We start from the raw sequence: 72,089 nt of genomic DNA, 5'->3' as shown, positions 1-72,089 counted from the left end.
CAAGTCTCTTTCATTGATCTGTAGGTGTATTCTTGTGCCAATACCACATTGTCTTGAGTACTGTGCCTTGACAGTAAGCTTCAAAATCAAGTAATATAAATCTACCAACATCATTTTCCTTTTTCGAAATTGTTTGGCTCTTCAATGTCTTTTGTATTTCCACATAAATTTTAGGATCAGCTTTCCAATTTCTACAAAAATTTCTATTGGGATTTTGGTAGATTACACTGAATTTATAGGTCCATTTAAAGATGATTGCACAGTGTGGAGATTCCTCAAGAAATTAAAAATAGAACTTCCCTATGACCTTGCAATTGCACTCCTGGGTATTTACCCCAAAGATAGAGATTTAGTGAAAAGAAGGGCCATCTATCTGTACCCCAATGTTTATAGCAGCAATGGCCACGGTCGCCAAACTGTGGAAAGAACCAAGATGCCCTTCAACGGATAAATGGATAAGGAAGATGTGGTCCATATACACTATGGAGTATTATGCCTCCATCAGAAAGGACGAATACCCAACTTTTGTAGCAACATGGACGGGACTGGAAGAGATTATGCTGAGTGAAATAAGTCAAGCAGAGAGAGTCAATTATCATATGGTTTCACTTATTTGTGGAGTATAACAAAAAGCATGGAGGACATGGGGAGTTAGAGAGAAGGGGGTTGGGGTAAATTGGAAGGGGAGGTGAATCATGAGAGACTATGGACTCTGAAAAACAATCTGAGTGTTTTGAAGCGGCGGGGGGCGGTGGGAGGTCGGGGTACCAGGTGGTGGGTATTAGAGGGCACGGATTGCATGGAGCACTGGGTGTGGTGAAAAAATAATGATACTGTTATGCTGAAAATAAATAAATGAAAAATAAAAGATGATTGCCATCTTGCAACATTAAGATTTCTATAAATACAAAGTACATCACCATTTATTAGATATCTTCATTTTCTCTCAGCAATATTTTCTAGTTTTCAGTGTATAAGTCTTGCCCTTCTTTGCTAAATTGTTAAATTTATTCCTGTTTTACAATGCTAATTCTATTCACATGTCAATGTGAATAAGATTATTTCCTTAATTTCATTTATAGAATGTTCATTGTTAATATATAGAAATATAATGGATTTTTTGTATACTGATCTTGCAACCTCCAACTTTGCAAAACTCACTTATTAGTTCTACGAGTTTTTTTGTAGATGCCGTCTGATTTTCTGCATATGTGGTCATGTTATCTGCAAGTAATGACAGTTTTACTTTTTCAGTTCCTATCTAGATTTTTTTTTTCTTTTTTGCATCATTGCAATGGCATAAACACCAGTATAAGGTGATATAGAAGTGATGCAATAGGCATCTTTGTCTTGTTCTCATTCAGAGGCAAAGCATTTAATTTTCCATCACTGTGGATGGTGTTAGCTTTGAGTTTTTTTTTTTTTTAAGATGCTTTTATCAGGTTGAAGAAGTTTTATCATGAAAAGGTACTGGATTTCGTCAAATGCATTTTCTGAATCTATAAGGCTGATCATGGATTTTTTGCTTTGTTCTATTAATCTGCTTAGACCAACCTTGCACTCTAAGGTTACATTTTTAATGTCTATCTTGTTATACCTGATCGTTCCTCATCTTTGTCTATTAAGATTACTCTTTCTGGGGTGCCTGGGTGACTCAGTGGGTTAAGCCTCTGCCTTTGGCTCAGGTCATGATCTCAGGGTCCTGGGATCAAGCCCCATATGGGGCTCTCTGCTCAGTAGGGAGCCTGCTTCCCCCCTCTCTCTGCCTGCCTCTCTGCCTACTTATGATCTCTCTCTGTCAAATAAATAAATAAAATCTTAAAAAGAAAACCTACTTTAAAAAAAAAAAAAGATTACCCTTTCTGAGCAAGTATAGGGCTAGAACAACTGGGGTTTCTCCAAAATTGAGACTGAGAAACATATGTTATGACATTTGTAGGCATACACCTGGGTCCAGATAGGTAAATATTGGCTTGTTATAGTGATAAATGAGAGTCATTCTTCTGAGGATGACTTGGAAACAACAAATATTTTATTTATTTTTATTTTTTAGAAAGATTATTTATTTCTTTATTTTAGAGATGGAAAGAGAGTATGCACAAGTGGTCGTAGGGGCAGAGGGAGAGAGAGACTCTCAGGCAGACACTGTGCTGAGTGCAGAGTCCAATGTGGGGCTTGATCTCACAACCCTGAGATCATGACCTAAACTAAAATCAAGAGTCAGATGCTGAACCGACTGAGCTACCCATGTGCCCCACAACAGCAAATATTTTATAAGCTGCTCCTCTAGCAGTATTTATCAATGAACTTAGGGTCCCTACCCTGAAGATTTAATGGAAATACAGATGAAGTGGGATAATGCGGTCTCTATAGGCAGGGTTCCTAGGTTCAAATCCTGGTCTTAGCACTACTTACTATGTGACTTTGGGTAAGTTATTTAAACTCTTTGAGCCTTAGATTCCTCATCTTTAAAATCCCTCATCTATAAAATGGGGCAATAATACCACTTACTCCAAAGAGTCAGGAGTAAGATTGGGAAGATTACCAGTAAGTGTAAGTAAAACATGGAGCCCAATATGACGCACAGAACTCAACAAATGGCAGCAATTAGAAACCAAGGTGTTTTATGGTTCTCCTCAGCTTGACTAAACTTTAGACCAGTTTCTTCTTGACTAGGGGCCTCTGACCTTCCTTGTCATAGAGCATTTACTTGAGAAAACTTGTAATTATAGAGCACTGAGTAGCATATGTTGAATCATTATATTGTACACTGAAACTAATATAACACTATGTTAATTATACTTCAAATTAAAAAATAATTAAAATAAGACTGATGAATCACTGACTTCTACCTCTGAAACCAGTAATACATTATATGTTAATTAATTGAATTTAAATTAAAAAATAAAAATAATCAAAATAAAGTTCTTACTTGGAAAGCAAAAAAAAAAAGAAAAGAAAAGAAAGAAAGAAAGCTTGTAATTATAAATTCTTTCTCTATTCCTTTGAGATGTACATCTTTTACAGCCCAAGAAGATCTTTCTCAAGGATCTATGAGTCATCACTTTGAAATATAATCAAGAAAGTTCCCTCATCTCCTAGTCTCTGTGGGAAGATAGAAGCCTAACTTCAGGAAGCACAATTAGTAAACACAGATGGTCTAATGATATTGACCAACCTCCCCGCTGATGCCCTCCACTGCTTTTCCACTGGCTCCCCTCAGCGCTTAAAAACTCTACCGCCTTTTGCTTCAGCAGAGCTGAGTTCAATCTCTCCTATTGCAGTAGTCTTCAATGAAGTCCTCCTTGCCTGTTGAACCCACCCAGCGCGATTTTTCTTACATTATGATGATTATTATAAAACAGGAGCATGGGTTCTCCCTCTGATGGTTTCTGGAATGAAACTGAAGTCAATACCCACTGAAGACCCATAGTCACAGGAAATAATCTCTTTGCAAGTTAAGGGGAAGTGGCCTGGGGGTTGGGTGATAGAATGCTCATGTAAACTAAGAAGCATAGTGTTCTCATTCCTTTTGAGATCCTCTAGTTGAATATTATAATTTAAATGAAGACCATATACCCCATTAAAATATTGCTGTTGAAAATCTATTTGTCAGGCAGCTGGGTGGTTCAGTTGGTTAAACTTCTGCCTTTGGCTCAGGTCATGATCCCAGGGTCCTGGGATCAAATCCCAGACTGGGCTCCGTGCTCAGCAGGGCTGTCCTTCTGCCCCTCCCCCCCGCCTGTGATCTCTTTCTCATAAACAAAGATCTTTAAAAAAAAAAAAAAAGTCTATTTGTCTTCTCCCTGTCAAATGCTTTCCCAACAGCCCTCAAAACTTTTAAAGGAATTACAAGGGCAAATTCGCTAAAAGTCTGAGACAACTCAATATAACTGATGACCCAAAATAAAGTACCACATACTGAACAGTGACTTAACTGCTATTTAACAGATAAAATTGTGTCACCGTTGTATGTTGGCCTGTGTGTGTCGCTCTGTTTGTTTCTCTTCAGTAATTGTGTATATTTCAATAAAAAAGAATAGTGTCTCCTAAGTAGTATTGTCATTTTGTAAAAGACAGTAATACCCTTGAATTTATATAATTTGGAAACAGTCAAGCAGAGAAACAAAATTTGATAAAAGTATTGAAAGAAAAAGTAAGGTATTAAATATGTATTGGGTGAGTATTGAGAGATTTTTTTTAATTTCCTTCAGGAGGGTAATACTTACTTATGCCTTAAGATAAATAGTTCCATAGTTCCCAGTTAATGATTTCCGCAACAAGAGAGTCAATTTCTCTTTGCTCTCTTCCACAGAGCTTAAGGAGGTTTTTAGATTTGAAAAAAAAAAAAAAAAAAAAAAAACAACAAAAAACCCCACAAATGTCCCATCGGAACCATTAAGTGGGAGCTTATGGCCTTTAAATTTATTCTTAATACAATGATTAAAACAAAGGGTTAAGTCATACTACTTTACAAATCATCAATAGCTTTGGAGACTAGGAGTCAACCTTTAAGCATTCATTATTCGGTCAAAAATGATTGGCTAGAACTCACCTAGTTCCCTGAGGCACATTACTACCAGTCTTAGAAATGCAAATCAGAAAACACCTGACCCTTGAATCTCAGTGACCTGTACATATGCAATTGTCTCTTCCAATCATGTTTAATATCAACTAAATAAGGCGTAGTACCAAACTAAGACCTGCTTTGTCTTTCTGAAACCCATATTACCTTGTCATTGTGTAATATACTTGGGATTAAATGTTGTTCCTTATTAGAACAATACAGAAAGAACGTCTGAAGGACCCAAATCAAAGAATTTTGTTTGCTGTGAATTATGAAATTCCTCTCTGATATAAAATTCTTCACCATCTACATTTTAGAAATTACAGAAAGATTAATAGATTTGTAATCAATGTTGAATTATGACCTAATAGGCTACGTAAGTGTTTAGTATACCAGCAATGCAGACAAACTAAGAATGACTAAGAAAAGTTTATCCGTGTTGAATTCATAAAGCACTTCAAAGTAAGAAAATCCAGAAGAAAGTAATTTTAATGTCAATATTTACAAGAGTTTTATGACTTTTTAAAAAAGTTAGTTTTCAATTACATGTAGGGTTATCATCATAATCTTTTCTGTATTTGGAGCCTCTAAAATTCTCTATCCAGCTCTGGATACAAAACTCTAAACACAGAGGGTTAAGGCATCAAAGATGAAAGCTAGTACACTTACAACTATTTATATTGCAAAAGCTTTGCCCTTCTGCAGGAACATGCAGTTTCCCAAACACTAACCTCTCTTTACAAGGTTATGCTTATTAGCTGGGATCTGTAGCTCAATGGTAACACTGTTCATCCTTGGTTCAATTCAGATTGTAATTTCTTTTTAAACTACCTGACCCTTATAATCATATGGTGAGTAGGTCTGATCATTCATCTTCTTGAGGCCAAGTTTTTGGTCTGAACACAGAGTTACTTGTGTTCCTGAAGCCTCTCAGCATTATGATGATTGGGGTAAAAAACTGTCAATTGAGAAAAGTTTGAAAGAAACCTTTCATACAATGTTTTCATTGTCTTGCTCTTTTTCTGGAACTAAAATTCCCAACTGAAAAAACAGAAGTCTTCCTAGATACAAGGATGAAGTTTTAAGAGATGATCTTTGTTTCTAATGAAGTGTGGAAGTTATCAACGATTTCATCATCCTTGGGGTGAGAATATGCTGAATAAGATTTTGCTCTTTCTCAGGGCCCAGCATTTGTTAAGCACTCAGCAAGCTGTTATTGAAAGAATGAATGAATGAATGAGCCAAATTCCTGACATCGCTCTTAGTATTAAAGCTGTATCATCCCGTGAAGTATTAAAGTATTGCATTAGTGTCTGGCTTCACATCCAGAATACCACATTTCAGGTGTTGTTCAAACTGGATGATAGGCTGAAGGAGAATAGGTCCTAGCTGATTGCTCAGACTGTTTCTGCCCATTCTTGCATGGTTCACTGAAACAAAAGGAATGGGATCAGGCTGACTGAGTGCCCAGCATCTCTGGAGTTAGGATGGAGTCAATTCCTCCCAAAGCACATGGCTGCTGCTCACTAGAGAATATTTCAAAATCTGGGGTTATTAAGAGCTGACAAGGGGTAGCATGGATACTGGCCAGACAACCAAGAAATATTGACAATGTAATTTCTATTTTTAATGTGTCTCGATGAAAAAATTGATGAGTGTAACTTATGTGTTAGAAATAATTCCCGATTTTTTAAGATTTAAAGAAAATCTCCTTTAAATTGGTTAAAACTGAAAACAAAAACAAAACAAAAACCCCAAACCTAAAAGATTGTTAATTACACTGAGCACTGTGCTTTTGTTTTGGGGGAAGAAACACTAAGATAGGATGCCACCTATGTGTAGTGGAGTTTTAGAGTTTAACTAGACCTTGATTAGCTGATTGGTTTTGAGTGTTTCTTAAAGAGCGAACAATGCTGTTTCCAGAGAGGTTTTAAATGAAAAGTGGTTGATCTTATGTGGATTATGGCTATTTTTTGGGCATATTTTCTAAGAACTATTCACTAGAGGTCATAAAAACATTCTTCTAACATTTTCCCTCTAAATCTTGTATGAATGATTGAGGAAAATGTCCATTCTTTAGTTTCAGAATGCATGATCCTTTATGTATTTTTTTTTTAAAGATTTTACTTATTTATATGACAGAGAGAGAGAGATCACAAGTAGGCAGAGAGTCAGGCAGAGAGAGAGGAGGAAGCAGACTCCCTGCTGAGCAGAGAGCCCGATGTAGGACTCCATCCCAAGACCCTGGGTTCATGACCTGAGCAGAAGGCAGAGGCTTAACCCACTGAGCCACGCAGGCACCCCTCCTTTATGTATTTTTAAAATTAATTTTGTTGTTGTGTTCTAAATATTTACTTTTTTGCCGCTTGAATGAAATGAAGGATGTATAATAGGTTTCTTCATTTTTTTTTCTCTGTAGTTCTGCTAATTTTGGATTTTCCTACTATTTTTTTTAGCGCTCTTTAGAATTGTTAGCCCCACTCCATTAACTAAAGCTTTCATTATTTTTAGACAGTTTTTATCCCTATTAGAGCTTTCCACTGTAGTATTTATAAGGGCTGATATTGATATATCTATCCTAATGTGGTATATTTGCTTGTTATATCATTTTTCTTAATCCTACTTTCTGTCTTTATCTTTGTACTTTCTGTCTTTTGTAAACTGCATATATTGGGAAATAGAGCCTTCTTTTATCTGATGGAGTAGGCTATTTATTATTTATTGAAACTATCGATCTACTTTGTTTTCCGTTTCTTTGCTTTTTTGAATATGTTATCCTATTCTCTCCTGGCCTGAAAAATTTCTGCAGAGAAATCCACCAATAGTCTTATAGGAGTTCCCTTGTATGTAACTTCTCTCTTTTCTCTTGCTGCCCTTAAAATTCTTTTTTAGTCTTTGAACTTTGACAGTTTAATTATAATGTATGTAGTGTGACCCAATTCAGATTCAAGCTCTTTAGGGTCCTTTGGGCCTTTTGGATCTGAATGTCCATTTCTCTCCCTAAGTTTGGGAAGGTTTCAGGCACATTGCTTCAAATATATTTTCTGTACCTTTTCTTTTCTTCTCCTTCTGGAATTCCCATAATGAGAATATTATTTCTATTCACTATATTCCCTAATTCCCATAGGCTTTCTTCACTTTTTCATTTTTCTTTTTGCTTCTCCGGGTAATTTCCAATGTCTTATCCCACAGGTTGCTGATTTTTTCTTCTGCATGACTGAGTCCACTTTTGATACTCTCTACTGAATTCCTTTGTTCAGTTACTGTGCTTCCCAACTCCAGGATTTGTTTTTTTGTTGTTTGCTTTATCTTTGAGACTCCAATTAGACATGTATTAGATATTTTCAGTCTTTCAGGTTTCATAATCTGTCATTTATATTTTCTCTCTCCTTGTCTGTCTTTGATACAATATGTGTTAGTTATTTCCTCAGTTAGCTAATGATTCCTTTAGCTGTAACTAAGATGCTTGAACTATTCATTGAGTTATATATTTCAATAATGATATTTCATAGTTCAAAGTTTTTATCTGCTTATCTTTTTTTTTTCTTTTAAGATTTCATTTACTTATCTGACAGAGAGGGAGAGAGAGCACAAGCAAGGAGAGCTGCAGAGGGATAGGGAATGATGACCTGAGACGAAGGCAGATGCCTAACCAACTGAGCCACCCAGGTGCCCCCTGCCTGATCTGACATATTTCTTATCATATATTACTTTAATTCACAATTACTTTTTTAAAGCATTTCATAGCATCCCATTCCTTCTAATTCTAGTATCTGAAGTCCTTGAATATAAAAATCAGTTTCTCAATCAAAATGGCTTATTTCCCACATGTATTTGATTAGTTAATCCAGAAGCATTAATTAGGAAGTCTTTCCTAATTTTTTTTTAGAGTAAGCATTAGAATTTACTGACCCAGAATTATTATTATTGTTTTTAAGATTTTTTATTTATTTATTTGACAGAGAAAGAGAGAGATCACAAGTAGGCAGAGAGACAGACAGGGAGAGAAGAGGAGAAGCAGCTCCCCGCTGAGCAGAGAGCCTGATGTGGGACTCGATCCCAGGCCCCTGGGATCATGACCTGAGCCAAAGGCAGAGGCTTAACCCACTGAGCCACACAGGCGCTCCAGAATTATTTTCATACATTAAATATTCCTGGTTTCATGCAGGAGTCTTAGTTCTGCTTCTTGACTTTATTTACCTGGAATCCGTAATCTGTCTCAGAATCACAGCTTTTTTCTGTTTCCCAACTACTTTGGGTTTAACTCACTTTCATTTGTAATGATTATCTTGCCTTCTAATGAGTCAAAAAATAAACCAAATATTATGTGTTTTACTTTTCCAAAACTTATTTAGTGGAAGGATCATTGAGCATATCCAGTCAACCTTACTGCCAGAGGGAGAAATCATCTACTTCTTTTTTGGTCAGTGTTGGCAATTTGCATTTTTGATATAAATTATTCACTTAATCTGTTTTGTAATGTATTGATATAAAGTTGTTTATATTATCCTACTATTCTTTAAATCTCTCCTGTGTTTATTTCTTTCTTCATTCCTAATAATTGTATGTCTCTAATTTTTCTTAATCAATTTTGCCCAAGTTATGTGTGTGTGTGTGTGTGTGTGTGTGTGTGTGTAGACACATTTTTTTTTTAAGAAACCAACTTTTGACTAAGTTTAAGTAGACCCTCTCTACTATATCAGTTTTATACTCCAGAGGTCAACAAACTTTTTTCTGCAGAGGGCCAGAAACTTTAAAAACGAAAAATAGGGGCGCCTGGGTGGCTCTGTGGGTTAAGCTGCTGCCTTCGGCTCAGGTCGTGATCTCAGGGTCCTGGGATCGAGTCCCACATCAGGCTCTCTGCTCGGCAGGGAACCTGCTTCCCTCTCTCTCTCTGCCAGCCTCTCTATCTACCTGTGATCTCTCTCTGTCAAATAAATAAATAAAATCTTAAAAAAAAAAAAACCGAAAAATACAGTAATCAGAATAAAACACTTAATTGACAGGCTCAATAATAGGATGGACGAGGCAGAGGAATAGGATGGAATAAACAGAGGAAAGAATCAATAAACTTGAAGGTAAAATAATAGAAATCAACCATCCAAATAGCTGAAAGAAAAATTTTTAAAAGATAAACAGAAACTTAGGGACTTAAAAGAGTATAACAAATTATCTAACATTTGTGTCTTCAGAGTCCCAGAGGAAAGAACAAAGGCAAGGCAGAGAAGAACTTGAGGAAATAAGGCTGAAAACTTCTTGTATTTGGCAAAAAATATAAGTAAATGGATTTAAGAAGCTGACCAAAACTTAAATAAGTTAAACTCCATAAATCTGCACCAAGACATATCATAGTCCAACTTTTGAAAACCTAAGGAAGGAAAGAGAGAGGGAAGGAGTAAGGAAGGAAGGACAAGAAATAGAGAAATGACACCTTACTTATAATGGAAAAAGAATATAAAAAAATGAGGTCCTCATCATTAATCAGAGTTCAGAAGGAACTTTTGGGGAAAAAAATCTCAAAATTTCACCAGTTTGCTGATGTTAAAAGGAAAGTAGAATCTTATTTCTGGTATAAACATCCTTCAAAATGAAGGGAAAAATCAAGAGAATTTCAGGGGAAGGAAAACCAAGAGACTTTATTGCCAAGAGACATACAATAAGAACAATAAAAGCTTAACAAAATTTCCCTAAACAGAGAGGAAATGATACACAAAGGAATTTTAGAAGACCAAGAAGGATGAATGAATATAGTAAGTAAAAATTTGGGTAAGTACAGTAGGCTTTCCTTCTACTCTTGAGTTTTCAAAATTATGTTAGATGGTTGAAGCAAAAATTACAACATGGATGTGGTTCTAAATATAAGCAGAAGTACTATTTAAGACCATCAGAAATAGGGAAGAGTAAAGAGACATGAAGGGAAGTAAGATTTCTACATTTGACTAGAACTGGTAAACGGATGACACCATACATGTTGTGAGCTTTATATTTATAATGCAATACTTAAGCAAACAATAAAATGGTTTGAAAAAAGATGCTAGTCTACGGCCATACCATCCTGAATGCGCCCGATCTCGTCTGAAAAAAAATGCTAAAAACATCATCAAAAAATTAAAAATGGAATCCTAAAATATATTCAACTTATCCCCAGGAAAGCAAGGGAAAAAATAATGAAGATAGCAAAATGGAAAACATTAAAATAACAAAGAGTATTAATAAAGCAAAGAACTGTTTGTTTGAAAAGATCAATAAAATTGACAAACTTCTAGGAAAATTTTCAAAGAATACAAGTGATATGACACAATTTAACCATATCTGGAGTAAAATAGGGGCTATCACTACAGACATCAAAAGTATAACAAAAGAATACTACAACTTTACATACATAAACTTAACAAACTGAGATGAAATAGACTAATTCTTTGAAAAACACAAACTACCGCAACTCAATATGAAATAGGTAACTTAAACAGCCCCATAAACTATTATAGAAATTTAATTTATAATTAAAACTCCCTCACCAAAATTCCAATGCCTAGATGCTTTTGTTGGAAAATTCTATCAAGTGTAAAAACAATTAACATCTATTCTGAACAATCTCTTAGATAATAGAAGAGGAAGAAATATTTCCTAATTCATTTTGAAGCTATTACCCTGACAGTAAAACCAGACAAAACACTACAAAAAAAGAAAGCTATGATCAATATCCCTCATGAATACAAATGCAAAAATCCTTAACAAAACATTAGTCAATATAATTTGGTAACATATAAAGAACATTATACATTGTGACCAAGTAGGGTTTACGTCAGAGTTGCAAGGCTGGTTCAATATTCAAAATTCAATTAATGTACCTACCATATTAACAGGCTAAAGAAGAAAGATCATATGATCACATCAATTGATGCAGGAAAAAAACATTTGATAAAATTTAACACTAATTCATGAAAATAAAAACTCTCAGAAAAATAGGAATAAAGGGAATTTCCTTAACTTGATGAAAAGCATCTACAAGAAACCTACCACTAGCCTTATATTTAATGCTGAAACACCAAATCCCTTTCCTGAGATTGGGAATAGGGCAAGGATATCTCTTCCCCACTCTTACTCAGATATAGTGCTGAAAGTTCTCAGCACTGAATTAAGAAAGGAAATAAAAGGCATACATATCAGAAAGAAAGAATAACTATTGCTATTTGCAGATGATATCATCATGTAAGATATCCCAAGGAATCTACACAAACCTCCTAGAACTAATAAGTGAGTTAAACACGGTCTCAGCATACAAGATAAACATACAAAAAACAATGCTATATATAGTTGCAATAAAACCATGAATATGTGAGTGAAAAACACAGTATCATGTACAATCTCAAAAAACAAATGAAACGCTTAGGTGTAAACCTAATAAGAAAATATAGAACTTAATACATTGAAAACTACACAATACTGACTAAAGAAATCAAAGAAGATCTAAACAAATTAAGAGATATCTTGTGATCATGGATTCAAAGACTCAACATGGTAAAATGGCAAATTTCCTCAAATTGGTATAGAGGTTTAACATAATTCTTATCAAAATCTCAGTAAGATATTTGTGTAAATATGGATAAGATTATTCTAAAATTTATATGGAAAGACAATGGACTAAAACATCTAATTTTGGAAAAGAGTAAGGTAGAAACAAGCGGCCTATATGATTTCAAGTCTTATTAAATAGAAAAATAAGGGTGGTTCAGTTGGTTAAGCATCTGCCTTCGGCTCTGGTCATGATCCCAGCGTCCTGGCACCAAACCACACAGCAGGTTCCCTGCTTGCCTGAGAGTCTGTTTCTCCCTCTCCCACTGCCCTTTCCCCCTGCTTGTGATTGCCCAGCTCCCCCCCAAATAAATAAAGTATTAAAAAAAATAGAAAAATCAATACTGTCTGGTATTGGTGGAGGTATAGACACATAGATCAATGGTATATAACAGATGACCCAGATACAGACCCACAGAAATATGTCCAACTGATTCTTGTCCAGTTTGTTTTCAACAGAGGAGCAAAAACCATTCAATAAGGAAAGAAAGCCTTTACAACAAACACAATATTGGAACAACTGAACATCATAAGGCAAAAAAACCCAAAAAACAAACAAACAAAAAAAACCCAACCTAGATGTAAGTCTCACATTTCATACAAAATTAACTCTAAATGGATCATGGACTTAAAAGTAAAATGTAAGACCACAGAACTTTTAGAAAAGAACACAAGATAAAAGTCAAAATCTTTGTGATCTAAGGCTAAGCAAAGAGTCTGTGATACCAAAGGCATGATCCATAAAAGGGCAAAATTGATAAAATGGACTTCATCCATCAAAATGAAAAAATTTTGCTCTGTGAAAGACCCTGTTAGGAGGAAGACAAGCTAGAGAGTGGGAGGAAATACTTGCAAATTATTTTAGATATTGGACAAAGGACTAGTCTCTAGAATACATATTTTTAAAAAATACACTCAAAACTCAACGATGAAAAAATAAACAACCCAATTAGAAAAAGAGGAAAAGACATGAAGAAACACATCACCGAAGAAGAAATGTAGGTGCCAAATAAGCACATGGAAATGTGTTCAACATCATTAGCCATTAGTGAAGTATAAAATAAAACCCATTACAATAATTAAAACTTTGTGACATCACCAAATGCCGGTAAGGAAGTGAAGAAACTGGATCATTTAAACATTGCTGCTGGGAATGTAAACTGGAATGGCCACTCTGGAAAAGTCTGGCAATTTCTTAAAAACTAAATATTCAACTGTTCTATGACTCAGCAATTTCAGGGCTGGGCATTTATCCCAGAGAAATGAAGTCTATGTTCACACAAACACCTATACACAAATGAAAACAGCTTTATTCAAAATAGCCCAAACTGATCAGATATCCTTCAGCAGGCAAAGGGTTAAACTGTGATCCATCCATACTGCGGAAAGCCAATCAGCTCTGAAAAACGAAGGAACAAGCAGATGCACTTGCAGCAAGTGGTATGAATCTCCCGAGAACTATGCTGAATGCAAAGAGCTTATCCCAAAAGTTTATAAACTGTATGATCCCGGTTATACAATGTTACTGAAATAAGAGTTATAAAAATGGAGAACACATGATGGTTGGAAGTAGGGGGTGTCTGTGGAGCAAAGTTGGTGTGGCCATAAAAGGGCTTCAGGAGGAGTCTTTGTGTTTCAATGTTGTATATGGAAATGTTCTGTGTATTGACTGTCAACGTCATTATCCTGGTGGTGATATTGTAGTAGTTTTGCAGCATGTTACTGTTGGGATAAACTGGGTGAAGGGTATACGAGAGGGATCTCTGGATTGGTTTTTACAATTGCATGTGAATTTACTATTACCTCAAGATGAAAGTTTAAAATTTTAGCATTTGGGGCTCAGTTGGTTAAGCATCTGTCTTCGGTTCAGGTTATGATCCTGGGATACTGGGATTGAGCCCCACATGGGGCTCCCTTCTCAGCTGGGAGCCTGCTTCTCCTTCTCCCCTCTGCCACCCCCCTTCCTTCTCATGCCCACATGAGTGCTCTCTCTCAAATAAATAAAATCTTAAAAAAAAAAATAAACTTTTTAGCATTAAGCATGTTTTAATTTATAAAACGGGCTCTTTATTTTAAATATCCATGCCATTCCAAAGGTAAGTATTGGTCTGTTGCCTCCATTTCAGGCTTGAGAAGTTTAATGTAACATAGACAACTTCTAAATTACTAAGAAAAAAGATCAGGAAAAGACAGAAGGGAAGTCCTAATTTAGAACAAATAATATCCTTTTGCATCCAAGACAGAACTAATTTAAATGATATGTGATGGTTACCTTACTGAATTGTGGTATATGCCCCACCACAAAGTAATAATTAAATGTTAAAATTACGGTAACCTTTAGGAAGATTAAAACATTAAGACTTGCACTGGAATAGATCAGATGTGGTCAGGTATACTGCAAATGACTTTAAATGAACTTAAAATGACCATAGCACCTGGGTTTGGAAGGATGAAGTACAATATTCTCCACTAAGTTATAATTTTTTTTTCTACAATCATTATGGACATTAGAATCTGCTTTGACCTGGAAGCTTTATATGATCAGGTCTTCAGCTATGCAAGTTAGTATAAGCTTGTACCCTTGTACTGCTGGGTTAAAATCTCTTGTTTCTAGAGATATAAACTTGGCTGTCTTTATCTGGTCTGACTTCAGTATTTTAGATCTGCCATTGAACAGTCGGTATGAACCTTTCAGAAGGCATTACAAACTGAAATTAGTGTCGGGAAATCTTCACTGAGGCTGACTAACTGCATTTCTAAGTTTTCCATCAAGGCTAATAGGTTTTGGAGTCAGCGACTACTGTCTAGCAGTACTTACAGTAAACACTTAAAAATCTGTACTTTGGGTTTGCCAAAGTGGGCATTAGCGCCCTTTCAAGTTTATTTAAAGACCCGGTTCAGTTCTAGCTGACTCCCTCTCAAACAAGCAGGGGTGTTATGCATAGAACGACTGCACAGGAAATCTGGTTTTGCCTTCCACCACTTACATTTTAAGCAGAAATGCCATCACTACACAAAACCTACAGGAATCCCACTCTGAGTAATTAAGTGACCAACCTCTTAAAAACTTGCCAGAAGCAACAGTGTCTATAAAAATCGATTTAGTGTGTCAGTTATTGACTTCCACCTCTGCATTTAAAATTAGGATTATTTGGAGAAAAAGAAGTTATCCCATCATTTTCATGGTTACCAAATAATTACCGAAACAAAGGACTGAAATGGACATTTTAACACAGTGTCTCAATGATGAGAAAATGGGCTAAGGTGAGGTGTCATGCATTCTGTCAGAGATGTGGTACAGTGAGGTCCTTTCAGGCTGCTGCTGGTGAAAGCTTTGTGAAGTGTTTCCTTACTTGAGACATCGAGCTGTTCAAATCCTAGGGTGGACGGAAGAGGTCTGGGCTCCACAGGGAAGCGGTTCATTTTCTCAAGTGAGTCATGAAAATACACAGGAAAAGCAGGAAAGCAGGATGTCTGATGATGTTCTTTTTTTTAAAAAGATTTATTTATTTATTTGACAGAGATCACAAGCAGGCAGAGGCGGAAGCAGGCTCCCTGCTGAGCAGAGAGCCCGATGTGGGGCTCGATCCCAGGACCCTGGGATCATGACCCAAGCAGAAGGCAGAGGCTTTAACCCACTGAGCCACCCAGGCGCCCTGCCTGATGATGTTCTTTACCACTAATGAGAAACTGTCATCCTATCTAAATGAACCAAAAATGCCATTTAACTTATGACTTGCCCAAACTCTACCCCCTTCCGAAATTTATTTTTATTCCAGCAACCTGGTCACCATGTGTATACAGTAGTCCATTCTGAGTTTAAAAACATAAATGCTGAATATGTTCCCTTTGTAAATTGTTCTTTCCCATTAAGGCGGACAAGGACATCTTTCTTTAGACACGTTTTTATCTTTTATTGTGTTCTTTTCTCTACACGCAGAAACGAAAATTACAACAACTAGAAACACTGTTCTGCTCTTTACTTGCTAAAGCACAGACTAATTTCGTGGAACAAAAGTCTTCAAAAATCATTTTTCATTATAAATTTGTTGAAAAACATTGATATTCAAAACATGGTTTTTCTGTGTGTACAAAATGTTACTGTTTTATTTATTTATTTTTTTAAGCAGCGACGATGGTGAAGGCGCCGATGGCAATCTCTCCGAGACGCGGTGTTGTCAGACGCCACCACTGATGATGCTGGGCACGCAGAGGGTTCGAAGGCCTGACTCTGGCTGCTGCCTTCACAGTTTGCTGGCCTCGATCGAGTTCTGTCTGTGCCCACACGTGTTTTTCTAGAACCGATCCCATGCCCACTAACAAACAAGTTTCATTGTTGAAATGGCACCTGTTATTTTTTATCATCAGCAGTTGTGCAAAACCCAAACATTTCTGTATTTAATGATCCGGACAGGAGTCAGACACTTCATGCCACACTGTCATTCAATTTCCACACAGAGCCTGGCTGATCTCAGCTTGCGCTGTTCAAGAAGGTCTTTGGAGCACATTAAAATAAACAAGATGTGTCGCGTAACGGGGAAACTTCAGTTTGAGACTCAATTGGGATGATTCAAATTTGCTGTCATAAAAAGAGCTTCAATTTTATATTCCATAGTGTGAGCTTCACCTTTCAAAGTGATTTGAAAACTGGCCTAAAGGAGAACTTCGAGAACCTGAAAATCTTGGCTATTGTGGCTATGCTTTATACTTTTATTTTTTTCAAATCAAGACTACTCTTTGTGTTCCAAATATTTTGGGATAAAAATTGCCTTCAAAAAGCAATGTTTCTTGTAAGAGTGCATGCCACTAAAGTTCTTGTTTTTAATTACTGATTTGTGTCCCAGGTAAAATAATTTATAAAATATTACACTTTAAATGAAGATGCCCAAATCATGCAAAAAAAAAATTAATTGCTTTGCTATTATTGGGAGTTCATTATGAAGTGGATAGCCTAAGTGCGTTTGCTTGTATGAGAATAAACATTTTATCAAGTACAACTGTGCAAAAAAAACCTGAACTGATTTGTGGGCACCACTAGGAGTTTTCTGTTGCTATAAGATACTGGTTTATCACATGCTTCTCTGAGCTCTTAGAGAGAAAGAACATGTTCAATCAGGCCTGATGGGCTTTGCACTGACCTCAGTACCGGTAGCATTTGTACAAATTCCTCTTCCGGCCTGGCCCATCCTGTTCACTAAAGCAGACTAATTTGGTAAACACCAAGCCTCAAAGTTTCCAATCACTAACTCCCAAGAAAATTGTCTACAGTCTCTTGTGGAAAATTAAAAAAAACGGCATTTTGCTGACACGCAAGGCAGCTTCCGCTAGCAGCAGAACTTTGAAGATTGACAAAATAAAACACTGAATCAACTAGTACTCCAGAAAGATAGAAGGGCTGCTGTGTGATTGCGTCAAGTGTTGGTCCCACAGAAGCAGGGTCCTCATGAAACAGAAATATCCAAACACTTTTAAAATCATCTTTATTTTGGTTGCAAAGATACAATTTACTCATGTAGTATTTTATTTGTTCCCATTTTAAGTCTCATAGCTTTGCCATGTAAAACACTGACTTCACTATCCAACTGCTATGTAAGAACGTTATAAAATACAAACTGTAAACTAAGATAATCCTCTTTACAGTATTCAGATTAGTGCATTAAAACAACATTAATTTAAAAAAGCAAGTGAGTTAATTGGCAAAGATCCAAGTTGTTTTCTAATGAAGGAAGGTACAAAATGGTATGCAAGGTAAATATTAAATTTTAAGTGTTAGTGCTCAAAAACAGTAATTCTGGGAAAGTTCCTTCCCCAAAGTAATTCTGATCCAAGGATACACATGTAGCCATTACTCTAAGGGACTTAAGGTAATTAATTTTCCACAGTAATAGCTGTGGAAGTATACAACAGAATAATAAGGTTGGGTCTTCAGATTCCTAATGCCATAAGTATGGATTTTTCATACTCTTCCTTCAAATTAAACATTTATAGTGACTACACATTCCCCAGCAAACATCAGACTTACACAGGGCCTATGTAAAAACAATCTATCCTTAGTATTTTACTAGGCAATCTACAGCAAATGCTTAATATATACACATCAGGAGTATGAGATACTCTAGGAAATTATTCACTGATTTCATTTAGAGTAAACAAGGGTCTTAAGAGAAAACCAACAAGAAAAGTTAAATAGGTAATTTGTGCTGCTATGAACCAGGGAAAACAAACAAACAAACAAACAAACTAAACACCACAAACAGGTATGATAATTTTTTTTTAATTATTGAGACTATTTCCTCTGCTGGCCCAAATCAAAACTAAATTTGAGATTTTTAAATGAAGGAACCCAAATCTGGGTATACATCACTCTGTGAGAGACAGACGCCCATGAAACACATGCACACCTTTACATTTACTGATTCCAAGAACTAAGTCAACAGGTAAATAAATTATAAGTGAAAGGCATCTACAATGTGGACAAAACCTCACAGTTATTAGATTGAAAAGTGTGGAAGTAATGCCAGCAGTCATACTGAGAAAAACTTTCAGTGTTAGAAAATACCAGATTGAATCCAAAGTAAAATTTCCCCCCAAATGAAAATAATGAAGTCTGGGAGCCATCCTTAATGGAGTAACTTAAAAATAATAATACAAAAGCCCCATGATTATAGGAATCTCCCTACATAATTTAGAGAATGTAGTGCAATAGCGCGCTCCTTTATAATTTAGCCTTTGACTTTCCATATGATGAGACCGAGAATTACAACTCCGATGACAATGATGAAAATGATGATGCACAGGGTTTTTCTGGATTTGCGCTGCAGATGCAAAAACAAAACCATGTTTACAGGCATACTGGAGTGTCTGTAGCAACTGAAAATCACTTGCTCATTTCTAGAGTAGAATCAATAGTAATTAACTGCCCTCAAATTTTGGGCTGTGTTTTTTTTTTTTTTTTGCTTCTCAAAAATCTCTTCAAATACAAATGGCACCATTCTTTCAAAAAAAGTCTTCCTGAATTAATGACATAATTCAGGGGCCAATTATTCCCTTTTTGTTGATCATATTCCTGGGTGTGGTCGGGCTTACAAAAGGAGACACAGAGAAATGAAAATTACTGACTTAAGCAACAGACTGAGGTAGACCTCTGTATAAAAACTAAGAACAGCTTAAAAGCTAACTTTTATCAAAGAGCAGCTCTTTAAAATGAGTTCTCTGAAAATATTGGCAAGTATAAATGTTTGGGCATTTCTCCTGAAGTAAATTTATTCGTTTCCAAAATTCCCATTCTTAAATGTTAGTGGAAATTGCATTTAAAATCTCAACATACAAATGAAAAACAAAGAGCTAAAAAAAATGGTAATGCAATCATTTAAAATATAGAGGTTAAAAGTTTTGTTCCGTTCTTCATTCTGGCCCAGCAGATTTCCTTAAGGGCTTGCATATCTCACAGCAACATGCAGGAATCCTTTCTCTCTCTCTCTCTCTCTTTTAAAGATTTTATTTATTTACTTGACAGAGAGAAAAAGCAAAAGAGAGCATAAGCAGGGGTAGGAGCAAAGGGAGCTGGAGAAGCAGGCTCCCCACTAAGCAATGAGCCCTAAGAGGGGGTGGGTCCCACATGATCTGATCTGGAGGCAGATGCTTAACCAACTGAGACACCCAGTCACCCCAGAATTCTCTCTTACAAGGCTGAAAAGTTTGTAAATTTTCTTTGTCAACACGTAGTACCATAAAATTTATGGAAAGATAGGTTTCCGACTCTGAAATTCTCCTGAAAACTATGATGACTTTCAGTATGCCACATACTAAGCAATTTTTTCAATGAAATATTCCTTATTATGTGAAGTACAACTTTCCTAGAGTTTCAGTGTCATCTTGCCTACATATTTTCCCCAGACGCCACCTGAGATCCATACACACATGTGTAATACACCTGTAAGAACAATGCAGGCCTCCCCCTCCAAGGGATCTGTAGACACATACCCAGGGCATCCTCTTTTGTGTGGGATGGTGAGGTCCTAGGGTATGGCAATGGTAAGAGTACTGATCAGCTTCCCTTCCACTCATGGCTCACACAAACTATTTAGAAGCACCATATTTTGCAGAAGCAGGAGTTTACTCTCAAGGCTTCCAAGGAGAACTACAGGGAAGCTGCTTTTTTCTCCAGCACTTATATTGCATGGCTCTTCCCTCATCTCTCCAGGGTCCATGGGATTCAGTATTGGGCAGCTCCAGATCTGGAGGTGTGGTTTGGAAAGATGAGCTCCTTTCCCCCAGGGTGGCTGTAGGGTTTGCCCTTCCCCGAGGAAGGGGAAAAGTAAAACTTGGAGATGTATCTACATCTCCCCAAAATCCAAAACAAAACAAACTCATGTAAACCTAGTTACTGATAAATCCTGCTAAACACTACATCTGAGTAACTGCAGAGATTTATAGATTATCGTGTGTGTGTGTGTGTGTGTGTGTATTCAATTACTCATGAATGATCCCTATGGTCTGTGACATCATCCTGAGCTGCACACCTGAATCACATGCACACAGAAGGTCAAAGTGAGTTAGCATTATTACTTCACTGAGGACAGATAGCTGTAACTCAGCAGTTATACAACTTCACTCTTCTCCATGTATCACTAAGTACACAGTGATTTGCCTAGGGAAAAATGGCACTGAAATGAAAGGGGACTTCTGAGGTTAATGAGAAAAGTGAAAAAAAATTGAAAATATCTAAGATTGTGATAATATCTTAGGTATTTTAGAAGAAGGCAACACAGTCTGAAAAAATAATTATGAACAACTATAAAAAGTGGAGTGTTAAGAGGTAAAGCAAATGCTGTGGTGGTATTTAGGGGTTCCCAAAGAGCCTGGCCTCATTCTTACTGTCTACATAGTGTATGCTATATGCAGAGTTCACGGTCCTAATACCTGTGTAGTACTCTGATATCCTTTCTATCTGTCACGTATATGGACTCCCTAATTAACCTGATCCCCTGAAGAAATCAATTCATTCCTGGTGAAGGGTCTGCTGAATGCCTATGATACCCAGTGATCAAGGGCACTTGAAGGGAATAGAAGTTCCATAGGACCTGATGAGAACTCTCTAGAGCACAGATCTTTGCCTTCTTACTGAAGAGTGCCACAGACAAAAAAGAAAGAAAAGGTGGAAGGAAACAGTGAGAGAAACAGAGGAAGAAAGTTATCAAAGATGTTTCTGGCTTGGAAGGTCACAATAGTATCAGAGACCGCCAACTGTCAGAAATGCCTAGAGGTGTCTGTCCACCGCTCCTCTCAGGTGTTTAGACATTGAACTTCCTATCCCTGGGGCCACAATTCTGGTCTGATTCTGAGAACAAACAAGAAACAGGCTAAACCCAGTTTTAAACGGATTGGTAGATTTCTGACCTGTCTTCCATGGGATTTTAAATTTTAACATCTCTTGCCACTTTATACCTGATCAATCTCTCTCTCTCTCTCTCTCTCTCTCTCTCACACACACACACACACACACACACACAGGTTGGAAAGCCTAAATTACAAGATAACTAACTCACTGCGGTTAATATTACCTGATATTCTGCTGCCCTTGACAGCTGCTGGTTTGCCTGCTGAACGTGCACGTCTGCATTCTCCACGTTGGCTTCTATGCTGTCTTTAAAAAAAAACACACACACACACGCACAGCTGTTAGATGTGTGTTGATGTCCCAGTAAGAGAGCTGCCTAAGTCAGAGACTTCATGCAACATAAGACCAAACAAGTTCACTATTCAAATGTTAACGCTGGCAGTATACGGGCAAAGCTGAATTTCTTTTTAAACTGGCTGAGTCTTCCCTACACCATTCCTCAAACGATCCAAACAACACACAGATATTTGGAAAGAAACTGGATCACTCTTATTATGACACAATTCCAGTTCTACCTGGTAACCCCCGAAAAGTACTATGCAGTCTGTGTGCTCACGGTCAAGGCAGCACCAGACATCTAACAACTACTCCTGAGAGTAAACGCCGCCTTGAAAACCATCATTTGCTCATGGTCATCACCAACCTACTTGCGGGCTGAAACCAAGCCCTCCCTGAGGGCTCAGGCAGCCTTCTTAAGTGGCGACAGTTGCCCTTCCCTTGCTGCTCTGGCGGAGAAGGAGAACCAGTGGCACCCCGCAGCCTGAGACCACGGCCTCTCCCTTCTCTCCACCAACACTCAGCTTAAAGCTCACACTTGCAAATGCCCCCAAACCCTTGTAGCAGACATATGAAGAACGCATGGCTTTTCCTTTATTCTTTGAATATTTTAGCTTTGGATTCACTGATGGACCCTTCAATGCTTCTCTTACACACACTGCCAGTTTCTCAAGCCAGCTGCTGACCTGCTAACACCCAGCTTTCTCGCACCTTGACCACACTTTTTCAATGACTTCGCCTGTTTCCTCATCCCAGCCACCTACCTCCATGATCATGTCCCAAGCCTCATCATTACTGAAAACTGTAACTTCTCTATAAACTCACTTTCAAACCTCACTCTCCGAGCATCATCCGCTGTCTAGCACGCTCTTTCCGACACCCTGACTGACTGTACTGACCCTACCGCTGACCCTTCATGCCCCTCATTACACTTCATGCCCTCACCTTCCTCCTGACCCAGCTTAGATCTCCTGGGACACCACGGAGCCATGCTTTCGTGCACTCACCATCGGCTCCCTTGCCACCTGCTTCGGTCAGACTTATGTACAACACCCCAACCTGCACCCTCCTCACAGCTGAGCATGGGTACAAAAAAAAAAAAAAAAAACAACAACAACAACTGACATTGATTTCTTTCCCTTTGAATTTGTGACTGCCAAGCAAGCCTCCTTCATGTCAAATGACACCTCACACTTAACATATCCCCAAGTCGTTGCTCTCTATCCTTCCAGACCCTCCAGTTCCTGATGGCCCCATCTCAGAAAATGGCAACATCATCATTTCCCTGGGCTTGTCCCTAACCTTACGAGCTGTCCTTGAATGAATTCTCTCTCACACCCACATCCAGCCAGTCACCCAGTCTTCTTGGCTCTACATTTGCAGCTGTCCAGAATTCCATCGCTTCTCACTGCTTCGCTGCTTCCATCCCGATTTGAGGCAACACGCTGCCCGCCCTGACTCCTGCCATCACCTTGGAAGAGGTCTCTCTGCTTCTGGTCTTGTCCCTTTATAGTCTGCTCTCAAACTCACAGCCAAGGTGAGTCTATTAAAACTCAAGTTGGATGACAACACTCCTCTGCTCAAATCCTCTTGTGGCTTCCCATCTGATAATAGGAATGCAAGTCCTCACCGGGGCTCAGAGCCCTGCACGGTGCCAAACTTTACAACGTCATCTCTGTCTCCCTCTTGCTCGTTTCACTCACCAAAAATATCAGACGTGCTTCCACCTAAAGGCCTTTGCAATTGCCGTTTGCTTTACCTGGAAAATTTTCACTTGCTCCCTTAATTCCAAGAAGTCTTCACTAAAATGTTATCTGTCAGTAAGGTCTTACTTGACCACCCTAGTAAAGCAGTAACATTCCCCATCCCACTACCTGCCTTACTTTCCTGAGAGCACTTATCGGCATTTACTTACTTTTCTTTCCTTTTGTAAAAATTCTCTCTCTCCTCCAATTAGATTACAAGGTTCATGACGGCCAGGTCTTTTACCTCTTGTTTAACTTCAGCTCAATCCCCAATGCCTAGATTTGTGCCCGGGTACAGCAGGCACTCAATAAACATGTACTGGATGAATGAATGAATTGGTCTTTGAAATCTTACCCCATGATCTACTGTGGCTACAGAGAAGGGTTAGAATGGACAAGTAACAGCTGTGGCAAATATAGGTCCAAGTATTTCAATGAATATTTTCAAATGCAAAAATATCTGAAATCTTTCTTTGGACATATCCACTGATATCTTTGTATTTCTAAATGATAAAAATGATCAGGACACTCATCAGCTGACAGTTACACGTAAGCTGAAGAGCTACTCCATTTAAAACTTACAGGGAGTCTGTTACTGATTTTTTTTTTTTAATTTGTAAAAGAATTCTTCGCATCTAAGTAATATCACTGTATTACTGTACTGAAAAGACATCGGAATAAATGATCACCAAACGGCTACCTATCCCCTCTGGTCTAAAAGATAAGGTCACATGTTCAATTATAGAGCACAGGTTTCCCAGGAAGTGGCTGGTGTGACGAGAACTGGTAGGGGCTGAGACGGAAACCAGGGGTCCAGCAAACAGGCAGCAGTGAGACTGCACACCGCCTCCATGATCCTGGCGGCCACAGGCTCTGGTGAGATTCATTTCACAAGTAAATGAAGCTGGTTGATTTAATTAGTGGGAGTCAAAGATAAGATCTGTTTCAGATAATGCCAAGGGTGATGCTTTGTCTGTTGGTAAAGCCTGTGCTTTTAATTCCAGGGGTTCCTGGAGAGACCAGGGGTCACTCTTGCTTGAGACATTATAGCAGGTAAACTGCATGAAGCCTGCTCCCACCCCAGCGAGGCTTACCTATCACATCTCCTTGTTCGTGGATCATCATCCCCAAATCTTTAAATATTTCATTAATATCCATAATATCAGCCTGAGAGAAAGAGACATATGTTACTATAATCAGAAATTCAGCCCCAATCCATAAAAGGGGAAAATTAACCCTCCCCCCCAAAAAACCCAAACCACCACTTAGACACAAGTGAGAATGCATCTAGGCTTAATATATAAATTTTGGAACTATCAGGAAACAATGTGATTAGAAGCAATCTTAAGGAAGATGACCTTGAATAACTGGAACCAGTTCCTTAAAGGTAAGTTTATAACATTAAAAATACCAAGCAAGGCAGCATGGAAACCAAGAACCTGTAACAGAGAATGGCCTTGGGTCACTGAGTTTTTGTTTATATAATCTGATAGTCTGTTATCACTAGCAATAGTATTTCCTCATAAGAGTATAAAATATCATTGTTATGATTTATTTCTAGTAAAAACTTACATATCAATTTGACATTATAAAAGTATAAAACATTAAGTATAAATTTTAATTAATAAATTTGATTATGCAATGGAATAGTGATGAACAACTTTTAACTTCTCTTTTCTTTAATATATGATAAGTATTATTTAGCCTAATTAAAGAGTAAAGTTTAAATATTCTATTGGGGGGACAACTTACATATTCATCCTGTGTCTTAGTCTCCCCATCTATAAAATGGTGATGATGACGACACAATTAGCTACTTCATGGTTTTTATGAGAACGAAATGAGATAGTGAAAAGAATTTATCACATGGCGCTTAAAAACCCTCAACAAACTGTAGGAATGGTAAGCTATTTTAATTTTAATTTAATTTTTATTTTAGCCTTCTAGAGAATAGGTAGGTTCCACAAGAACAAATGCTTATTAACCCTTCAACTCTCTTTGACACAGTCAACCTACTACAGGGAAATAAAAGACCCATAAAGTCCCTGTCAAGTTATTCATGTGGCTCTGAGTTGTACTGTGTGTTCTGGAAGCCGTCCAGACTCCCTGAGCAGACATGTCTGGACTGAGATTTTCTCCAAGCTAAGGACCTGAGATGATCTGACAGAATAAAAAACAAAAGCTGGAGATGAGGGAGGATGTTCTCTCATCTTAGCACAAATTCTAACATGATTTATTTTTAAAAAGGGAATTATTCTCATTTATACGAAATGCCACCACATGGATAGATTTAGTTTTCTTTCTCAGGCCCCTCCCCCACAACTGTCTAAGCAGCTTGAGGATAGACGTGCAGAGAACAGAGCAGCCGTCCAACTGCCACATCAAGCTTACTTCAAGTTGCCTAATAGAAGATTCTCTCTCCTGAATAAGGCGGAGGTCGTCCTCTGTGATTTCTTCATCTTGCACCTGCACTTGAGGTTGAGCTTGGCTAACAGAACAGAACATGGGGGGAAAAAACAAGGAATGGTATTAAATTAATGGGACTTCTTTCTTTATTCAAGAAACATGAAATACAATTATCTTTTCGTCAAAGTATTCATGTTTCATTTCATTGATTTTTTTTAGAGTTATTATTTAATTATGGGAAGCTATATTTGGCAACTGGGTGTTCCTTTTTGGTTGACTTAAACATCACAGGAGGTAATAATCTCCATCAAATAATAATTAGGTCAGTTGTATTTACTTGGGTAAATAATTATTTACAAAGTATTACTGCTATATTGGAATATTTTATGTATTTATAGACTTTATAAATAATTATTCTGAAAAAAATTAAAATTTACAGCTTTCTATTTAAAAACAACTAGGACAGTCATGATACAATAAGCCAAAAGCTTTCCTTTTATTCCAGGGACCAAAATGTATAAAATGTATTTGAAAAATTATCTTTTGCTCTGTATGTTTTATATTTCTTACCTTTCCCAGGATACAAGATTCCTTTCCTTGGAGCTGTCCTCAGGAAAACCACCCTGGAAAATTTAGTGATAGAATGGATTGAGAAGGGGAAAAAACAAAAAACCACCAACACTCACATTTTCTCTATAATAATCTAAACTGATTTATGTATGCATGTGCGCGCGTGCACGTGTGTGTGTGTGTGTGTGTGTGTGTGTGTGTGTGTAGAGAAAGAAAAATGATTTTGTTCTCATTTTCCAGGTCAAGTGCTTCGAGTAATAATAAAATTGTATCCTAACCTGACAAGGAAGGAATTCATTAAATATTCTCAAGGGCCAAATAATAAATATTATTTGATTAAAATGTACTATAGTCCTGGAGCCTCCCTATTAAGGAACAAGGAAACAATCTGCAATAGTTTTGAAGGGAATTTAAAATTAGATTAACTCAAAAATTCCACTCCAAAGTTATCCTTTGGTTTATTTTCTCCAGGATTATAATTCATTTTCAGTATTCACACAATATATTGACTGTTCATTTTCATCATCTTCATATAACCCCAGGAGTAAAGTGTTCCCTACGTGAGCCCCTACAGAAAGTGACAGCCTCTAATACAAATCAGTGTGGGAATATCACTCTGGGTCTGACCCCAGTCTTCTCTGACAAAATGCTTCCAAATTATTGTATAATAATCTACAATCTTTGGTTCCACAGCAATACATAACTATCATCCTTTTTAAAACTGAGCTGAAAAACCTAAAAGTAAATATTCAAATACTGATTTCCAAGATAATCACACACCCATAGGACTTAGAAAAATGCTAATGTAGTCTTTCAAGGGAATACCATAGTCACTTTCTAATGCCTTATTAAATACTTACGGACACTCTGGAGCTGGCTCTTACTCGAGCAACAAACTCCTTCTCTTTCTCTGCAGCTTGCCTCTGGACCTTCTGAAAATTTGTCAGTGAGGTTGTGAATTCAGCCACTAAGCGATCCTTCTGTATTTTCCTTTGACGCTAGAGGAAAGGGGGAGAAACCTACTAGAATCAAGCCGTAAAGTTTTACAGAATACGCAAAAGTTGTTTCACCACTAGTTGGCTCCTCATTTTATTCTGAAATTCTCACTCACTCTCCAATTATGGGACCCTACTGATTAAATCTCAATTTAACACTCTGACAACATGTTCAAATGCTATGTGTATTTGCTATCTTGAGGCAAAAGGTCCATAATGTTGGATTTCTCACCTCAAATTTTCATCCTAAAAACTGGGCCATGACTTTGACATTATTTTGAAGTAGTTCTTTTTGTTTTCTTTTTAGGAAAATAAAACCTTGTGCTCTACCTAAGGAATAGCTTCCTCTAAATAATAAGCAAGGAAATAAATGTGTGCCCCTAGGAAACCTCACATCTTGAATGAGTGCGCACGTCACATGGAGTCAGCCCTGGAAGGCCAGGAAACAATTACTCAGGAAGTATTTTCTGAGCACTTGCTTAATTATGGGTCAGGGCAACTGCATGGAAATAATTTTTGCTTTATTGAACCACAGGATACTACATGGGCAATTAAATATAGTTTTGTGTTCTGCGAACTAATCTCAAATATAGTTTTCCACCCTTAATTTCCTTTCTAGAATAACAGTTCAAAGACCCTACAATGTATGTGATTTCTTTCACATTCACTACATCAACAATGTGTCTTAAGGCTTGATACCTGTTCACTGGGGGTGGTGGGCAGAGAGCCAAACTCTTTAATGTACTTATCCGTTTCCTTGGCAAGTTGGTTAGTATACTGCTGCTTCTGTTGCCTAAGTGAGAAAACACACATTATAGCAAAAGAACAAAGATTTTTTTAAGTTACAACTCTGGCAGCTGACGAATAGTTTGCTAAAAACCACTATTTTATAGACTGGCTCTGAATTTTTTAATTTGTAAAAGAATGCTTTACATCTAAGTAATACCAGTATATACAGAAAACTGTACTGTTTTCTATGAGAACAAAAATTTCAGGGCACCTGATCGGCTCAGTCAGTAGAACACATGAACCTTAATCTCAGGGTTGTGAGTTCAAGCCCCACACTGGGCATGGAGCCTACTTTAAAAAAAAAAAAAAAAAAAAATCCAGATTCTATTTCTTGATAAATATTGAGCAAATATTACATGGAAAAAATTCTTTACTCACAAGGAGCAACCAAGCTTTGAGAAATAAATCTCAGCGGCCATTTAGAAAGGAAGATGACTTGAGTGAAAGCCAAACTGTGGGATGTCTGATGTTTTAGTTATGGGGGTGGGATGGTGGGAGCCTTCTGTCTGCATCCCACAACTGAGAGGTCAGTTGAATAAATGAAGAGGATTTGTCGCCTGAGACCACCCAGTTCCCAGGACTTAATAGTCCTATCTCGATCTGGACATTTATATCCTTATAGACACTTTTAAAAAAGAGGGAAAGAGGCAATAAATAATAATATGCATTTACTACTTTTTAAGTTTGCTGTGGAAGAAACAATAGCATTTCTCCGTAAAGAGAAAGAACACAATAAAAGAAGTAAATTGTATCAGCAACTATATCTGTCTTGCTAGCTAGCTTATAAAGTACAAAGTCCGATTTTTTTTTTAAAGATTTATTTATTTGTCAGAGAGAGAGAGGGAGGCAGGCAGAGGGAGAAGCAGGCTCGTCGCCAAGCAAGGAGCCCGATGTGGAACTCAATCTCAGGACCCTGGGATCAGGACTAGACTCAAAAGCAGATGCCTAGGGGCGCCTGGGTGGCTCAGTGGGTTAAGCCTCTGCCTTCAGCTCGGGTCATGACCCCAGGGTCCTGGGATCGAGCCCCACATCGGGCTCTCTGCTCTGCGGGGAGCCTGCTTCCTCCTCTCTCTCTGCCTGCCTCTCTGCCTACTTGTGATCTCTGTCAGATAAATAAAGAAAAAATCTTAAAAAAAAAAAAAAAAAAGCAGATGCCTAACCAACTGAGCCACCCAGGCATCCCAAAATGTCAGATTTTTAACTAAAGAACTTTACTCTAAAAAAAAAAAAAGCTTGTATTAACGTGGTGCTTTACAAATTACAACATCAGTACTTCTCAAATATATTATCTCTTATTTTAAACACTTATTAGTCACACTTGGGATCCTTTAAAATAATGAGATATTGTATAAGAGTATTTTTAAGTATAGATACCTGCACTTGACTAATAAGGAAGAATTACAACCTACTTTTATCTATTTTCTGCCTACCTTTAATATGCCTTTTAAAATCTTTAGAAAATGTAAGATAGCTAAATTTCTGAAAAGAAGACTTACTGATATCTACCAACTCAATCTCCACTATCAACCTTAGCAAACTATTTTATCTATTAAGAATTATGTGTTTCTATTCCACTTAAGTTTTTTTTTTTTTTTAAGATTTATTTGAGAGAGAGAAAGTGTGCACAAGTGGGGGGTGAGGGGGAAGAACAAAAGAGGGGAACGTAAGCTGACTCCATACTGAGTGGGGAGCCTGACATGGGGCCTGATCTTACCACCCTGAGATCATGAACTGCACTAAAATCAAGAGTAAGATGCTTAACTGACTGAGCCACCCAGGTGCCCCTCTATTCCATTTCAGTTTAACAAATGCTGATTTATTATTTAGACTTGTGGCATTTTTACCATCCCAATATCTCACTGCAGTAAAATTATAAATTAGACATAACTATAAATTCTTCAAAATGTACTTCATAAAAAACATGAATTCCCATCACCTATCTTTTAATTCCTTTCTCTTTGTAATTTTTTCCTTATATAGCTAATGTTGTTTGGAATATCACTTACTACATTATATATTACTTGAAATATGGCTGTAATGGCACTGAATTGTGATTTAAGATTCAGGTTCACAATGATGTTAGGCAAATTATCATACCCCATGAGAAATACTTTCCTTTTGAACAAAATGAAATTTTTTGTTTTTTAACGATTTTTAGTTGCTTATTTGACAGAGAATGCAAGAAAGATCACACAGGGAGAAGCAGGAGAAGCAGACTACCGCTGAGCAGGGAGCCTAATACAGGGCTCTATCTCAGGACCCTGAGATCATAACCTGAGCCCAAGACAGATGCTTGAAGACTGAGCTAGCCCAGCACCCCGAAAATAATTGTTTTGATCTATGTCTTTTACTCTAGATGAGAAAGATTCAGATGAGAAAATGTTTAAAAACACTGTAAAATCTGTAACACCACAAAGGATGACTACTGTTCTTCTAACAGCATTTATTATTTTCCTGAAACATGTACTGCATATATAACTTCACTAAAACCTTTCTTTTTTCTTAAACAAAGGCTAATCCTTTCTGAAATTCAAGGATTTCATACACATTTCATACTGAAAATGTGCTTGATCTAAATCAAATAAAAATCTAGTCACTGAAGCAACTGTTAGCTATGGGGAAAAAAATCACATAAATAGAGAGGCTTAGAATAGCATTTTTCTAAAGTCATCAAAACAACCTATTCAATTAAGTATAAAAAAGGCAACTAATGAAGTCCTGCTTTGCTAGAGTGAGCCTGCTCTTTAAAATAAAGAAAAATAATCTGCTTACCCGGAACAGGGAAAAACATACACAAAATGTTGGTACAAATAAAGGAGCTGAAAAATATTATTAACTTTCCATTGTTTTTCCAGTAAACATAACACTATATACCATCAAAGCAACATAACAGTAATTTTTTTTTCTTTTTTAAATTATTAAACACTTACAGCTGTTGCCTCAGTTCAGGTGAATCTTGAGGTGTTCCAAGTTGATTCAGACTCCTCTGTATTTCTGCAGCTATTATGATGAAAAGATAAATATGTAATTGTTATAAATGTTAGGGAAACAGAAATTAAGTTAGACATTAATACAGGCAATTGGACAATTAGAAAAGTAAAAAAGAACAAAGAGATGAATATAGAAAATGTTAATTGAGAAAAAAATGAAGATTAAGTGGTTTATTTAAATCCCAGTTACAATGATGAATTAATTTTCAAGAGGAAATTGTGTGGGGTTGTAAACACGTGAAACTGCATTTATGATCCAAAAATGTTATTTTCCTCCCTAGCTCCTCAGAGCATTTACAACAAGGGCACATGAACCTTCACTTAACCACTGGCCTAAAAACTGTGAGGAAAATAATTATAACAGTTACATATCTCAGTGGATTACAAAGGGAATGAAAGATTGTTAATAAACAAGGGAGGAATAATAAAGATGAAACAATTATTTGTAATTTTCCATGTAACCATGGATCCAGGCAAGTGTCATCAGGGGATGATGAAACCACAGAACATTCACACAATCTGGAGTTATCACCACATGGATGATATTAATGAAAGAACTAACTTCACCTCGGATAAATTTGTTGCTTAAAACAAATGATCAGGGCACCAGGGTGGCTCAGTCGGTTAAGCATCAGACTCTTGATTTCAGCTCAGGTCATGACCCCAGGGTCATAAGATGGAGACCAGACTTGGGCTCCTTGATTAGTGCAGAGTCTGTTCTCTCCTTCTGCCCCTCCCCATGTATGCAGGTGTTTGCTCACTCTCTCTAAAATAAGTAAATAAAATAAAATAAATCTTTAAAAAAAGCCAGAAATGATCATTTTTTTGTTTGTTTGTTTTTAATTCTAGAGAGAGAAGGAGAGAGGGAGTGTGTTTGTGAATGTGCGTGGGGGGAGAAGGAGAGAGAGAATTTTAAGCAGGTTCCATGCCCAGCATGGAGACTCATTCAGGGCTTGATCTCACAACTCTGAGATCATGACCTGAGCTCAAGTCAAGAGTCCTGCGTTTAACTGACTGAGGCACCCGGGAGCCCCAGAACAAACAATCAAATTTACAAACACCAAGGAGACAAACTGGCATGATGAGCTTCCTGAGATGATGCAATGAGAAAGTCACAAAATGATCTACATTTTTTTTTTTTTTTACCAAAATGTTTAACCAAAATGTTTAATCTAATCACAGGGGGACAAAAAACCAGATCAATCTAGATTGCAGGATAATGTACAAAACAACTGGTCTGGGCTTTTAAAAACATCAATGCCATGAAAGAGGAGAAAAAAAGACAAGGCAGGGGAGCTTTCCAAATTAAAGAACTAAACCATTCAAATTACTAAAATACCCGAAAGCAATATAGGGTTTCAGATTGGATTCTAAATCAGAAGGAAAAAAACGCTAAAAAAAAAATGTGGGGCTACTGAAGATGCTTGAATTTGATTTTGAAATTTAAATTTGAAGAGACATACAAAACAAAAATGGATAAAGTCAACAACTGGTGAGCCAGGTGAAGGTCATACAAAAAGTTCACTGCACTATACTTTTCTGTAGGTTCTAAATATTTAAAATTAAAAGTCAAGAGTTAAAATTCAGGCTAAGCTCACAATCCAAACTCTATAAACACTGCAATTTTTATAAAAAGGTTATTTCTCACAAATGGGGAGGTCCTGTAGCTCTATGTATGTGTGCAGACAAATAAAATGTCAAGTAGAAGCTGAAAATCCACCTCCAAAGTAAAGGATATGCACGTTTCCAAGAACTAGAGAAAAATTATCTGACTCACCAATCTTTTTATTTTAAATGAGTGGTTTATTTACACAACTTAAATGTTTTTAAATAGTCATTACTTATTTATGGGATCAAGGGAATGACTGTATCCCAAATGCAGGATAACTTTGTTTACTGAGGACGATGTAATGTCACTGCTTTCAGGTCGAAGCTGAAAAATAAAAATACTGGAAAGGAATCACACAGCATATAGCAACTGTTAACCATTTGGCTAGTTTCAAAAGAATTTCTTTTTGCCTTTTTCGGGGGAGGTAGTAAATTTTTCTTTTGCAGGACAGAGCAATGTTGTTTGCTGTGTTTAACTTATGGGAAGCTTGCTTTGAGTTACATATTTCCTTCTGAATCTCAACAGGTTTTTCTGGACTGCCTTATAGGAGTTTAAAGCTTTTATTTTCAAAAATAAGTATGTTGATAAGACAAATTGTAGCGTGAGCATTTATCTCATCTCTAAAGGGTTCTTGTCATTGAAAAAAGTTGTATTAAGTTAAGAAAAAACAGCTTAATTCAATAAATGACATCAGGAAAATGACTAACCACTTAGGATTGAAACAGAAAACTACTGTACCTCATACAACAAAATAAATCAGAAATTATTTAGTTAAATATTAAAAGTTGAAACCATTAAACTGCTACATGAAACAATAAACACAAATTTATCATTATGATCTTTTTATGATCTTGAAGCGAGGGATAAAATATTATCTAAGCATGATATAAAACTAAAAGCCATGGAAGAAAATATGTTAAACGTGGCAACACAAATAATTTTTAATGCTACATGCAAATGTGTATCTGTATTACATATATATATATATAAATAATGTGTGTGTGTGTCTAAAAACATCTGCAGCATATGATGAGCAAAGGGCTTAATATCCCTAAATATAGGAAAAAGAAAACTCCTACAAATCAGTAACAGAAAAATAGTCCAGTGCAAAAAGGATAAAAGATGTCATCATGAAATTTGTAACAAGCAAATAAACATATGAGAAATTCAACTTCACTGATAACTTTCCACATAATGGAATGGTACACCCTAAGAGAAATAAGCAAATAAAGATACAATTACCATCAAAAGCCTTAAAAACAAAATGTAGAGACATACCTAAGAAGAAGCAATATCCATAACATATGAAGAACTAGAAATAACAGAAAGGTCAGACAGGCCAGTACAAAAATGGGCCAAGAAGAGGGGCTTCAATATTATTCATTGAATAAATGAATAGCAAAAAAAAAAAAAAAAAAAAATCAACAAGCCTAGTGATCTTAAAAAGCAGAATCAAGACTAACGTATGAATGCTACGTAAAATTGTTCAGGTATTAAAAGGAATTATATAGAACTGCTTCCGACAGGCCCAGTGGGAACCTAAAATCTATCAAGTGGTCCTCTCCCCAGCATTTTTAACAGACACACTCAGCAAGTCCAGCTCTCATCCTTACTCCCTGAGTGAAGGCTCTTATGGGGAAGAAGAAGCAATCAGAAGCCCCAGGGGCTCTGCAGTCTCACTGAGTAAACCAAGGGCAGCATCCTACGGAAATGCTCAGAAATGCTACCACAAGCTGAGCTATTCTCATTAACTGGTCCACCTGGAAAAATGCAAATAGGCGAGAAGGCTTAGCAGAAGCTTATTCAGATTAACTCCAATTGCAATGATCTCCAAAATGTGATCTGTTTCTAGAACAGACCATCACAATCTCCAGCACCTTGTATATACCTGCCGGTTTGGTAAACACTTCCTGCTCTAACTTAAAAACAGAGAACATAGCAAGGCGTCACATCCAGCTGGGTGGTACAGTAGTGAGACGTCACAGTCTATCTCCGGGTTACATACACTCTTTGCCTCTGTACTCCAATTTAGTTTTCAAAGATACTCATCATCTCCTCCTACAGAACACTACAGTAGTCCAATGCACTGTTTCCATTTGCTTTTAAGGACCTGAAAAGCAAGAAGTGACCATATACTCTTAGGTGCCTAGGAAGGATATTAAGCATGACAGCAGGTAGAAGATAAATTCCAAGAAAATATAGGGTCCTGTCTCCTCCTAGTCCATTAATCTGTATGGACTGTTGACATACCTCCGCAAAGTAAATGACGAACTGCTTTCTCTGCAGTCTCAAATACAACTGGGGAACAGTGCTTCATGAAACTTCAGGCTGCTCCCATTTTACTGAATGCCACAAAAGGTTGCCAGCTCTGGCTTTAACTCCTCCAAAGAAAACGCTATCCTGCTAGCTAGCTCAAGTCGGGGCATGAGTAGCTCTATATTTGGTTTTAATGGCTCAGTTGATCTAATGGCAACTTCAATGCCCATGTTATAGCAGGATACTCTACAAAATGAGTTCCATGTCCCAACAGGAAAACACAGAGGGGTCCTTTAGAATCCTGAAGCAAGATCATGCTCACTGCAACCAATGTTACCATTTTGAGGAACAGTTCTAGTTTTGCTACTGAGGCCTGTATAAAAAGGAAACAGTGGTGTGTACTAGATTACCAAGTGCCTCGAGTTGCCTACTAGATGGATTAGGTGTTGTATTATCCTGTTGATCTATCTCTTTCTGTATTTTGTTCTGTATACGTCAGCCTGTCCCTTGCCCCAACTCCTACAGCACTTGTTTGGTAACAGGAGACTACCTATGGTGTAGGAATAAAAGCCACATACAGGCTCACCAACTTCCCCTGAGACTATCAAGATTACTGGCACTGCCATAAACCAATTTGTAGCAAAAGCAACCAAAAGCTAATATGGGATATGGTGCCATTCTTGGGAGCATTAGCCAGCCACCAAGTGACAAGATAATTGTGCTTCTTCAATCTTGAATGAAGCAGAACTTTATGTTCACTGAAACGGTGATTACGGATTGTGTTATGCTTCCTCTACTCCCTTCCCCCATGCTCCCACCAGCTTCCTAATCCAAGCCATTAGTCACAACCATGGTACTTTACATATCAGAGTTTCTGATTAAGATACCCACTTTACAGAGAAAAAAAAAATGGACAGATCTTCCAAAGACAATGGAGTTTCCCGGTTGGCCAGCAGCCATTATCTAGGAGGTGCTGGACTTTTTAAAATGTTTACTGGCCCGTTTGAGACTCAATTGTGGTGTCACTTGGGGGACCATATCCCAGGAAGGTAAAGCTCTGTCCTAGAGGAGGCTCTTTATGCTCTCTAAGAACAACCACTCCAGGGTGCTGTTTTACCCTGAAACAGGAAGAAAACTAGATTTGGGAACTAAGTGGTAAAAATAAAAAGAAACATTTCACATTTACACTCAATTATCCATTTGCAAATTTCCTTCCAGGCTGGAGGTTAAAGACAATATTCAAGTGAAGGCTATAAACCATGTTTCTACCAGAGCAGAAACTGAGATTCCATGTAGCCATAGGGAGCCGAACAGTATAGTATCCATGGAGGTATCTGTTAAAGGGATGTAGGCCTGTGCCCACCCACACCCAAGTGAGAAAGAGGAGTGGGAACATGTCCCTGGAGATTAGCTGGGGAGAACTTGCTAATGCTGCCATCCTTAATCATTAAGCACAAGAGCAGAAGCAACAACCCAATTTTGAGAGGCCAGGTTACTCCACAGACAAGGTGTAGAATGAAGGCAAAAGGGACATGGAATGGTTACTAAAGGAGAGTAAATTATTAATGTGAACCGTGACCGTGTTTCTGTCTGCGGAGGGGCAACTAACCACCAGTGTTTTCTTCCTCGCTCCGCAATGTACCTGTTTAGGTGTGTTAACTGTTTGTCTCCGCCCCTGCCAACATCCTCCCCTGTTTTACACTGGGTGTGGGGTGGTTACACATACTCTCTGGTCCAATGGCTAAGGAGTACAGTGACTGAATCTTGCTCAAACAGAGGAATGGAATGGAAATCATCCTCAAGACTTGGTGCTGGATGCAGGAACTGAATAGACCTTGGTTTTCCCCTTTTGTGGAAATTGGAGAGGATTTCTGGTGGTTTGTGATAGGAGTACAATGATAGGCAGGGGATTTTTTTTTTTTTAAAGCTAACGTACAAATATATATATACATGTATATATATGTTCACTGTAGGAAACAAAAGGCATGAAGTATAATGAGTATTTATTTTTGACCACCTAATACCTAGAGTTCTTAATTATAACCAGATCATCTCGGTTATAATATAATAACCACTGAGAAGGATCATCACAAATCTAGTCTCAGGAGGAAAAAAACCTGGTTGTTAAAGCAACACAACTGTTCTAAGAGGCTCTACATTTTGCTTATCTCCACTAGGAGTAATACAGGTGATGAATAGTAACAGAACTAGTAGCAATCACAAAGAGAAAGGGAGACTGTTTAACAAGCTAGTTATAAACAAAAGCTAGACTTAGTCATTGCTGTTTAAATCGCATAGATGCTGAAATTCCTCATAAGAGAAATGCTTTAGCTGATGACCCTGCCACTCTGAAACAATCCTTTTGATAACACAGTATACAGAATGATGTTTACTAGGAATGCTCCGATTATGTTATTGCCTAATTGATGCATTTAACTGAGTGCTAGATGTTTTTCATGAATGCTTTCTCATGAAAATGTAAGTAAAATAAGGCCTCCAATATTTACCTAAAAAATAAAAGGAAAGGAAAACACATCACATAAGCCCAAAGAGGAAGCAGGACCATTAAGTGCTATAAAAATGCTTCCCTTAAGGAGCATCATTGGTCTTCTACTGGAAGGCAACCCAGAAAGCCTAAATGGAGGTGGTATTTGGAATAGCTTCAAAGTGTCTAATACCATATTAGCATATAAGTTGAAATAATTAAATTACTTAGCTCCCTGACTTGAAAATAAACTCCTTATTAAAGGCAAAAACTAGTCTTACTCATTTTTGTGTCTCTCAAATCCACTGAGTTGTTGACACTCAATGGATATTTTAAAAGCTGAACCACAAAAGGGCATTTATTAGAAAGATCAAGCCTTATGTAAGGTAAGTACTCCTAACATAAAACACATATGTAAGACTAGAGTTAAGAAATGTTAAGTGTGCTCAACCACTCATTCATTCAGCAAACATTTACCGAGCATCCATTATGTATCTGGCACAGTGGGAAAGGTTTTGTACATCAACACTGATTCAACTGTGGTCCTTTAATTTCTATAGCTCTAAACTTGTGGCTCAAATAAAGGTATCTGATAAAGGGCCTATGAAAATATAAATCTGAAATTACTGAATCAAGTTTAAAAGAAATATCATATGGCATTCATTCGATCCTATTTTTATAAACAAAAAGTTGAGAACCAGACTGAATAACTGACTTATCCAAGAAATCAGTTACTTAGTAGAAGAACTAGGATAAAAAATGTAGATTTCTGAGTTTTCAAACCAATATTTTTCAGTGTACTACAAGGGCTGAAAGTATTTATTTATGTATTTTTTTAAAGATTTAATTTATTTATTTGAGAAAGAGTGAGACAGAGAGAGGACAAGCAGGGGCAGAGGAAGAGGGAGAAGCAGACTCCATGCTGAGCTGGGAGCCCAATGTGGCTGGGTCCCAGGACCCTGGGATCACGACCTGAGCAGAAGGCAGATGCTTAACCTTCTGAACATCCCAGGCACCCCAGGAACAGAATTTTTAAAGGATTATTTCATTATCTAAGTATATGTCTGCCAAGGCAAAAAAGAGACAAATAAGTGTATGCTAACTTGGACTAAAGAACTGAGCTGTAAGTTTCATGGCCCACCAGTGGATCACAGGGATCCTTGAGTCGGGTTGAAACTGATCAGGAAAGAAATGCCTGTCCTTTCTTCAGATCTTACAAACTAGCAGAGACATGATTTTACGTGACTGATATTACCCTTTTACAAGAGGGTCAGCAAATTGTGGCACATCTTGTATAGCCTTCCAGCTAAAAATGGTTGTTACATTTTTAAAGAATTAAGGGGGGAAAAAAACCAAAAAAGAACAAAAAAGAATATGCAAGAGACGAGATGTGACCACAAAGCCTAAAATATTTACTACCTGGCTCTTTACAGAAAAAGTTGGCCAAACCCTGTCCTAAATTAGTCAAAATTACTAAAACTTTGTATTCACATACTCCGACTCAGTGTTACTCCAGGGTATGAAGTACTCACTATGTTACTAAGCCTTTGTGGTACAATATTTAACAATGCCGCAAATTTTTCACCAACCTGATAGGTTATTTCAAATGCTGCTCTTTTCACCTTGATTTAGAAACAGAATTACAGTTACCTTTTGTCTATTGGCTAAACATTTTTGTAAAGTAACTGTTGTATTGTTACCCCTCTATTATTTTATTACTCTCCAATTTTTCACTATCTCTTAGTTCTTTTTCTTCTGGCAGATAAAAACAGTAGGATAGTGGTCCGGAGCATCTTTTGCCATACCCAAGTTAACCATATTAAAAAATGCTGAGGAGAGATGAGCTTACAGAAAGGGAGTCACAAAATAGGTCTCTATGCAGATGACAAGCAGACTGGTGATGTGAAAAAGCTGGTAAGCATTCCTGGTTTCTCCCAAGTCAGGTTCTTTATGGCTTCACTTCATTATCTAGTCTGGGATATTGTAAGTTTATAGGATAGTCGTATTCAATTCTAATTGGCATATGCTTAACTTTAAAGAAAATACTCATGAAATATGAAAATTAAGGAACAAATTCTTTGCACAACCATAAAGTGTCTTGAAGAAAAATTCACCTACTAAATGGAGGTAGGATTAAGTTCAGTGAACAAATACAATGAACAAATTGTTTTTACATTACCTGCAATTTTGAACTATTTGCACCATTATATTTCTAGAGAGATGACTTTAAAGAATACATCACATTTTTTCATAATATAAAGAGAACACTATTTCCTACACATCCCAATTGGTGCATTATTACTTTCTCAAAAACCAAGCAGTCCCCTTTCCAGTGCTCAAAGACCCGTTCTAGTGCACGTGGGTCTGCTGCCATCTAGTGGATTCCTTAAGGGAAAAATGCTACATGGCAAACTATTTTTTTGCCCTAAAAATTGTAGGTAGGCGTAAGTTGGTACAGGGAGGGGCTATGTGATGTTGCGGCCTGTCACAGTTCACTGTGGGTATGAGGAGGATGAGATCTGACTGGGAAGAGTGGCCAGCAGGCTGCAGCACCTGGGCCAGCCCTACCAGGCACACAGAACCTTCCAAGAATTATCTCCAAAAAACAGAACAGAATATGGCTATTTTCTAAGCACTAAACATCTCTGCTGCTCAACCCCCAAAATAACTCAGAATTGTAATAACCAATCAAAGAAAACAAAATAATAGTTAGGAAAGCCCCTGGGCAGGTGAATTTGAGACTCGGACTCAGTGTCAGGCACATTATACAGTATAAATGTGCAGACCAGCAAAAGCAGCCTTGTAGCCAGACAGCCTGACGAAGCGGAAACCTGACCTCACTTCTTCCTAGCTGCTGACCCCTGGCAACTCATGTAATCTCTCCAAGCTCTAACTGCCTCAGCAGTCAAATGGAGAGAAAATCACCTCTTTTTCAGTTATGAATTTCAACTGAGAACAGTGTATGGAAACACCTTATACTGGAAATTGTAAGAAAGAGTTTAATAAATGGGAGCTAATGGTGTGAAGCAGTTAATGTCTTTCTCCTGAAAGTCAGAAATGAACAATAAGAATATACATTTTTTTTTTTTTTTTTTAAAGAGAGAGCGAACATGTGAACGAGCAGAGAGGGGATGCTGAGAGAGAACCTTAAGCAGGCTCCTAGCTCATGGCAGAACCTGACCTGGGGCTCCAACTCACGACCATGAGATCAGGACCTGAGCCAAAATCAAGAGTCAGGCACTTAAGGGACTGCACCCCCCACCCCCAGAGGCCCCAAAGAGTATTCTTATTAACGTATCTTAGCTAACTAACTAAGGTGAGCCATGCACTGAAACTTCATAATCTCCGATACAGTTACAAGAACTGCAGAGATGAAGATAAATATCAGCTGACACAGAACAGTTATATTCTATCATCCAACACACGAAGAGTTAGCTGTTGCTAACACTGACAAATATCTAGCAGTTACTTACCAATGATAGATCTGAAACTGAACTAGAAAACAATGAAACATGGAAAGAAACAAATTCCATTTTAGCCTCCCCTCTTTTCTCATCTACCAATCAATCCCTCTACTCATTTTAAAGAATGATTTGGAGTATTACAGGAGATAATAGCTATGAAAAACATTTTGAAATGGCATAGAACTCTTTAAGAATAAAAGGTACTATGGGGCGCCTGGGTGGCTCAGTGGGTTAAGCCGCTGCCTTCCGCTCAGGTCATGATCTCGGGATTCTGGGATCGAGTCCCGCATCGGGCTCTGTACTCAGCAGGGAGCCTGCTTCCTCCTCTCTCTCTCTCTGCCTGCCTCTCTGCCTACTTGTGATCTCTCTCTGTCAAATAAATAAATAAAATCTTTAAAAAAAAAAAAAGAATAAAAGGTACTGTTACTGGTCGGTTTACCATAATTCGAAGTAGAACCATTAGGTTAGGTTCATTACAGTGTACAAGATGCACAGTATAATACATCATTAAAAAAATTAGCGAGTTGAAAAGAAGTATCAATATAAAAAGGTGCTAAGAAAAAAAAATCAAGTGAAATTGGGCGATATCATAGATCAAGAAAAACCAAGAAAAGTGTATTATAATTCTAAAAAAGCACTAGCTGGGGAAAACCCCCCAGAGAATCTGAAAGACAGCTACTAAAATAATTATGGGCATTTTTCCAATATGCTCCCTATCTCATGCTCTGTCTTGTGACTTGGCTGGGCAGCTTATCTTCTTTGTGGGTAAAAGAACTGAAGCAAACTGTGGAGAGGAAAAGGGGTAAGAGCAAGATAAAAGATCTTCTAAAGGAGAGTCTTGAGCTGAGGCTCCACAAGAGAGTCTGCGCCTCCAGAGGCCAAGCCCACTGGTTCGCCAAGCTCTCCTTCCAGAACTAACCAGCATGCCTGCATGCGCAGCCTCTTCCACAAAGTGGTCTCAAACACTGAACACATTTCTTTTTAAGTTTCTCATTGGTTTTCTTCCCAGATATTTCAAAGGCAGGAAGGCATACAGATGAACAAAATGGAAAAGCAGGGTATTTTAAAACTACTGTAGATTCATAAAGAGTTAAATCTGAGGGCATGGTTCGTAAAAATTGCAAGCCATTTGAAAACTGTATGTAAACTGTACTCTGGACATCTAAGATGGCTGGAGCATTACAAACTCTCTTAGCAAAGATATTCAGTGCTACCATTTTATCACATGGATCTACTCAGTTTACCTACTGCTCTGAGGGAGTCTAGACTTAGAAGTAATGAAGGCCTGGAGGCAGATGCAGCCCCTTGAGAAGGTGATTTGTTTGAGCAGCAAACCCAGGCAAGGACTCCCCAGTGGTCAAGCCCTGCCCCTCCAGCAATCCAGCCTTCCTGGTCCTCTTGGCACACCTTCTTGACAAGCTGCCCTCCTGTCACCCACAGAACGGCCCATTCATTCTCTTTCTGCTCCAAAAGCCCCCGAGTGTTGTTAGCTATGTCATGAAGTTCACCTCCAGTTTCTATGGCAGCAATTTCCAAACTGCCACCTCACTCCTAATTTCTGATCAGTTCCGTCTACCAAGACACTGCTACTCAGATGTCACTAACTAAAATGGATTGAACATAGATTTCTGTTCAGTGACATGGTATAAGTCTACAGTGACATGGTATAAGTCTGTTTCTGAATCTTCCCTCCTGAAGTCACGGAGAACAAAGTGGGGGAGGGGGAGAAAACCCACAGAAGTTTTGTTTTCAGAGAAATGAGGACAATAAAAACGTCTAAAAAACATATACATGTGGTCAAAAGCAACAGAAAAGAGCAGCTCCTGAGTGGGAAGCTGTATGGGTAAGGTGGGGAGTAAGGGGGATGCAGAGCGGTAGAAGGGAGGCAGAGCTCCAAGATGAAGATGTGGGCAGCAAAGGAACTGGACACCCTCTTGGGGAAGGAGGAAGAAGGACGTGGGGCCATGCTCAGGACCCCTAGACTGCTGACTTCTAAAAGTACCATCTTTCCCTAAGAGCACGCAGATGCCTTATAGAAAGGTAGCTGTATGTCTTGGGACCAAGAGAGTGATGCAGGGCTACAAGGACTGGAAGGGGAGGACCTTCCACACAAGACTGGGTTTTGAGAGGCAGAGGGGGGACAGAAACAGGGCCTCAGGACAAGACAGAGAGAAATGAGCACCTGAGCGGAGTGACTCAGCACTCGTCTCCTCACAGGACTCCCCTGCCAGGAAAACCAAACTCATTCTGTTGAATAACGTAACAAGAACAGATACAGCTACCACAAAAAAAGACCATAACAATTGTGGAAAAGAATGGCAAAATTCCCTTCGAGAAAACACAGCAGGAAAAAAATGTGATCACAATGCGGAGAGGGTAAAAATTATAGCCCAAAATAGCACCACAGTTTTTTTTTTAAACCCAATGAGACAATTGCAATTTTAAAGCTAGGGCACAAAAGAACTCATAGATGAGATGGCTAGATAGTAGGCCCTAGGGAAGTAGAAACTTGAACTCAGGAAAGAAAGAGAAAGGCAAATTCAGAAGGGAAGACTAGTGACAAGGAGTACAAGAAAGAATGGACATACAAAAAACCTCGAGGACCCTGTCACCACTACCCATTACAGCTGACATCACTTCATGTTCCTCGGCCACGCCCCCTCACCTGCTGATGTAGCGCTTGACTCCTGCCTCAGATCTCTGTGATATCAACATACATGTTGATGATCCTTCCACCAGCCTGGCCTCAGTTCTTTGCATGCTCCGCCCCAAAGATCTGGTCCTCCATCCCACCTTAGTCACACTCTTCAAGATCCTATCAAATGCTCGCTCAGTGCCAGTAACTAACTTTTCCATCACCTTCCTCTCATGCACCCTATTTATAACCCACCACCTCCAGTATGTCATGCTCACTGCCACTGGGCCCTTGGTTCCAACAACAGGCCTCTGACCTACCAGAACCTTCCATCCTTTGGTCCTGTCATTTAGCCACTGTCACTCACACAGCCTCCCTGTCCTCCATGTCTTCAATCATCTCCTCACCGAACCCAAACTCTGGGCAATCATCATATTCACTCTCTAGCACATGTCCCCTCCATCCCCTCCCTCCATTTACCTTAACCACTTGACAAACCCAGAACTCTGCTTGAGCCCAACACTGTGCCTCCTCTATTAGATCCGTGTGCTGTGCAGCATTTAATCTAACCTCTATTCATGGACATTTTATCCTAAGACTATGTGTTTAAAAGTTGGGGAACTCACAACTTATGCTGACTCCACAAATGCATTCCTCTGAGCTCTACACAGATCAAATAAAGTATGATGCTGACTGTGTGATAAATTCTCAGATCTGTTTCCACACTCCATTTATTTAAATGCTCAAAACCTTCGTTCTACCTGGAATGAAAAGTCCAACTCCTTACAGTGGCCCACAAGGCCTCACCAATCCAACCACAGCTCCAACTCTCCCTTCTCTGTGCACGCTGGCCTCCTCATCAGTCCCCTAGTCCTGCTCCTACTGCAGGGCCCTTGTTCTTGTTATTCCCCACTAGAACATTCTTCCCCCAGAAGATCTAGCTAAGATAATGAAGGTGGCCAAACTAAACAACAGATTTTCCATGGAGATGAAACAGTCTTATCTTGGAAGAAGATGCCATCTAGGACTTTCATAGCTTGACAGAAGTCCATGCCTGGCTCCAAAGCTCCAAGAGACAGGCTGGCTCTCTTGTTATAAGCCGAGATAGCTAATGACTTTTAGTTGAAGCAAGTGCTCATTTACCATTCCAAAAATCCCAGGGCCTTTAAGAATCATGCTAAATCTACGCTTCCTGGGCTCCAAAGATGAAAAACGAAGGCTGCATGATACCTCATCTGTTTACAACATGGTTTACTGAATATCTTAAGCCCACTGTTGAGACCTACTCTTCAGAAAAAAGATTCCTTTCAGAGTATTACTGCTTATTGGGGGTGCCTGGGTGGCTCAGTCCGCTAAGCCTCTGACGCTTGATTTCAGCTCAAGTCATGATCTCAGGGTCATGAGATCAAGCCCCATGTTAGGTAGAGTCTATTTGTCCACCTCCCTCTGCTCCTTCCCTCTCCCCATTGTGCACTCTCTCTCTCTCAAATCAATAAAATCTTCAAAACATATTATTGCTCACTGACAATGCATCTGGTCACCCAAGGACTCTGATGGAGATGTTTAACAAGATTAACTCTGTTTTCACGCTTGCTAACACAATATCCACTCTGCAGTCAATGGGAGTCATTTCAACTTTCAAGTCTTATTTAAGAAACACACTTCATAAGGCTATAGCTGTCCCCACTAGTGACTCCTCTCATGGGTCTGGGAAAAGTAAATTTAAAATTTGTGGAAAAGAGTTACCATTCTAGAGGCCATTAAGAACATTTATGATTCAGGGACGCCTGGGTGGCTCAGTTGGTTAAGCAGCTGCCTTCGGCTCAGGTCATGATCCCAGCGTCCTGGGATCGAGTCCCACATCAGGCTCCTTGCTCTTGCCGTTCTGTCTGCCTGTGCTCGCTCTCTCCCTCTCTCTCTCTGATAAATAAATAAAATCTTTAAAAAAAAAAAAAGAACATTTATGATTCATAAAAAGGCAAAACGTCAATATGCACAGCAGCTGGGAAGAAGTCAATTCTAACCATTATGGATGACTCTGAGAGGCTCAAGACTCCAGCTTAGGAGGAAACTGCAGATGTGGCAGACAGACCAAGAGAACTACAATTAAAAGTGGAGCCTGAAGATGTGACTGAATTGTTGCAATTCCATCAGACATTAGTGGCTGAGAAGCTGCTTCCCGAAGAAGCTGGTTTCTTGAGATGGAATCTACTCCTGATAAAGCTGCTGTAAAGACTATTGAAATGACAACAGAAGTCTTAGAACATCACATCAACTTAGCTGGGCAGGGTTTTAGAGGATTGACTCCAATTTTTAAATTAGTTCAGCTGTGGGTAAAATGCTGTGAAATATCATCCCATGCTACAGAGAAATTGTTCACAAAGGGAAGAGGCAACTGATGCAGTAAACTTCACTGCTGTCTACTTTTAAGAAATTGCCACAGCCTCTTGCACCTTCAGCAACCACCGCACTGCTCAGTCAGCAGGTATCAACACTGAGGTGATACCCACCAGGAGCCAAAAGATTATGACTCCCTAAAAGCTCATATGATGGTCCACATGGTTTAGCAATAAAGTATTTTTTTAGTTAAAGCATGTCCATTGTTTCTTTAAACATAAAGCTACTGTACATTTAACAGGCTATAATATAATACAAATATAACTATATGCACTGGGAAACTGAAAATTTAACTTACTTTATTGGTCTGCAACCAAACCCACAATATCTCCAAGGTATGCCTGTAGTTAAAAGATACTAACTTTAGTTAAAAGATACTAACTTTACACATCTTCTAGAGACTTCTGAATCAGGCAGAGTATACTGGCAATACTGTATAACTCAAATCACTGGATGTATTTCCACCACCCTGCCCAGCTCTCCCCCCAAGCCCCAACAGCAAGACAGTGCTCTGGGTATTCACAAATAAGCAGGCGTCAGCTGGATTTTTAGCTAACAGTTTTCACAGTCCTCACTAAGAAAATAACAGTCCACATGCTAGGAAGGAATCTTGTTCATGACTGTGGGCATGCCCTTGGCTTTAAAAGGGGTAACGGCTAAGCTATCCCAGAGAAGTAGCTGGCCATACTCAGTATCAGTGACAGGCTACCCCAACAATGGTTTCTTCAAATAATGACCAAGATAATGACACTACAACAAGAAAAGACTGGCAAAATAAATGCACCAAAACCTACAGAACACTATTTTGTAAGACTTATAGGTTCATCCAAATAAATTAACAGGCAAATCAATTAATACCTGCTTTAAAAAAAAAATCCAGTTTGGAATGAGTATAAGTGGCAATTACTCTTTAATGGAAAATATTGCTCAGGAACTGGTGAAAAACAACATAAAAGAGTCAAAGAGAGGAGGACAAGTATTGTCATAATTATTACAGGAAACCCAAACTAAACAACCTAGCCTAGCATCTGCTGTCTGACTCCCACATCAACACTGAACCAACTAAAATGTACAGATAGGCAGCACCCCGGGACCGTTGAGAGGTCGTTACACAACCAACCACAAACTTCATTTTAATAAAAGAGAAGCTACTCTGTGACATATAAGTACTAAGCACACTGAATATATTTATAGTGAAAAAATACAATAATAATTAAAATGTTTTTACATAACATGGGTGGGGAAACATACATGAGGATTTTATCATATAATCAGCATCATACCTTACCTACAGGGAATGCAGGAGGATTCATGTGTGGAGACAGCATAAATGGTAAGTTCCCCAACTTTTAAACATACAATCTTAGGACAAAATGTCCATTAATAAAGGTTTGGTTAAATGATGTGTGACACACTCATATAATGGAAAATTATTTGGCCAACAGAGAAGACCAAAAGAAGCAAGCAGGAAAAGAAATGTATAGTATGATTTTGTTTTCATAAAAAAAAAGAAAGAATATAATTATATGCAAACACTTCTGTAGCCATCAGATTCACATTCTGTCATAAACAGCACTCATGTTTGGTCATGTAGGAAAAGCCATCAGAGAGGAAAAAAAAATTGTCGCTCTCTGTTAAAAATCTCTTGGAGAAGGCACTAATTCTGACACCTGTCTCTACGCTGTGTCAACACCCTAGCCATGAAGAAAATTACAGCAATGAGAGAGCAAAGGTACTAAGTTTTTCTGCTCAGGGGAAAAGATCCAACCAAATATTTTCAGATGAGTGATGTTAAAGATAGCTATATCAAATAGCATTGGGGGGAGGGACAAGTTTTCATCTCTTTTTCCTCTATAAACCACCTTTACATCCACCAAAACCCACAGAGACTCCTCCCCAAGAAAAAAAGACACATCCCTAATTCCTGGGTAAATATACAGTTCCAGTAAATTTATTAACTTCTCAGGACTGGAGCTTTTTTTTTTTTAAAGAAAAGTTGGCCCTGACACCAAAAAAGAGAAGTTGATGGTATTGCTTCCCTTTTGTTTAGTCATGTGTTGAGAGGCAAAAACAAGGGACCCCTTCACCAGACTACAATGAAAAGAACTGTATTCATTCTCAAAAGTAACAAAAGGACTCACACATTTATATAGATTTTATATTTCATCTCAAAGTCCTAGGAACCTCATGAGGACAAAAGGCAAGCACTGATCCTTTTTAATAAATAAGGAAAGGACCCATACAGAATGAGAACTCATCACAACACAAAGAAACCAGCAATATTTTTGCAACTCTAAACAAGTCTGTGTTGAAATAATCCACAGGAAATAAATGACAGAAATGAAACAGTGAAGATTCAGCATAAACATTTTCCATTCACCTTCTCTTCATCTTTACAACATGGGTTTAAGTTTACACATTTTATGCCCCCCTAGAAGGTTCTGCTCTCCTGAACCCTCTGGAATGAACACACATGCACATATGACATGTTATGCATATTTTAGCAGAAAACTTCTACACTCATAAATGCAGCTGAGTAGTATTTTATGTTACCGATAGATCTAATTTGTCATTTCCCATAGGCTAACTTGTAGCCATTCTCTTTCTCTTTCAGATTATTCTTTTTAAAAAATACTCAAATGCCAGAATTCTTATTAACATTGGTAAGACTTATTATGTGTACCCGTGGGAAGATTTTATTTCAATGACTAGGTTTCTTTCTTTCTTTCTTTCTTTCTTTTTAAAGATTGTATTTATTTATTCGTCAGAGAGAGAGAGGGAGAGCGCACAGGTAGGGGGAGCAGCAGGAAGAGGGAGTCTGATATGGGACTCGGGACTCCATCTCAGGACCCCTGGATCATGAGCTGAGCCAAAGGCAGACACTTAACCACCTGAGCCACCCAGACACCCCACTGATGACTATGTTTCATGGCCGACTGTTGATATTTCTACTCATGTTTCCTTCAATTCATGCAGAAACAATTAATTAATGCAGAAACAATTCACACCAGAACCCTTTGTGACTGCAACTCTCCCATCTTCTAATACTTAGAAATAATACACAAGTCTTCGCGGAACTCTAGCTGGTCTTGTGAAGACTATTTCAATTACAGAATTTTAAAAGTATGTGTTATGAATCTAGATATGGCAATTTGTCTCTTAATAACAAAGAGAACAATCCTGCATCTGCTGGAAGAGCTTTTAAGATTCTTTAAAACTTTGGTCACAATTATAGCTTGTTAAAGTTGAAAGAGGCCATAATCCAGCCCAGAGAAAATATATGTAAGAAAATCACGTCCTGGGAATGAAAGAGCTTACTCAAGGTCATACTGCTACCAGGATCTGATTTCAGGAAGTGTGTATGCACTCACAGAGAGCTTGCTTAATTAGAAATCTTTCCTATCGTCTCGCCGATTTTCCTACCTCAGCGACGTTCTAAAAAGTCTGATTCTAATCAGGGAATTGCAATATAAATCACAATGAGATAGAACTATGTCTAAAGGGGTGAAATTTAAGACTGTAAAGGCCAAATGCTGACAAGGATTTGGAGAAAAATGAACTCTGATACTCTGGCTGGTGGAGTATTACCTGGTATGATGACTTTAGGTAACTACTAACTACAACTAAACGTCCATGCATCCTGTAACCGTACTCTTAGGCACGTAAGTCAGACAAAAGAACATGTAAAAATGTTAAGCATTGCTCATAATAGCAAAAAAGAAAATAAAAAAGACAGAGACATTCTAAATGTACATAAACAACAGAAAGAATAAACAGCTTGTGGTCTGGTTGAATATGGAATACTATGCAATAATGAAAACATATGACCTACAGCTACACGCCACAACATGGTGAACAGTACAAATATAACGGTAGAAAGAAGTCCAGCATGAAACCTAATACATGACTCTACTAAAGTTAAGAAATTGGGACTATCAGTCATTCACGTTAGAGGTTTACCTTTACAGAGTATGGGGCGGGTAAAATATGAGAAGGGCTTCAGCGTACTGGTAATGTTCTTCTTGGTATATGTGGTGTTGTAACAATTTATTGAGTTATACATTAATAACTGGTGTACTACTCTCTCTATATATTATAGCTCTATTTTTTAAAGATTAAAAAAAATGTTCAGTTATGTGATGGATTTCAATAATTTATTCTGCTTTCAAAAACATGAGTTACTTCTGTGTGTTTTTGCAACTCTAAACAAGTCTGTGTTGAAATAATCTACAGGAGATAAATAATATCATTTATTCGAAAATGAGTACATTTTTCTGGGTTTGGTTGTTTGCTTGCACAAGGATGAATGGTACCAGTGAAAATATCCTACTCTGCTTTACCTTATGTAATGGGCTCAGCCATTTCCACCCATAAAGGCTGGTTCATCCTTACGCTACCCATCACTGGTAGGAGTTTGTGTCAAAGAAAATACAGACAAGTGATAAGGGGTAACTGGGTGTACATCTCATCTCCAAATACTACTAATAAAAATGTTACTTGTAAATATCTCAAGCCAAAGCTTGAGCATTAAGTCCAAGCATTTCTTTTGATGCATGATCATCTTCTAGACCTGGGATAACAAATCGTTTTATTGACATGCCAACTCCTGTCTATTGGGAATGGTTGCCTGCAGCACTGGATTGAGAAAGACTGGATGCCATGGTGGGGCCATCAACGGAACAGTGTCTGTGCCACAGGCAAAGGATGGAGCAGCTGGGGCACAAATACCTTGCTGACTCTGTGACAGAGTCAACAACAAAACACTTTCTCTCACAGGGTAAAAATATTTTCTTCATCAGGATCACATTGAGATCTAAATAACTTTCCTCATTGCTTCCACCTCCACCCCTACCACCCTGTCAATAAAATTCCATATTCAGGAAAATTTTCAAATAAATAGTTACATTAAGACAAAAATATGTATTTTCTTAATTATTTTAAATGCTCTAGAGAAATCCCTAATAAAGTTCTAATCTGTTACACTTATTAGTCATTCTTAAAAAGTTAACGTTAATATAATCTATTTCTATCTATTTTATATTTATGAATTTACACTTTAAATATTTTTATATAAATTACATTATTGTAATATGATTTAAGTAATTCACTAGTAAAGAAAATTGGTAAGATTACAGATATTTTTAACAAAAAGTATCTTAAGACAAAAAAAAGTTAAAAATATCTTGTTTCATCTGTTCTACTCTTTGCAAAACAGAACTTTCAGGATATAGTACTAGTTAAAGAAAAAATTCCAATCTTAATAAATGTTATTCTTGGGTCCCTCCCAGAATCAAAAATCTTTTTGATTGCTATTTTCTTTTTTGGTATAAACTGAGCCATAAAAATTAATAGTTTACAAGTTTTCCCTGATCTCAATCAAAAGTAATATCAAAATAAACTTCTCCTCCCACTGCAGTATTTAGGAAGACGTTAGCTTTAGTTGAACAGGTGCACATATTCTAACAAGGGTATTACCCTACTTACAGCATCTTCTTCTAAGATTTCTTTTGTGCAACTAGATAATTTGTCTGGACACAAATTTAAGAGATGCAAATGTAGTGTGAAGAGAAACACCTAAATGTGGTGCAAAGTACCATCTTATTCAATCACATCCAGTATTATTAGCACTACCAGATGGGAAAAAAATGAACTGAAATTTCACACTTCTGCCTTTCACTTCCACGTGATTTCTTCATATCTGATTCAGTGATGCACACGGGGTAGGTTAGATCTTTAACACTAACAAACTCTACCTCATCTAAACTTCCCTTCATTCAGACACTGACTCTCAGAATTAGAAAAAATACAAAATGATGATTGGTTTCACTAAATTCATGATCCCAAATCTCAAGTGAATACTCAACATGTGAAACAACCCTTCATTCCAAGGTATGTCAATCCTTTCCATTGTCAAATCTGTAACTAATCACTTTCTCCTTTCCATAAACTTCCCATAGCCTTCCAGCTCTTCTCTGCCTAATGCCTTTGGCTCCTACTTCATTTAAAACCAGGCCACCCAGACGGAACCTCCCATCTTTGCCCACCACATTTACATTCATGCCATACTCTGCCTGGGCTCTGTACAGTGAACGAAACGCAAACCGGACACTGGTGACACATTCCCCTCCCCCTCTCATCTTCAGAGACCTTTCTTTCCCAATTGTACTCTCGGTAGACTCTCTCTTATGTAGCAGAAAAAAGCAGCCTCTTCTTAGACCCTCTTTCTACTTCAATGGTAGAATCCTCCAATTGCCTCCTAAATACTGAATTTCTTCCCCTTCTTAAATGGAGCAAGCCCCATTTCAGTAAGCATAGTGCAATCCAGCCTTCCCAGCAGCTAGGTGTAGCCAGGTCACTATACATAAGCTCTGCTCAATGATACAAGCAGAGGGGAGTAGGAGTCTAGGAAAGTTCTTTAGTTGAAAAAGGATCAGTTCTTCTCCCTCCTTTTCTCCATCACACTCAGACATGAATATGAGATCTTTCTTCCTTTCTACTTTCTTTCAGATTTTATTTGACAGAGATCGAGAGAGCAGTAACAGCAGGGGGAGTGGCAGGCAGAGGGAGAAGCAGGATCCCTGCTAAAGTAGGATTCTGGGATCATGACCTGAGCCAAAGGCAGACGCTTAACTGACTGAGCCACCCAGGCGTCCCTGAGACCATTCCTTTCCAAGCAACCAGTCTGCCCTAACCAATTCTCTGCTTTTTAGTCTCTTGGCAGCATGAGACACAGATGATGGCTCACTCAGTCCTGAAACACTTTTTCTGATTTCTGGAAATCCACCAGATCCTGATTTTCTTCTTACCTCCCCAGTCACTCTGATTCTTCATGCCTTCTCCCTGCCTTCCTGACTTCTACATTTTTAACGCTCCTGCTCTCTGCTCCTACTCCTTTGTTATTATTTTAGACCCATGGTTTCAAATACTACTTATCCTCTGATGACACTCTGATCTCCAAATTCATAAATCTAAACTAGATGTCTGACATCTCTAATTAGGAGTTTAAAAGATATCTCAACATTGGGGAGGGTATGTGCTATGGTGAGTGCTGTGAAGTATGTAAGCCTGACGATTCACAGACCTGTACCTCTGGGGCTAATAATACATTATATGTTAATTAAAAAAAAAAAAGACATTTCAAACTTTACTTCGTCAAAAAAATTCTGTTTCTAAACTACAGTATATACCTCAGTATATACTCGGCTGCTCTACAAAAACATGGAGTCACCCTGGACTTCCTTCTCTCTCTCAATCCACCCACATTCATCAGCAGGTCTTGCTGGCTCTGCCTCCGAAGAGCATCCATCAGTTTTCTCTGTCCCCACTGCCACCATGCTGGTACAAGCCAACATCACTCACCAGACCCGTGCGATGGACAACGAGTCCCCACCTCAAACTCCCTGAAGTCCACTTTCTAAGCAGCAGCAGCCAAAGCAATCTTTTCAAAGCACAGATCTGACTGTGTGTCTTCCTTCTCAGAATGAAATCTAAACTCCCCGACAGCCTCCCCGGCTCAGGGCGGCCTGTTTGACCTCCTGATTTCATCTCCAGCCATAACTGCCTCACAGGCTGTGTTTCAGCCACACCAGGCTTCTCTTTCTTGTCTATTTTCTTGCTTCAGGATTTTAATACCAGCTATGGTTGCTTCTAAATGTTGTCATACATCTTCTCACTCCTAGCCCCTTCTCGTCCTCACTCAGGGGACCATCTCGGCCATGGCAGCTTCCCCCTCAGGCACCTGCTCTCATACTACTCTCATTTTCATTATAGGACACCATGTCATTCATTTTTTTTAACTTCTTAAAAAAATTCATTTAAATTAATTAATTAGCATATACTGTATTATTAATTTCAGAGGTAGATAGAGGTCAGTGATTCATCAGTTGTATATAACACCCAGTACTTATTACATCATGTGCCCTCTTTAATGCCCATCACCCAGTTACCCCACCCCATTAAATTTTTTTTAAGCATCGGTTTCTTCTTACACTATAAAGTACATGAGAAAAGGGCCGGAGGGATCCTGCTTACTGTTGGATTTCCAGAGTCTGGTACCATGACTAGCAAGCAGTAAGTGCTCAATAAATTATTTGCTGAACAAACAGAGAATATCTTAATTACAAGTCACTTAGTCTGAACCATTATTCTAGTGTTTAAACCTCTAACAGACCTGAGAAACAGTATCTGACTACCATATACTCATCACTTAGTAACAGGGACTGCACTCCTCCTGAGCTTGGCAATTCCATCCCTGAATAACCAGGATTATTCAAAAGCCCTTTCCTTCCAGAGCTGAAGTCTGGCTACTGTTGCTTCTATTCATTTGTGGAGACCTTCATGATCATACAGAATACCTTTCTTATATTTTATATAAGACAGTGTTTCTATATTTGAAGATGGTGACTATAGCTTCTCATGGCTGAAGAGACCTAGTATTCTTTTTTCTTTTCTTTTCTTTAAAGATTTTATTTATTGAGAGAAAGAGAGCAGATGTATGAGCAAGGGAAAGGCAGAGGGAGAGAAAGAATCTCAAGCAGACTCCACACCTAGCACAGAGCCTGATGCCGGGCTCAATTTCATAAACCCGAGATCATGACCTGAGCTGAAATCAAGAGTCAAATACTTAACAAGCTGAGAAACCCAGCGCGCTCCACAGTCCAAAGCTGCCCCAAAGCACACAACAAAGTCACATACTTAGTTATGAGTTATGTCATGAATATGCAACTCTGGCTCAACATATCACTCCTCATCTGGTTAGATCAACCGATCTCTTTCTCAGTGGACATGACTTAAGTTAACTCTTGCTTCCTTCCAGTTCAAGCCCACACATGATCTCCAGTCTGTATATCTTTCATACCACCGGATAATTACTGCCTCTATGATCTCAGTGCCTACCCTCATTCCTCCTCCTCTTCCCAGAATTCCTAACATTCACTTTTCCCAGCCCAAAGACCTGCCTGTCCTCTGGAGGAAGGCCTCCTGGTCTCATTTCTTACACAAAGGTCCTGATTTTCCCACACATGTAAACTAAAATTATAACCTCTCTTAATTTTCACACATGAGCCTGAGGCCAACCAGCACTACTTCTAAGAAAGAAAAAGAATCTTGATTTCTTTGGCTTTTATTATTATACCACTGTGCACAGCAGCACTTTTTTAGAACCATCTGTAATCTACTTTTACTCCTTTTGCCTCCAAAACATGCTGACACCTTACTGAGATCATCTGGGTAGAGTAGTAACATCTCAGAAGTTAATGATTAGATAAGAAAACATGATTTGGTCATCTGAAAACATTCTTTTTTTTTTTTTTTTTTTTTAAAGATTTTATTTATTTATTTGTCAGAGAGAGAGAGAGAGAGAGAGAGAGTGAGAGCGAGCACAGGCAGACAGAGTGGAAGGCAGAGGCAGAGGCAGAAGCAGGCTCCCTGTGGAGCAAGGAGCCCAATGTGGGACTCGATCCCAGGACACTGGGATCATGACCTGAGCCAAAGGCAGCTGCTTAACCAACTGAGCCACCCAGGCGTCCCCTGAAAACATTCTTTATTTTCATAGTGTGTTAGCCCATTCTGGTAAAGAGAACAGGAGACTTAACAAAGTAAGCTGAAGAATAATGCTGTTTTAACACACCCTAAAATAAACTCTTTAGGTAACACCCAAAGGGGCAAAATACTGATCACAAGGTAACTAAAAATAATCTACATATGTGATTAGCTATGATTCGGAAACACAATGTAAAACTTTAGGTTTTACTTTGGATCAAATTTGCTACAGTAATCTTTTAAACTATTTATCTATCTATCTATCTATCCATCCCAAGGAGTAATAATTTCTAAAAAAAATGCTACATGGAATTGGTCTACTAGGATAGTTTTTGACAGGTGTAGTACAGATAGTTTGTGGGAATTCTGAGAATCATCTTCTAGATCTGTCTCAATGGATTAAAATGTTGCCTTATTAGAGGTGCCTGGGTGGCTCAGTGGGTTAAAGCCTCTGCCTTCAGCTCAGGTCATGATCACAGTGTCCTGGGATCGAGCCCCGCATCGGGCTCTCTGCTTGTCAGGGAGGCTGCTTCCTCCTCTCTCTCTGCCTGCCTCTCTGCCTACTTGTGATCTCTGTCTGTCAAATAAATAAAAATTTTAAAAAAATTAAAAAAAAAAAAAGTTGCCTTATTAGTTACTCCCTGCTCCTTAAAGATGGACTGTGTATTTTTCCCTCTACAAAACTTTATTTTTAATAAATGTAAACTCTTCTTGGTACTCCTCAGTTCCAATCCTATGGCATTTAATCAACAAGCCTCTTTAATCTCATCCAGAACCAGCTGATTTTAAAGCAAATATAAGTATCTATTCTTTTATATCTTTATTTCATTAATAAAATAGTGTATTATGTGCATGGCACTCTATAGAAAAATGCAAAAGTATTATCTCTTCTAATGCAATTATCTTTCACATTCACTCTAAAAAATTCTAGCCTTTTTTAAAAAAAATTTTTATTTTTAATTTTAATAGTTCTAGCCTTCTAAAATCTGTTTTTAGAGGATTGCTCCTCCCTTTCTCAGTCCGGGAGTTGTCCTAGTATGAACCTCTAAGTTCAGTTAAGAATTGAAAACAGTGAAGTCAACTTACAACATTGTGTGATCTTCTGGATATTAGAAGAGATACGCTGGGCCAGTAGAGCAGGGTCACCACCAACTCCCGGAGTGTAAGACATAGCTGATTCGCTTATTCACTAATTTCATCAGATGTTGGCGGGCTGGACAGTTTTCTAAGCAGTCACCTACAAAACAGAAGTCTCATAATTGTACTTTTAAAGTTACTGGCCTACATTTTCCAAATTATCACCCAACAGAGTTTAAATATGGCAAAGAGACACATCAAACAGTAAAACTCTCATGGCTATCAGAAACACTGGCCTTTGAAAGTCCCAGGCATGTTAAACAATTAAAATTAAGCTCAAGTTGTACATTCCCTTTGAAAACTTTGATCTAAGGATGAGTTGCCAAGTCCCTTTTTTGTGTATAATTTTAATTGTTTACATATTTTTCTCCTTAACTAAAGTGCCAGCAACTATAAAGCAGTGTCTACATGCGACGTATCTTTTCTTTCTCCAACATTTAAAAATTTCTGACATGGGGTGCCTGGGTGCCTCAGTGGGTTAAAGTCTCTGCCTTCCACTCAGCTCATGATCCCAGGGTGCTGGGATTAAGCCTTGCATTGAGCTCTCTGCTCGGCAGGGAGCCTGCTTCCCCCCCACCCCTCTCTGCCTGCCTCTCTGCCTACTTGTGATCTTTGTCAAATAAATAAATAAAATCTTTAAAAACAATAATAATTTAAAAAATAAAAATTCCTGACACAAAACGGGTATTTACATATTTATTAAATGGTATACAAAGTTCAGGGTGTCCCCAGAAATGTCACTTTATCTAATTTAACACACAGAGGAACAGCTTCGGAACATAGGACTGATGGGTCTTCTAATTGTAATACCATAGGTCAACTTTGAGAGGCAGAGCTGACAAGTGAGGGGAAAAGGGCATGCTCCGTAAAAGCTCACCACACCTTACCAACAGAGCAAGGAGAACACACTCCTCTTCCAGAAGCCCGCATGAGGACAGGAAGCAAAGCTGGGGCACTGCCACAGGAAGGAAGCGAGAGGAAGCTCTTTTCGGTCTCAATGCACGCCACACCACATGTGTCGCGGTTTGGAAAGAAAGACGGAAAGGGTATCCCGGCAGACAGGACTGGGCACAGCACACTCTCAACAACTCCACACCCACATTTCATTGAGTGCACTGACTGCAGCAAAGCTGTAGGCAGTCCATGTGTGAACCGACTCTCTACTGAGAGTCTGCTACATGGCCAGCATGAAATGAAGCACTAGGGAGTGGCAAGCAAACAGGACAAGAATCTGCTCAATTCATGTTTGTCACTTCGGAGGGGGGAGAAACTTAGTAGAGTAAAACAAGAGCAACACAAATCAGCAAAAGGTCATGTGCCAGACAAAGGTGAGAGGCTAGGAAAAGGAAATTTTCACCATTGCCCTTATCTTGAAAGAATTTATGACACAGAAACAGAAGATGTGACTACCTGGGTATGACTGGTACGGAAAATGACAAAGGCAAAGATGTGAAGCCTGGGACCGGCAGACCCAGGACGCGCATACAGGGTACTTGGCAGTGTGGAATTTTGGGAAGGCAGAGATGGTTGCTAGTCTACCTAGGGATCAGGAGAGTTGTGGCTGGGAAAAGTAGGAGACAACATGGAGAGAAATGACCCAACATTTATTGCCCATCTGAGAAATGAAATGCATTTCACACAGACCGTCTATTCTAATTTTTAAAGCCTCCCCCTTAAAGGGGATAGTAGCAACTAAACCTTGTTTTAACAACAAGCAAACTGCGGCTTATAAAGATGAAGTAACTATAAATGTAATCCAACTACCTACCGTGTGGAGGTGGGGTTCAATCCCAAGGTTTGGGCTCCCAAACCACCCATGCCTGCTACCACACAAAACTAAGATCATGGAAAAGAGAGGGCCCTGAATGCTGGATTTAGTTTTAATATGTTGCAATAAGAAGCCACTGGAGATTGCTGGTAGGGGAGAAGAGGGCAGTTCTGGCAGGAAGGACACCTGTAGAACTGCTGAGACAGGCAGAACAGTACTGGCTCCATAGCTGAAACTCTGGTGCAACGTGGAATGTCCCTGGCCACCATGGAATTCCTGGGAACTTTCAGATGCTCTCCATACATCCTTCATTGATCCACACGTCCAATTTACCTATTCTGGGCTCTTCAGATCTCACCTAGTCCTACGGATAGACCTAAATCTCAACTCAAACAGAACTACCTCAGAAAGATGGCAGATAGCCTTGGCCTTGGGCCTGCAGCCACCTGAAGATCTGTGGCCCAGTCAGAACAAGATTGGACTGAAACCAACACTATCGCATGCATCTCACAAACCACCAATTAGATCTTGAAATTCGGCATCTTTTTTTTTTTTTCAATAAAACCTTGAGATGTAATTCACAACCATGCAATTCACCCATTTAAAGTGTACAATCCTGGGGCACCTGGGTGGCTCAGTGGGTTAAAGCCTCTGCCTTCAGCTCGGGTCATGATCTCAGGTCCTGGGATCGAGCCCCGCGTCGGGCTCTCTGCTCAGCAGGGAGCCTGCTTCCTCCTCTCTCTCTGCCTGCCTCTCTGCCCACTTGTGATCTCTCTCTGTGTCAAATAAATAAATAAAATCTTTAAAAAATAAATAAATAAATAAAGTGTACAATCCTGTTTCTGCAAACTCTCCCACTAATCTACTTCATGTCTTCATGACTTTGTCTATTCTGTACATTTCCTCTGAATAAAATCACACAATGTGTTCTCTAGTGACAGCCTCTTTCTCTTAGCATGTTGCCAAGGTCCATCCATATCGCAACATGGATCAATGGGTCATTCCTTTTCATTAACAATTAATATTCCACTGACAAAAACAGGCAATTCTCTCCTGGCTCACTGATACCTTTCCTTTTCCTTTCCCCATTAACTAGAGCTCTAGAAAAACTGCCTCACTGCCAACACAAACATAAGAATGAGAAAACCTTTCTCATTTACTGTCTTCAGGAGGCTCCTCCCTCCACATACAAAGTATTAAAACACTCCCCTTAATCCTCAAAACTCATGAGAGCCTAACCTAAGCCTTCTCCCTGTTTTTTTTCCAAGGCCCCCTTTTTCCTCTTCAGAGAATCAATCAATTGGCTTAAAACACCACCAGTTTTCCTCACCCCTTTAATCAAGCAACTAAATTCTCAAAAGTTCCTGCTGTTGAGATAACTGGACTTCCATCATCCAAAGAGGGGCTGTTGCTGGACTGGCTGGAATCTCCTTAGAGGAACGGAACAGCGGGTTATCACCTCAGCTCTGTGTTGAATGAAGAATGAAAAGAAATGTGCAAATGATAGAAGAGAAAGATCCATTAAAATCAACAGGATTAACAATGGGTAATTCTTATTTCCAAAGCATTTCGCTTAGGACTTCTAGATTTCTTTTCTCAGTCGATTCTTACGGCAGACCTCTGAGGTGGGTACACTTATTGTTCTGATTTTTCACATGAAAACACTACGGTATAACAAGAATAAGTAACTTGCTTAATTTTAACAGCTAAAGTTTGAAACTACATCTTACAGCGCTTATTTTTAAAACACTAAATCATACTGCTTCACCATATAACAAAAACTCAGGACAGGTGAACCCACTCAATTAAAACAAAACAAAACAAAATTTACCACTTTTCTGCAGACTCCAATCTTAGGATGAGGAACAGATAGCTACATGAGTAGATCAAGGTAACACAGCTGAAGAGCATAGTCCTTTTCTCTTATTCTGCTAATAGTGATATCTAAAAGACAACAATGGTTGGCCCTTCAGATGATAAAATATGAGAAATAAAGGAGCCAAATGACTAACTTTACTGCAAAAACATATACACAAATAGATAAACCACAGTTACAGCTAACTATAAAATGACTTAAAAGTTTATGATCTGTGCATATAGACTAGAATCAACTAAGTTATGCCGATAGCTGCTGTCCACATCAGTCTCCAGCACTTAGCCCAGAGCTAACAAGCACTAAAGGACTCTTGATGACCATTTTTTTAAAAGATTTTATTTGTTTATTTGATAAAGATACAGCGAGAGAGAGGAAAAACAAGCAAGGGCACTGAGAGAGGGAAAGCAGGCTTCCTGCTGAGCAAGGAGCCCCATGTGGGTCTCAATCCCAGCACCCTGGGATCATGACCTGAGCTGAAGACAGATGCTTAATGACTGTGACTGAACCACCCAGGTGCCCCTCCTGATGACTATTTTTGAAAGCTCATTCAGAATTCCTAGTTTTATTGCTCAGAATAACAATAACCCTTTATCTATACCTGCTCTACCAAATATTCAAATATGACATGTGAGGCCAGGGGCCTATATAGCTCTTGTGTAGAACATTTCCATCACAGCAGAAAGTTCTACTAAATAGTGCTTATGTAGACATCTCAACAATTACCTTTCTATGAAAATATATGGACTGTAATGGAAAAAAGGAAAGAGAGGATCAGAGTGCAACACTCATCACGAGGATCTTCTCAAGACTTTCTATAGAGCACAAATAAAAGAACAAAGGGAACTGTGAAATCTTAAGTGTCAAACACTACCCCCAGGTACCACTACTGGACACACTGCAGAATCCCAAGACTCCCAATAAGCACAAATCTCATGCTCTATAAATCAAGCGTGGACAGAACCACAGAAATACTTTCACTTTCTAATTTGGGAGTACTAACATAAAACACTGGACTTCCTCCACACCATGCGCCAGAATGTAAGCTCCCCGGAGGGCAAGGTTTTGTCTGTTTCGTGCACTATTCTAATCTCAGTACCTGCTTCTATAACAAATATTTGTACTTAATAAATATTTGTAGAGGGGCGCCTGGGTGGCTCAGTGGGTTAAAGCCTCTGCCTTTGGCTCAGGTCGTGATCCCAGGGTCCTGGGATTGAGCCCCACATCGGGCTCTCTGCTCAGCGGGGAGCCTGCTTCCTCCTCTCTCTGACTCCCTCTCTGCCTACTTGTGATCTCTGTCTGTCAAATAAATAAATAAAAATTTTTTAATAAATAAATAAATATTTGTAGGCCGAATGGATAAATATACCTATTTCCTAAGAACACATACCTAGTCTGAGGATAAATAGTTATCAATCCTAAGACTGTCTTCTTTCAGATCCTAAATGCACTGGGCTGATTACTGCCTTAGGGCTTTGCTGAGTGTCATTTCCTATCCCTAGAAGGCTTCTCCCATGATCCCCACATGACTGACACCAGCAAAGTCTCACTGCATGCTGGATAAGTCTTTGGTGACTACTTGCATCTAAAATGAGAAATTACCACTCCTGCCACTCTCTGTTGATCTAACTTCCTTTATCGTAGTGCTAATCACTATTTAAGATGATCTAGGTGGTCTACTGCTCATTATCTATCCATACCTCGGCCATATAAACACAAGACAACCTTGTTAGCCTTGTGGAATCCACAGTATTGGGTGCACGGTAGATGTTCCATAAGTGTGAAGGCGATCATTCTAGGGATGTGAGCATTCTCTACCCAAACCAAATTAACTGAATTCTTTAGCTCAGCATCTCCATCTATTAAACTATTATACTATTTGGTTTTACTCACAATACCAAGGATTATTTTTCACCCTTCCCTACACCAAACTGTCAAATGGAATCATGACAAACTTTACTCAGACTTACTGCCAGTGTTTTATATAATTTATTTTTCCACCGCCAGCACTTGGCTGAAGTTTGATATCCTAACCAAAACGAGGCTATGTTATTGGAGCAGCAGAAGCAAAATAACCGAAGAAAAATGATGCAGACATTAATGAGGTACTATAATATATTAACTTCTACAACAAGTATGAAACAAGAGCATAATTCTTAATTAGTCACAGTCCGAGACAAACTCCACAAAGCGGCCTTCAAAACAGAGGCCAGCCACATCACAAGACACTGCTCTACACTGCTAAAAGTCTCTGCATGGGTGAGGCTAAGGCTGCTCCAGAAGAAATGCCTACCTGCAACATTACTCAACACACAGCACTTCATAATCATTTTCTTCCAGATTGTGCACGTTTTAAATTATAGTCAAAATACACTGATGTGAATTAAATAAAAAGTAATGTATGTATACAAGAGCCAAGCAAATACAAGAAATTTGAGAGGGGAAAAAAAATACGGCATTTGACCAAAAGGTAATGTTATTTTCTTCTTTGTGTCTAAATTTTTAAAAAGCAGGAACCTAAAAACAAGGAGCCGGGTGGGTGGTAGGGGGGCGGGTATCTTGAAATATTTTATGTATTTTTAAAGGTCTTTATGTAAACCAATTAATGATTAATGACGTGTACTGAAATCAAAGAAAGTTAGCTTGCCTTCAAGCCAGACAGAAAACCAACTACAATTAGCCTCCGAATAAACGGCTAGGGCTCCTTCACTACAGCCATCTATTTTCAGTTCCCCTGTTTTCGGGAAGAGAACTTTAAAGTGCGTTTTCTAACTCCACGAGTCGCAAAGAGGAAGAGGTCACTTGGGTGTCCCGCATCGGGCAGAAGCAGGATTCCCGAGCTCCGCCCCAGCGGGCCCCGGCGCCGGCCCCGCCCGGGTACGCGCAGCCCGCGGGTGCACCGCAGCCAGCGCCCCAGCCGGGCTGCTGCGCGGCGCGGCGTCGCGGGGCCGGCGGGGCCGGCAGGGCCTGCCTGACCGGGGGCGTGGGCAGCACCGGTGCTCCGAGGCTGGAGCAGCGCCCGCCCTCCGCCTCCCGACCACAGCGGCAAAGCTCAAGGCGGCGGCCACCTGACAACGCGCACAAACAAGGAGGCGCGGCAGCCGCGGGGACTTAGCGCCTTTGGGACACCGGGCCTGGGGGCCCCCTCCCTCCCCCCAGGCTGCGCTTACCCCAACCTCCTCGGCTTCCTCCTTCTCCTCCTCTGGCCGTGGGCACCCACGGGCCCCAGAGGCCCCTGCTACGGTTCTCAGCTGATGGGCGGTGGCACTGGGGCTCCCAGTCCGCATGCGCACAATACAGCTCTGGGATGGAGGCGGGGCTGGCTCCCCTCTCGTTGGCCGGCGAGATTGAGTGACAGCCACTCTGCCCCGCCCCCTCCGTGTCTCAGCTAAGGAATAAGGTACCAAGAAAATTGCAAGGGAGGTGTTTTTGAGGCCTCGACTAACGGAAGGCAAACGTCTTAGCCAGCGTCCAAAAAAACCAGAGGAGGGAACGAAGAGCATCCGTCTTTATCGGGTGATGGCGGCCTCCCTAGACTCGTACCTTCAGCCCGCCCCATCAGGTCCTGCCCATCTTCTTACTCTACAGTAGAACGTATTCAGGGCTCCATTAAAAAATGCTAAAGCAAATATGCAATACTAGAGAGAACAATGACAAAATAAGTGAAGAGTCGCCCATTTAGTAGACAGATTTTCTTTTTCTTTTTCTTTTTTTTTTTTTTAAGATTTTATTTATTTATTTGACAGACAGATCACAAGTAGGCAGAGAGTCAGGCAGAGAGAGAGGTGGGGAAGCAGGTTCCCTGCTGAGCAGAGAGCCCAATGCAGGACTCCATCCCAGGACCAGGAGATCATGACCCCAGCCCAAGGCAGAGGCTTAACCCACTGAGCCACCCAGGCACCCTCAGCTTACTTTTAATCGTCTGCTTTTAAGAGAAAAATGAGAACAAGAAATATTTCCTATTTCACATCTTTCCTGAAGAAAACTACAGTAAGTGTTTTAATAAACAGCAACTTACATTCTGCCTCTAAAAAGGGAGCAATAGAGTGGGCATGCTGGCCAAGCAAAAGGAATTCATCCTATCTAAAGGCGGCATGATTCAGTTAGCACCGACTGCACTTTGAGGAAATTCAGATTTTTATGTGAAATTCTTCTTTTTCAATATTTTTAGACTTTTGTATAACATTCTGTGATCAAATAAAGTAGGTATTCCAACTTCTATAATAGGCAATAGTTTCAACCATAGAGTATAAAAAAAAAAAAAAAAGCTGGAGGGGACCTTACAGAAAATCTAGCTCTAATCCCTCATTTAGCAAGTAAGTTAAGGAAACTGAAAACCAAAGAAACTTCATCAAAAGTACACAAACAGGGGCACCTGGGTGTCTCAGTGGGTTAAAGCCTCTGCTTTCCACTCAGGTCATGATCCCAGGGTCCTGGGATCTAGACCCAGTGGGGCTCTCTGCTCAGCAGGGAGCCTGCTTCCCCCCACCTCTCTCTGCCTACTTGTGATTGCTGTCTGTCAAACAAATAAATAAAAATATTTTTCAAAAAAAGTGCACAAATAATTATGAGCAACATAGGTCCAGATGACTTAATTCAGAATCTTTAGTTCTTCCTGCCATATCACATGCAGCAAATATTCATTGAGAAGCTGCCATGTGGCTTGTACTATTTCAGGAGCTGCAGGTATCAAGATTTGTGGGGTGTATAGTATTTTCCCTCAAGGAACTCAAGAAGTAAGATCCTTCCCAGGACACTGTAAGAAGTACTATGATAAAGATTTGTACACAGCATGGCGGGAGCCCAGGGATAAGGATGACTTAGTGTGTGGTCGGGGACCATTTCAAGGGGGAAGTGTTAACAGAATCTTAAAAGATGTGTAATAGTTCCCTGGGAAGACAAGATGAGAAAGGACATTCCAGTCAAAAGGGAGAGCACATAAAAATTCACAGGCAAGTGCAAACTCTGCATAATTTTATTTGGATGAAGCACAGTGGGTGAATTTGAGGGCCAAAAGACTAGAAAGGCAAGTGGAATTTATATAATGGAAAAACCTTTTCTATATCATCTTAAATGAGTATCTAAGAGGAGCTGAACTATTAAAGGAATTTGAACAAAAGTGTGATGTGCTTATAATTCTGTGCTATGAAGAAAACTGGAGAAATGGGGGACACTCAAAGGAAATAACTCTGATACCTGAGAGAGAGACAGACTGCAACCATTTATAAAGCTATTGGAGGGGGTCGGGGGGGGGGTTATGGACATGGGGGAGGGTATGTGCTATGGTGAGTCTGTGAAGTGTGTAAACCTGGCGATTCACAGACCTGTACCTCTGGGGCTAATAATACATTTATATGTTTATTAAAAAATAAAATAAATAAAAAATAAATAAAAAGCTATTGTAATAGTAGCACATCCCCAATTTAGAATCTCCCCAGTATCAGAGATGCTGAAAGATGGTCTTAAGACAAATGCACTGGGAAAGAAAAGGAAAGGCCTGCTTCGAGAAATATTAGGAAGACTTGGAAATTAATTGGATATGAAGAATGGAAGAGATGACTACTATTTTCGGGATGTGAGCTGAATGTGATGTAGCTGTCCGGGATCTAAGGTCGCTAATAGAGTAATTGCAGTTTGAGGATGATGGTGCTGGAATAGGAGAGCAAAGCTACTTAAGCAAAGCTACTTAAGCTACTTGTGTTGTAGTTAAAATTCTGGGGAAGAGATATTTAGTTTGTGATGTCCTCCAGGTACTTTGAAAATGTGAGCTGGAATTCAAGGTAGAGCTCTGGCTGGAGCTATGACAAGAGATGAGGTCATTAACTCTCAGGATGGAATGTTCTGGACTCCTGTGTTTCAGGGAGGGCTGAGGGGAAAAAAAAAATCCTGAAAAGGAGTAATCAGAGAGCTGGAAAGTACACCAGGAAAAGGTGTAAGAGAGAATGAAGGAAAAAATTTCAAAAAGAGGAAATGCTCTATGACATCACATGTCACAGAAAGTTCAAGTAAATTAAGAACCAAAAGTTGTGCCCTGGACATGAGAATTAGGAAGTGGTTGGTAAACACAAAAGGGAATTCTAATCATTCAAGGAATGATCATGAAAAGAACTCATATCTGCATAAGTCCTATTGCATTTTTCAAACATCATTCCTGTTTCCTGAACCCAGGGCTATGTGAGGGAAAGAACAATGTAACAGAGAATCCGAGGCTCAGTGGCCTCTTCTGGTTCTCCTCCTCGTTACTGACTGAACCAGAACTAAGTTTCAGCTCTCTGAATACTCCTCCTGGGCAGTTTTCATTTTTTTTTCATGTTTTAAAATATGTCATGAGTGGATTCCTTTCAGGTCCTTTGAACACTAGACTGTATGGTAACCCTGCAAAATTTAGAGTTACAGAGGGCAAATGAATTCCTTTTTTTTTTAATAAAGATTTTATTTATTTATTTGACAGACAGAGATCACAAGCAGGCAGAGAGGCAGGCAGAGAGAGAGAGAGGAGAAAGCAGGCTCCCCTCAGAGCAGGAAGCCCGGACCTTGGGATCATGACCCAAGCCAAAGGCAGAGGCTTTAACCCACTGAGCCACCCAGGCACCCCAGCAAATGAATTCCAAAAGCATTCCTGACATTCGTAGCAACCCATCTGAGCCTTTGCCTGCAATTTAGGGAAATCCAGTCAGGGGCGGGGTGGGGGGGTGGCTTGAACCCTGTAGGACTCAAAATTCTGCCCATTTAATCAGTAATCATTTCATTTCTCAAACAAGTCCTTTATACTTGCAGAAGTTTCTTACATATGAAGCCTTGTAATTTGGATATTTCTAGAGCTAGTAATTTTGGGGATTTGGGTCTTCTTGAAAGATTTTTCAAGGGAAATTAGAAGTCCTTAAGTGAAAATTGTATCAACATATTTGTTGTGTCCTTATTAATATAAATACCACCTCTGCCATGTAGGATGGGGAACTCTCCCATTGCTCTAGCTCCAGCGTTTGCAAGATCAATTCCAGCGCACGAAAGGAGATCATTACCTATTTATTCAATGGTCCATGAACTAAAATTAATTTTTAAAAGACCACCGTGTGACCTTGTGGGAGAGCCTGAGAAGAGACACAAGAGGAAAAATATAGCAAGACAAGGAATTTATTGACAAATGGGAGGTACAAGTTGACTTATAAGAGTGTACTTTTGATTTATAATACAATGGAAAAACCACAGCTATTCTAAGAAATATGTGCTAGTTTAAAAGGCAGCTTAAATGAATATCTAATAAATAAGAGTTTTATTGTGCCTTATTCTGAAGCATCTCCATCTCCCTCTGCCATGTGCTTGTTTTCTAAAACCATACAAGTGCCTAGTGATAGGTCAAACACAGAACAGATTCTTCTCTGACTTTTAAACACACGTAGTAAGTAAGCATCCCATAGAAATCTTACATGAACAATTACGATAGGATGATTGGTATGTTCAATGCCAGTTTCACATCCTACACATTGTTGGCATGTCCCTCTGTCTGTGTCTCAATCCACGGCAGCAGCCTCCTCATCAGTGACCCTGTATCCAGTTCTACTCAAGTTCATTATCATCAAAGCCACTCCTGAGTGTTGGAAGCATGGATCTGAAAACATCACTCCAGGCTTTATGGCATCCGCATGATTGCAGCAAGCAATTCTTGAAATGACTCCTTAAAAATGAAAATGCTTGGGCTTGGCAGGGCTGGGAGGTTGTGTAGGTTGGAGGAAGGAATCAGTGAAGGGCATCTGTGGGGAAACCATATTATGATACAATCTTGAAGACTCACAGCACACGTTTGTAAATAAAAGTCTGGAGGACGCGGTTCAGCAAAGTAACACGTATAACTTTCTTTAACTCGGGTTTTTTCTGAATGTATTTGATGGTAGAATTTTATATTAAATGGTTGTGAAGACCTTCAAAATACACATTATGGAAAACATTGCTCTCAACATCAAGTCCAAACCCCTTCTCATGGTATATAAAGAGGGTGATTGATGATATGTCCAGTTTGCCTAGGACACTTCCCGCTTATGCTTGTTGTCCCAGTCTTTTGTCTGTTGAGCACCCCCTTTTATTCTCAAAAGTGTCCCAGTTCAGATGGTACATTACATGGTCACTTAATATATAAGGACCTACATGATCTAGATCCTGCCTTTCCCTGCATGAAAATTTATGCTTTGGAATATGCCAGCTTAAAGAACTTCTCCATCTTTTTCAGCTCCCACATCCCTCCCACTAGTTCTCTAGCCACACACCAGAGGTTTTCTTATTTTTGTGCTTTGCTCGGGCAGTTCCCTTTAACTAGAATAGGTTCTCTCTTCCTCCTCATTTTTAAAGCGAACTCTTTATTTTAGAATAACTGCAGACTTACAGAAGAGTTGCAAAGATTCTTCAGAGTTCTCATATATACCATACCCAGATTCTCCTAACCTGAACATCTTACATAATGACAGTGCATTTGTCAAAACCAAGAAATTAATGTTGATGTAGTAGTAGCAATCAAAGTATTGATTTAATTTACTTAACTAATTTTTCACTGATGTCCATTTTCTGTTCCTAGATTCAATCCAGTATACCTGATTTTACTTACAGAGCACGTTTCCGTGGTCTCCAATCCATGACAGCTTTCTGTCTTTCATTTTAGTCATGACCTTGGTACCTTCTAAAAATACTGGTCAGTTGGGGTGCCTGGATGGCGCAGTTGGTTAAGCAACCAACTCTTGGTTTTGGCTCAGGCTGTGATCTCAGGGTCGTGGGATCATGCTGGGAGTCAGGCTCTGTGTTCAATGCTTTGTATCCATAAGATTCTCTCTCCCTTTATTCCCACCTACCCTCCCCACACCCGATGCTCTCTTTCTTTCTCTCTAAAATAAAAATAGGGACACCTGGGTGACTCGGTTAGGCATTTGCCTTTGGCTCAGGTCATGATCCCAGAGCCCTGGGATCAAGTCCCACATCAAGCTCTCTGCTCATCAAGGAGCCTGCTTCTTCCTCTGCGCTGCTCCCCCTGCTTGTGCTCTCTCTCTCTCTCTCTCTGTGTCAAATAAATAAATAAAATATTTTTAAACATAAAATAAAAATAAATCTTAAACATATATATATATATTAAAAATACTGGTCAGGTGTTTTGCAGAATGTGCCTCAGTTTAGGTCTGACTAATGATTAGACTGGCATATAGATTTTTGGAGGGAATACCACAGAGATGGAATGTTCTCATCATACCATTTTGTGGGGCACATGGTAATCATCATTGTCTGTTACTGGTGATGTTACCCTTGATTACTTGGTTAAGGTGATGCCTGTAAGTTTTCTCCAAATTGAAGTTACTATTTTTGCATTTCCATACTATACTCATTAAAAAAGAATCACCAAGTCCAGTTCACAATCAAGAGGAGAATTGAGTTCCTCCTCCGGAGGGGAGAAACAACAAAAATTTATGGACATATGATGAAACTACTACAATAATTAGTAAATACTTGGAGAGAGATGCTTTGTGACTAAGTGCATATCTGATTTTTCCTTGAAGTTTTTCCCACTGATTTTAGCATTCATCATTATTTTTGCCTACAACAGTTATTGCTGTTGTGTTCTAAAGGTGATTTTCTATTTCTTTTCCTCTGAAATGAATATTTATCACGTCTCCCAGCTGATTTATTTTTTCAATAATTTTTTATATCAGTATGGATTTATAGATATTTATTTTATTCCTTAGATTATAATTAAGTTACCTTTTATATTTTTAGGTTAGCTTGGTGTCTTTTTTTTTTTTTTTTTTTTTTAGCACTTCCTTACTTGATACAACAAGGTGCTCCAGGCCCAGTCATTTTGCTTAGACCTATTTTTCCTTTTACAGAGAAATTATATTTAGAAACCAAGGTTTGGGTGCTAGTCTTCTCATTGTATTGGGGCATCATGACTTCTGTGCCCTCATAATGGACAGAACTAGCAAATCTATGTATATATTAACTCATGTATACACATGTATCTAATTTTATATGGATCTATCTATCTATCAACATCAGTTCACATAGATATTTTCAGCTCTAATCTGACATCACAGTGTTATTTCTACCGTTCCCTGCTTCCTTATTGCTAAGGAACCTGGCTCTTTTTATCTCTAATTCAATTCTTACTTATATAACGCAGTTTCAGAATTCCTTTTTTTTTTTTTTTAAGCAGAGGTGGGGAGCAGAGGGAGAAGGAGAGAGAGAATCTTAAGCAGGCTCCATGCCTACTGCAGAGCCCAATCCTGGGCTCAATCTCACAGCCCTGAGATCTTGACTGGAGCTGAAATTAAGAGTCAGACATGTAATCGACTCAACTACCCAGGAGCCCCATAGTTTCAGAATTCTTAATCCATACTTCTGTAAGAGAAAAACTTGACTACAGTGTTTATGAAAAATTCTTTTTGTCTCTAGCCAGACAGTATTGAGTGAAAACAATGTTTTCCAAGATTACCAAGATCAGTTCTTTTCCCCCCACTCCCTTCACTGAAGTTATACTACATTTGTGTTGCAATAAGATTCATTTGTCACACGTCTGTGTTCTGTCTGGGATTCACCAAACTGGTTGACTTTTTTCTCTTAAATCTGAGTCAAGTTTACTCTTTGTAATATACCGTTCTACATATTTTTGACAAATGAGTAGATTCATGTATCTATCACCCCAGTACCCTAAGAACAATTTTGTCTCCTTAAAAATTCCCTTTTGCTAGAACTTTTAGTCAACTCCTTCCCAACCTTTGTCCACTACTTATGTTCTCTGTCCCTTTAGTTCTGTGTTTTCCAAAATAAAAATTATATGTGGTCTTTTACATATCATACAATATGTGGTCTTTTGAGTCTGACTTTTTTCCTTTAGTGGAATTCTTTTATTTTTTAATTATTTTTAAAATTCTTTTTAGAAAGGCAGACTTTCCATCTGCAGGGCTTCATTGGGATGTGTCTGGAGTGTTAAAAGCTTGACTATCCTACTTTCTCCTACAAATGGACCTTGAAAGCTTGCTTGTATGGTGGTTCTAACAGGGGAGGGAAGCTGCTTGTATACATCTGACCAAGACCAGTCCTTCTGTGTTTGGGAAGGTCAGAATCTTCAACTCAGAGTGCTGCTTCAAGAGAGATGCACATGAAGCTAATTTTAAGGGAGGAAGGGGACACATGCCAAGCCAGTCGGTTCAGCCAAACCCACCCTGGTGATCAGTGGAATGACAGATGTCGCACAACCTACCAGCATTCTTTTAAATACATATGCATTGTATAAATCTATAGTTTGTTCCTTTCCAAGGCTGAGTAGTATTCCACTGTTTGGATATAATGCTGTTTGTTCATTCACTTACTGGTTGCTTCCAATTTTTGGCAATTATTAATAAAGCTTCTATGAATATCTGCCTACAGGTGTTGATAACAGTGTGGAAATTCCTCAAGAAATTAAAAATAGAACATCCCTATGACCCTGCCATTGCACTACTGGGTATTTACTCCAAAGATACAGATGTAGTGAAAAGAAGGGCCATCTGTACTCCAATGTTTATAGCAGCAATGGCCATGGTCGCCAAACTGTGGAAAGAACTAAGATGCCCTTCAACAGACGAATGGATAAAGAAGAT

The 72,089-nt window shown here is 38.9% G+C and overlaps 1 protein-coding gene across 2 annotated transcripts; it reads right to left on the bottom strand.

Annotated features, from left to right (window-relative positions):
- Positions 1 to 17,605: 17,605 nt before the first annotated feature.
- On the bottom strand, positions 17,606 to 63,788 carry STX7 (syntaxin 7). 2 transcript variants are annotated; one of them, XM_059177525.1, is made up of 11 exons: positions 63,648 to 63,748; positions 60,436 to 60,548; positions 56,786 to 56,936; positions 31,254 to 31,323; positions 28,234 to 28,327; positions 27,400 to 27,537; positions 26,540 to 26,592; positions 25,955 to 26,051; positions 24,658 to 24,730; positions 21,706 to 21,788; positions 17,606 to 18,957 (listed from the first exon to the last, which is right to left on the bottom strand). In XM_059177525.1, exons 3-11 carry the CDS (start codon positions 56,868 to 56,870, stop codon positions 18,865 to 18,867), a joined length of 786 nt encoding a protein of 261 aa, XP_059033508.1. In that variant the 5' UTR covers positions 56,871 to 56,936; positions 60,436 to 60,548; positions 63,648 to 63,748; the 3' UTR covers positions 17,606 to 18,864. The 2 variants fall into 2 exon arrangements, with proteins under 2 accessions (XP_059033508.1, XP_059033509.1); XM_059177526.1 differs by lacking the exon at positions 60,436 to 60,548 and having other exon boundaries at positions 63,648 to 63,788.
- Between the last annotated feature and the right edge of the window lie 8,301 nt (positions 63,789 to 72,089).

The sequence above is a fragment of the Mustela lutreola genome, chromosome 6 (genome assembly GCF_030435805.1).
Source record: "Mustela lutreola isolate mMusLut2 chromosome 6, mMusLut2.pri, whole genome shotgun sequence".
NCBI lineage: Eukaryota > Metazoa > Chordata > Mammalia > Carnivora > Mustelidae > Mustela > Mustela lutreola.
This window is presented reverse-complemented; position numbering and strand designations above follow the sequence as displayed.

What these genes read in the sequence shown, in the direction of transcription:
- STX7 (XM_059177526.1), bottom strand. Translation starts at nt 56,870, where the DNA reads ATGTCTTACACTCCGGGAGTTGGTGGTGACCCTGCTCTACTGGCCCAG. An exon ending in GAGCCAGCTCCAGAGTGTCC is followed by an intron (nt 26,593 to 27,399) that starts GTAAGTATTTAA and finishes TAAATTTTCCAG; the next exon opens with GGTGGTTTTCCTGAGGACAG. An exon ending in AATCTTGTATCCTGGGAAAG is followed by an intron (nt 26,052 to 26,539) that starts GTAAGAAATATA and finishes CTGTTCTGTTAG; the next exon opens with CCAAGCTCAACCTCAAGTGC.